At 36.2% G+C, this 72,089-nt stretch overlaps 5 protein-coding genes, 1 long non-coding RNA gene and 1 pseudogene across 12 annotated transcripts; 3 read left to right on the forward strand and 4 right to left on the reverse strand.

The window, feature by feature from the left end:
* On the forward strand, positions 10,910–15,112 carry LOC109707126. Its single transcript, XM_020228221.1, has 7 exons — positions 10,910–11,077; positions 11,785–12,101; positions 12,188–12,281; positions 12,667–12,788; positions 13,177–13,323; positions 14,632–14,730; positions 14,830–15,112. The coding sequence occupies exons 2-7, from the start codon at positions 11,787–11,789 to the stop codon at positions 14,863–14,865; spliced, it is 813 nt and encodes a 270-aa protein (XP_020083810.1). The 5' UTR covers positions 10,910–11,077; positions 11,785–11,786; the 3' UTR covers positions 14,866–15,112.
* Positions 16,309–18,638, reverse strand: LOC109708229 (membrane steroid-binding protein 2-like). The gene is made up of 2 exons (XM_020229880.1): positions 18,185–18,638; positions 16,309–16,992 (listed from the first exon to the last, which is right to left on the reverse strand). Exons 1-2 carry the CDS (start codon positions 18,508–18,510, stop codon positions 16,533–16,535), a joined length of 786 nt encoding a protein of 261 aa, XP_020085469.1. The 5' UTR covers positions 18,511–18,638; the 3' UTR covers positions 16,309–16,532.
* LOC109707183 (LRR receptor-like serine/threonine-protein kinase GSO1) lies at positions 23,023–25,536 on the reverse strand. The gene has a single exon (XM_020228305.1). The coding sequence runs from the start codon at positions 25,509–25,511 to the stop codon at positions 23,082–23,084; it is 2,430 nt and encodes an 809-aa protein (XP_020083894.1). The 5' UTR covers positions 25,512–25,536; the 3' UTR covers positions 23,023–23,081.
* LOC109707092 (probable LRR receptor-like serine/threonine-protein kinase At1g34110) lies at positions 35,606–39,073 on the reverse strand. The gene is made up of 2 exons (XM_020228174.1): positions 38,205–39,073; positions 35,606–37,865 (listed from the first exon to the last, which is right to left on the reverse strand). Exons 1-2 carry the CDS (start codon positions 38,668–38,670, stop codon positions 35,665–35,667), a joined length of 2,667 nt encoding a protein of 888 aa, XP_020083763.1. The 5' UTR covers positions 38,671–39,073; the 3' UTR covers positions 35,606–35,664.
* Positions 47,704–50,445, forward strand: LOC109708153. Of its 7 annotated transcripts, none has more exons than XR_002215668.1 (7): positions 47,705–47,869; positions 47,955–48,143; positions 48,231–48,298; positions 48,424–48,572; positions 48,721–48,755; positions 49,381–49,496; positions 50,238–50,445. It is a non-coding gene; the product is annotated as an uncharacterized LOC109708153 (long non-coding RNA). The 7 variants fall into 7 exon arrangements; XR_002215667.1 differs by having other exon boundaries at positions 48,424–48,561; XR_002215665.1 differs by having other exon boundaries at positions 47,704–47,869; positions 48,721–49,496.
* LOC109707811 lies at positions 59,838–63,159 on the forward strand (annotated as a pseudogene).
* On the reverse strand, positions 67,391–70,565 carry LOC109707388 (LRR receptor-like serine/threonine-protein kinase RCH1). Its single transcript, XM_020228623.1, has one exon. The coding sequence runs from the start codon at positions 70,441–70,443 to the stop codon at positions 67,456–67,458; it is 2,988 nt and encodes a 995-aa protein (XP_020084212.1). The 5' UTR covers positions 70,444–70,565; the 3' UTR covers positions 67,391–67,455.

A 72,089-nucleotide genomic window follows, 5' to 3' on the forward strand; every position in this document is an offset into this window, starting at 1 on the left:
AGCCGATCTCGAGCTCATTTCGAGCCGAACACGAGCTGGTTCGTTAAAGTATCGAGTCAAAAAGTACAACTCGTGGTTGGCTCGTTTATTAACAAGCCGAACACGAGCTGGTTCGTTAAAGTATCAAGTCGAAAAACTCAGCTCGTGTTCGGCTAAGCTGTTATCGAGCCGAACATGAGCGAGCTGACCCCAGCTCGNCGTGTTCGGCTCGTTTATTAAACGAGCTGAAAAATTCAGCTCGTGTTCGGCTCATTTACTAAACGAGCAATTCGATTTCGAGCTCATTTCGAGCCGAACACGAGCTGGCTGGCGAATAGCGAGCTGGATTGCCACCCCTAGTAAAGACCAGCGGATATATTTGAAGTATTTTTCGCATTTGGCCCAAATGAGCTTGAAAAAAATCACAGCAAGTGAAAAGGTGTACAGCCATTTTATCAATATTGGATTAGATTTGTGGTAAATAATTGGCCAGGATGAATGAAACACATGCCAACTATAGCAAATTATTAAGTAGGGTTATTGGATTTATTGGACTTAATGTGTTGCAGTTTATGGTGGGTTCCATGAGTAATAGCCCAGCATAGGCTTTTAATCCTTATGGATTGACAACTCATCATTAAATATGTATACCATTAATTGGACTAAAATATAAAGAGGGTGGTTGATTTTCTTAAGTACAGCATCAGCTTGTGAACACATTATTTATTATTTATTTATTGCTCCAAAAATTTTTATTTGTTATCTACATTTTTCCAATTTTGCTTACGTGAGCCATTGCTCATCATAGCTTTTATTGTCACACATTGTTTATTTCTAAATTATCAAAAAGGGGGAAAAAAATAAAAATCTCACCAGGACTCTGCCCTCAGGTGTTCACTGGACCAACCATATATGCTGAATGAATGGGCAAGTGATAATTACACATGCATTTTGATTCGTGCAAATCTGATTCATCAGATCTGGTGAAATTTCCAGAGTAATTAAATAAAATTCGTATTTAATAAATTTATCTGTCAATTTTAAAATCGGCTTTGTTAATAATACCGCTCAGAATGAATCTACTAATTACCCAAGTTTTTGTTTCTTTCATGAACTCTAAAAAAAACGCAGTTGCTTAACTCGAATATCTTCATCAAAACTTCGACCAAAGAAATTTTGTTAAAACCTTTCAACCAAAAAAAGTTTCAATAAAAATTTAGTATTATCATGAAACTGTTTTCTCATTACAAATTTAACTAGGCAAGAATGATTTTATATGATTGCTACTTTTCAAAAAGTGGATGTAAATCTTATATCCTAACCAACCAAAAGCCAATATGTTCTCACTAGTCTTATTAATTATTTTTTCATATATATTAAAAAAAAAAAATCCTAAAAAGTGTTTCTTGGCTTGCGTACGAGTAGCATCTCTCCCGATTAAACATTTTGCTAATTACATTTTTCATTTCTACTAACAAGCACTTTATTGGTAGTGTACAAAAACATGCTTAGAACACTTGGTAGGGATCCATCGGAACAGATTAGATGACTCGGATTCGAATCTACACTTCATGTAGGATTTTCTAGAAACATATTGTACCAAGGTGTGTATAAAAGTTATTAATTAATTAATTAATTAATTAATTAATTTGATGTGTTTTTAATAGAGGAAGGATCCATTCACTGGTGAGGGGATAGAATTTGGAGTACCCTGTGAATAAATGGGGCAGGGCATTTGCTTGATGAGGTGGGCCATAAGTTTTAACTCTCCTGTTAAATGAATTCAGGCCCATAGTGGGGCCCGTTTAGAGAGAGAAGAAAAAAACCGACCCGCATTAATCACCGTCCGGTAAAGGAAAAAAATCTAGAATGTACCGGATATATTGCTGATGTGGTATTTCCAACCAATAAAATTATCCTTCTTCGATTGATATGTCTAATCATGATTAATAAAAAAGGAATAATTGCTTATATACTCCTCAAAACTTCGAAAATATCTCATTTATCCCTTTTTTTTTTCTTTCCAATATATCCCTCGTATGTTCCTCCGTTATTTCAAAATATTCCTACCCTTACCACCCATTGAGTTAACGTGGGTTAAACGTGAGTTAAATATCTACCACAGTTTAAAAAAATTAAAATGCCACTTTTGCCCTTAACTTAAGGGCAAATAAGAAATGTTAGTGATTGTAGAACGGTATATTTGAAAAGAATCAAAAAGTAAAATACTTTTTGTATCCCAACTTAAGGACAAATAAGAAAGGTCAGTAATGATAGAAGGGTATATTTGAGAGGGCAAAATAGTAATTTCATAGAGATAACAGAGTTCATTAACAGATTTCAACTCTAAGGATATATTTGAAATAGGTTAGAACGTAAAAAGGATATTTTCAATATTAGCCTTCTAAGAGTGGTAAATCAGAAATTCGGAAAGTTTTCAAGAGTATATAAACAATTGCCCCAATAAAAAATTATTTTTATTATATTTTTGATATAACTGACTTGTTACTAATGATGTGGTACAAGTATGACATTGTAGGCCGCATTCATTTAAACTACCGGTTCGCACCAGTAGTAACTACTAGCTAGTGAGAGAGATTCCCTTCCCCCGAGGCAAAAACCTCATTTCTCGTTTGGCTCTTAGCAATATTATCTTTAATTTTTGCATAAAAAAATTCATTAAAAAAACATCTCTTTTTAAGCTTTTTGAAAAGTTTTGTTACAAGAAAAGCTGATTTTTATTCATTTATCTTTTTTTTAAAAAAATTTATGAAAACCAGTATTTTTGTTTTTTTTTATTTTTTAACGAAAAAAAAGTAGTTTCTCATAAATTAAAAGTTTTTCAAAAAATTTAATTTTTTATGGAATCAAATGACGGAAAACTAAAAAAAAAAGTAGATTTTTGTAGAAAACATTTATTTCTAATTTTTTTTTTTCCACACATTTGCGAGAAACCAAACAGCCTAAGAATTTGATGGTTGATGTCTATGGCTCTAAGCTCGATACCTAATTGAGTTTATTTTTTAAAAATATATGAAGCAGGTAGTATGCCATTTTTTTTTATCAAATATTATCTTTTTATTACATAATTTTTGCTTTATTAGAAAGCACAATTTAACTAGAGAATATTCGAGATTTTATTGAAATCCGAACCAAACTGAGCATATTTTAACTGAGGCTAAACAACTATGATTTCTATTATGAGATTTGAGTTAGATTATGATTTTTAACTACACCCAACGCGAAATCAAATCTGAATCGATTTTATATTATATAATATATAAAAATTTATATTTATATTTTGAAATTCAGATCTGAGTATGATATTTTTTTTTGAAATTTGGTAAGGAGAAATGATTGCTTTCCGGTTTGAATTTTTGGGTTCGATTTCAGCTTTCGAGTTTTCTCTTTTTTCAGTTCGATTTTGGTAATGAATTTTAAAATTCCAATAGGTTCAGGTGTGATGTCTAATTTCACTATTTGGATTCAAATTCAAATTAAAAAATTTTGAAACTCTGCTGACATTCTAGATCTAAACATTATTTTCTCATAAAATGACTATACATATTAAAGCAAAGCCAAAAAAAATTAGAGAATTTCTAAAATGAAATAACTCACCAGCACATTAAAAATGGATTGCTTTCGCACCGTCTGACATTACTATTTTAAATGTATTTGACCGCTGATGAGCGACAAAATAGTTTCGCAGCAAAAAGTTTTCCATCAGTTTGGGGTTGGTGCATCCAATGAACGCTCAGGATGGGAGATGGGGGGAGGGAGATATTGGCAGTACCGCATGTGTCCTATCACGGGCCGGATTAAGTCGATGGGACCATCATCTTAGCCGTACAATCTCTTTTATTAGGTGCCCACTTTAGCAGGTTATGTATTAGCGGTGTAGACTCGTGAACTGAGACTCTGAGAGGAACGAAATTTCTTGCGAAAAATCAAAATTATTTATTTAAAACTGTGAAATGTAGTTTTATCATCAGATGGTTGTCAGAAGCTCTCTCCGATACTTAATTGCATATAGGGGTGGTAATCCAGCTCGCTGTTCGCCAGCTAGCTCGTATTCTACTCGAAATGAGTTTGAGATCGAATCGCTCGTTTAGTAAACGAGCCGAACACGAGCTGAATTTTTCGATTCGTTTATTAAACTACCCGAACACGAGTTGGGGTCGGTTCGCTCTTGTTCGGCTCGATAACAGCTCAAATACATATATTTTATATTTATATAATTTATTTAATTTATATTTATATATATAAATAAATAATTATATATATAATTATACTTTTTATTATTTGATTTTTAGCAAAAAAAAATAAAGCCGAACTCAATTATAAAAAAGCTGATAGGTAAAGTTTCAATCATTAAATCAAATATAATTTAAATTTAAATTTTAAATTTTAAATTTATTTTTTAAATTTCAAATTTTCAAAATTTAAATTAAAATTAAAATTATAATTTTAAATTTAAAAATTTTAAAATTTAATTTTAATTTTAATTTTTAAAATTTTAAATTTTAAATTTAAATTTAAATTTCCACCCCTTTTTATTTTAAAATTTAAATTATAAAATTAAATTTTAAAATTTAAAATTAAATTTTAAATTTTTAAAATTTAAAATTTAAAAAACTAATTTAAACTTTTAAATTTTTAAAATAAAAAATTTAAAAAATAAAATTTTTAATTTTTAATTTTTAAAATTTATATATTTTAATCTCAAAATTAAAGTTTATAATATTAAATTTTAAATTTTAAATTCTAAATTCTAAATTCTAAATTTTAAAATTTAAAATTTACAATTTAAGATTTTAAATTTTAAATTTTAAATTTTTAGATTTTAAATTTTGAGATTTTAAAATTTTTAAATTTTTAGATTTTAAATTTTGAAATTTTAAATTTTAAAATTTTAAAATTTGAGATTTAAAATTTAAAATTTAAAATTTAAAATTTAAAATTTTAAAATTTATATTTAAAATTTTAAATTTTAATTTCAATTTTTAAAATTTAAAAGTTAAATTTTTAAATTTAAAAATATAAATAAAAAATTTACAAATTCAAATTCAAATTCTTGTAGGTTGTTGGACAATAAAACTATCTTTTTTTTAAAAAAATTTTAAGACATTTTCGTTTTATTTTTTTCTTAATTAGTATTTTTAACTTTACCCTCTTAGATCTTGTGGGTTGTTGGAAAATGAAACTATTTTTTTAAATTTTTTAGAAATATTTTGTTTTTAGTTTTTACATAATATGTTTCGAAATTTGGTAAATATTTTTTTCGGGTTTGAATTTTCGGGTTCAGAATCGGATTTCGGATTTTTGGTCGGATTCGGGTTTGGGTTTTCAAGTTCGGGTTCATGTTTCGAATTTTTTATCGGATTCGGATTTGGATATGAATTTTTAAAATCTGTCAGGTTCGGATTCGGATTTCGGATTTCGGATTTGATAGTCAGATTCAGATTCAGATTTTTAAAAACCCGTCCCAAATACGACTTGTTGACATCCTTAGTGAGGATCCTTATTCGGAGCTACAACCACACGAAAATTTTCACTTCTGGAATTTTGAGTTTCGAAATGTGCGTGCTCCTGGGATCCTATATAGTACGAAAATTCGCTAATCCAGATATCCCACTAAAATACTAAACCTTTCTATGCTTTTATCCTCATAGTTAGTTAATTTGAAGTCGGCAAAAATTCAATACGAATATAAAACGAATAAAATTTATATTTTAAATTTAAATTTGTTGAAAAATACGGTTTAAAAATTAGATTCGCCAATTATTTGGATACGCAATTTATACGAAAATTATGCATTCATCAATTAATAATCCGGGATTAAAAATTCGGCTATTAAATCAAATTTTTTTCTAAATTTATGCTATTAGCATCAATAGTTATAATTTTTTAGAATATAAAAATAAATAGCTATAAAATAAATTGTATTAGCCAAAAAAATAGTAGCAAACTATATTATATATCACACTATATAAAAAATGAAGTAAGAAAGAGATTAAGATGGTCTAAAATTAAACATAATATATATAAAAAAATTTTAGGGCGAAAGAATAGAAAATTCATACTTAAACATAAAAATATGAGATAATCCATACTTAAATTTAAAAAATATAAAGTTTTTTATATAGATTTTTAATAATTCGTGAATAATTTGGCTAGCCTAAAAATTCGCATTTTATTTTATTTATTTAGAAAATAATGCATATACTAGCTGTTTTATTCAAATTTTTAATAATTCACGAATAATAATTTGTAAATAATTTGCGAATTAACTAACAGAGTTTATCATACCCCATGTTGAAAGCAATTCTGCATCCGAAATGGCTTTGCAATTTAGAACATTCCTCCATTCCTGTAAGAATAGTTTAAAATAGCCTAGACGAGTCTGAAACTTTAGCTATAGTGAAAGAAAGCATTAGGGGGTGTTTAGTTTATTGAAAAATAGTTAAGAAAATAGTTTTTTCTTTACTGAAATATTATTTTCGTTTCGTTTAAAATTTGTATTCAATTGTTGATTTTTTTTTTCCGAAAAATAAGAACTACAATAATGAATGTTTTTTTTCTAAAAAACTGTTTTTCAGAAAAATATTTTTCACACTTTTCTAAGGAACCAAATACTTTGTGAGCTTCAATTCAAGAACTTTTGTTTTGTGCTTTGAAATAAATAATAGTTTATTTTATTGCAGCATTGCCGTATTGATCAATATATATATATATATATATATATATATATATATATATATTTTAGAGATAGGTAACACGCTATCCGTTTCGTTTATTTCATTTAGAAATAAACTTAGCTGGAAATCTAAATCAGCTAGGATTCGAATTTGGGTCTCGGGTATCAACCACCAAGTCTTTTGCCACTTGCTCTAGAAACGGTCGGTGTATTAATCAAAATGTTGGTATAGCTTTGGAAACAATTATGTGAAATGAAATTTGAGAAATATGAAGCTTCCAGCTGCGTAAGAAACTGGAATGAGACTATATTGACATCAAAAGTAGCACACTCATTGAAAAGTTTGCTTGGGAGAATATAAGTTGGGGGATTTTATTTGGAAAAAAAATAAATTTTTTTTCCAAATAGTTGTGCTCAAAAAATACTTGTAGGGGAAGCATCCTACGCTGCAATTTCTATTCATAGTTCATTCAGCTCGGTTTATGTTAATCGTGGGTATACCTGCATCGTTTATTTTATTTAGAAATAAATTTATTGTGGCTTCAGATACCAACGATCAAGTCGTTTGCCACGTGCGCTAGAAAAGATAGGTATGTATGAAAGAGATTTAGGCTTTAATAATATATGTTGCCACCACATTACTAATATTATAGAGGACTTATATGATTAACTTGTAGCCAATAATTTAAAGATCGAATTGAACAACAACTCAGATATATTAGTGGGTCAATAGTCATTGGCTTAACTACGATTGAGCCAGTGAGATCAGCATAACGTCGTAAATATTTAATTCGTATTTTTAATTTTATTATATATTTATTATATATATTATTATTTTGTATTACACTTAACTATAGAATACTGAATTCTATAATATAGTAAGTAGGTATAAGTTTTCAAGCATCACATTTCATAAAACTAATCTATGCTAATAAAAAATAAAATTAGGTAGCTTGACTTTAATATGCCTTAGATAAAAAAAAAATCTGGGCTAGTTTGATTATTATCAGACTGGTTCACCAGTTCTATAATTAAATATCAGTTCGAACGGTTATAAACTATTAAACACAACAGAGGATTTAAAAAGAAAAAGAAAAAAGTAATCTGTATAAGTGTACGAATGCTACCCTTCGCCTTAAATTAATAACCATCAATTATTGTCACGATGACTCAAAAATACTGTCATTATTATATGATGATAATAATATGTCAGTTTAATTAAAGCGTGGACTTTTCTTCCTAATCTTTTTAAATCCTCTGTTGTGTTTAATAGTTTATATATAATGACGTTGTTGTAATCATACTGGCGAAAAACAGGTCAAATTGCATGGTCGGCATATAATTCGAAAATCTGCTTTTGACAAGTAGTGGCATTTTAAGATTCGAAAAAGGATTCTTGTTGGTTTTTAAATTCATCGATAAGTGATTACGATAAGCACTTATTTATCAGTAGTATTTGCTCAGCTGCTTCCTATAAATTTTCTAAAATTTTTTCTATGATGTTCTTTATTAGATTCATTATGTAAAATAATATGGTATCATACTCAGCAGATCTAACTAAATTTTTGACATTGTTCATCTGATCTTAATCATGTAGATAAGCTAGAGAGTTAAATAGTACATATGAGGCATGGAAAGATTATTATTATTATTTTTTTATGCATGGGAGTCTATAGAAAATAATTATTCTTTTATAAAATAGTTATTCTTTTATAAAAGATTAAGTTATTAGAAAATGATACTATTAATAGTTACATTTAACACTCACTCTTACGTCTAGTTGGAAGTTTGGGAGATTCAAATTTAAATTTTTTAACTCTCATGTTAAGGGTAAACTTTAAATACCTCTATGTGATTTCACACTTTCTCACTTTAGTACCCTGTGGTTTAAAATGTATCAAGTTAGCTCCCGTGGTTTCGCACTTTCTCACTTTAGTATACTGTGGTTCAAAGTATATCAAATTAATACCCTGTGGGTTTTTTTTTCTCTCTTTTTATTATCTATTTCATTAATTTTTTTCGCTAAATCGGTGATAAAGTTAAAAGTAAAAGGTACTAAAGTGAATATTCGATAAACCTAGCTAAGATATCTAAAGTTTTAAGTATATAATTTAATAAAATATTAACGAAGGAAAAAAATTAGTGATAAAGTTAAAACAAAAAGATACTAAAGTAAATATTCGATAAACTTAGGTAAGGTATGTGAAGTTTTTTGTATATAATTTAACGAAATATTAACAGAATAGCCGACGAAAAGAAACATATGAAACCAAAGAGTACTAAATTGAAGCACTTTAAGGCACATGGTACTAAAATGAGAAAGTATGAAACCACAGGGTATTAAATTGATATACTTTATACTATACGATACTAAACTAAATTTTTTTTTTTAAATTATATAAAATTATGGGCTCGAACACGTGTCCATTGGATGCGTCACAAATGGGAAGAGAAATTAAATTGATCAATATAGAGGAGGAGCGGTAGGATCTTCAATGCAATGGTCCTTTTTTGTGATTACACAAGTGTAGTACATTGATCTCCTTCAGATGAGGCTGTGAACTGCCATAAAATCATAGCAGGTACACCAAACTCACGTATTCACAGCACTCTAGTCCTTTTTGTCATCCTCGGTGGTCTCCTTAGCTCACCAATTAAGAGCCAACTTATTCTACCATCTAGAAGGTAAAAACATGTGAAATAAATTTATTTGAACTACTGATCACTCTAGATACGACTATTTTAAAATTTTAATTTTAATTTTAATACTTAATTTTTAAATTTATTTAATGATTCTTTCGATATAAAATTTAAGCTAATTATTTTTTAAATAAATTTATAATTACATAAATAATATGCATTTAAAATTTGAAGTTAAATAGTTATTAGTCGACTCAAATCAAATAAATTAAAAGACTATTTGAGATTATATAGTCAGATCAAAATGAGTGTCAGTTGAGGTAAACTTTATACATTTGGTTCACGCTACACACCAAAAGCATGCTTTTGATATGCTTATGTTATATATTCAACCGTAGGAGATTCCAGTAAGTATTTTGGTATAATGTTAAAATTGGATTAGATATGGTAAGAGGAGGACAATATATTTGCAAAACCTAAAGATATCATGGTCACGGGCTTGTAAGCGATCGATTTAGATGACAAAATACGATTTTTCGAATCCAATCCTGCGATCCCTGCACAATCCAATCCTATCCTTTCAGCAGGATGATTTAATCCGACCAAATTTGACAAACCCAACTTGTTATGATACAAGTTTAAATATAATTTTTTTGGAAAAACTTTAAATATCTCTGTATTTAACGCTTTATCACTTTAGTATCTTGTGGTTTAGAAAACATTATTTTAAAATTCTATGATATTACTTTTTTTCCTTCCCGTTAGTCCTTTTGTTAATTTTTTTCATTAAAGTATATAGGAAAAGCTTAGGATACCCCTTGCGTGGTTTATCAATTTTTTACTTTATAAAACTAAGTATTATTCAAGTAATATACTTTAAACTGTACGATACTAATGGACAAAAATGCTAAACCACATGGGATATTTGAAGTTTTTCTTTTATTTTTTATCCTATTCTATGTAGGGATGTCAACATGACAGATTCAAGGCAGGTTTTCAAAAATCCGAATCTAAATGTGAAACCTAAAACCGAAGGATTTTTAAAATCTCATCGAACCCAACCAAAAATTCAAAACCGAAATCCGAACTTAAAAGCCTGAATCTGAAATAATTATTTCGTTTTACCATATTTCAAAAATATATTATACTAAAATTCAAAATTTTAAAATATATATTCAAATATAATATCAAACATTTATATATATATTATATAATGTAAAATCAATTCGGGCTTGAATCGGGTACAAACAAAACTAATACTCAAATCTGAATCCATCCGTTTTTTGTTTTTTATGCCATATCCGAAACCAAATCTGTTCGGCGTCAAATAAACCCACTCCATTCAGATTGGGTTCGAGTAAATTTCAAGCAACCATATACTTTAACATCCCTAATCTTATCCGACCTGATCCTAGACACCTAATGGGCCCAATGGCTCATTTAAAGGCCCAAGATTCAATTCTCTTCACTCAAGTGAAAGGCACCATAAAAGGCCCAATGAAGTCCATGCACCAGATTAGGCCCATTAAAAAGCCCAAATTAGCCGTTTCTTTTTGTTTTGTTTTTTTTTTTTATTTCGGGAAAAACATTTTTTATTTTCATTTTTGTTTTTCCCTCTTTTGCAGCGGAGGAAAAGGATGTGAGGATTGTTAGTTACGCTTCGCCGATTCTTTATTGAATCCTTCAAACCCTTTCATTCTCATAATAGTCTCTGTTTTCTATTCCTTTTTTCGATTCGGCGAGGGTTTTGATTACTCTCAGGTAGATTCATAATTCATAGATTTGATTTTCTAATTCAAAATTCATAATAATTTGTTTTTTTTTTTGGTAATAAAAGATTTTCCCCTTTCTTTAAAATTTTCTGTGATAATGGTAGTAATCAATTAGGGATTCTTGAGAATTTTGTGCATTAAATTGTAATATTGCTGTTTTTTTGGATTGTTATTTTGTCTCAAGGATTGTTCCAAGCTCCCATGTGTTGAACAATAAATTTATAATGAAACCCTAGTACGGTACACATTTAACTAATGGATTTATGTCAGTTGAGGACAAATACTTTGTAAATTTTCCCTTCTGTTGTGTTAGATTATGCAGCGTAATACTTTGTGATAATTGAATTTGTATGTTCTAGGAAATTATTCTTCTCGAGTGGAATGAAGCAAAAAAAAAAAAAAAAGAAAAAGGATTAGGAATAACAGTAGTGATAATCAATCTTTAGGAGGAAGCAATGGAATCTTGTATTATTTATTTCAGTAGTTCATTTCTACTCTTCGTACCAGATCACTTCACGAAACCTTCGCAAATGCTGTTGTTTTACTAAAAGATTCTTGAGAAAAATTGTTTGCGTTTTTGTAGCGTGCAAATTAGGCTGTGTTAGTCTGTCACAATTTTCCGCCTTTAAGAATTAGTGCGCGAAAATCTCCGCTTCTGAGATTCGTTCTTTTTATCTCTTTTTTTGAGAAATGTAGGAATGCTGAGTGGTCATGCTGTTGGTTTTCATGAGAGAAGCAGTGAGGAGCTTCTACTGGCAGATCCTGTAGCAGAGATCGATGACGATGAAGAAGCACTTTCTGGAAAGGTGCTGTACAGAGCCTCTTTTGAGGAGCTTGCGAAAAACCATGTGCAATATGATACGCTCGTATGGTTTATGATATCACTATTGCTTGTTCTGGCGTGGGGAGTCGGCGTGCTTATGCTTCTTTATATTCCCTTCAAAAGATATGTGCTGCGGAAGGAGATCTCGTCGCGCACACTCTGCGTCACAGAAAACAAAATAGTTTACAAGGTAGTAATATTGTTTGTCTTTACTCTTTTGTGTTAGTCTTTGTGATTTTTGTGCATATTTAGCTGAAAGTCATGCAAAACTTGTAGGCTATGCGACCTTCCTTTATACCCTTCCTGGGGATTGTCAAAATTGAGAAGCAAATACCTCTTCATCTGGTTATTGATATCATCATTGAACAAGGTATAGGAGAATCAGATTATATACTACTTATATGCTTGGTTGCTGATTGCATGCTGTGTTTTGTATATCTTTGCCGTCTTTACATGATGTGATTGTAATAAATCTTTCTTTTGCTTGTGATTTCCTCTTTTTTTCATAAGTTTGGTTTAACTTCTACTCCGACTTTGGAGGATCCAAAGTGTTGTATGAAGTTGCATGCTCTCAAATCCTAACAGTCCCTCTTTTGTGTGCCCTTTGTCATCAAGTTGAAAAGAAAAGTAGGGAGAGATGATGAGTAACAGTTATTGATCATTTTTCTCCTTCAATGAATCCTTTGCACCTCTTATCATTCTTCCTTCTCCTTGTTCTAGGAGAACACTGAAAGTTTATTATCTATTGCTTGCAGGTTGTCTGCAATCCTCATATGGGTTACATACATTTAGAATTGAAAGTATAGCACACGGGAAAGCTGCCCCAGTGGATGAGCTTCAATTTCAAGGTGTTTCCAACCCAGAACTTCTAAGAAAGGTGACTATGAGCAATTAACAGTTTCATTAATAGCAAGTTTTTCATTAATAGATGACCTCCTCTCACTAAAAGCTTTTTGTCCTTTAAGTTACATTAAATACTTTCTTCCCATTGTTTTCAATCTCATTTTAGAGAATCCTTTTGTCTGTTCCTTTGTAGGCATGTTAGTTGTCATCTCGCGATTCAGACATTTCATTTTCTGTGAATGTCTCGTTGTCACAGTGCCCTTACCTTAATTCTTTTGCATTTACCAGATGATCTATGTTCGATCATTGGTCAAGCACCGTTTTTGTTTTCCCTTCCTTAATTTGGACCTCAAATTACGTAACATCGTATGGACTGACTGATCTTTGTTGTTGTCGATTGCTATGTCTTGCATTTTATGAAGGTTATCATCACAGAAGCTGCAAAGAGTATCCAAAGAGCTGGAAGTCGGAAATTTTCAGGTTATCCAGGAGAAGGTATTTTTACACCAAGAATGAGATCTCTGACTGAGATTCCATCAATTAGTAGATTGCAATCTCCTCCTAGAAAGGTATTGTTTTTCACTCTAGGTGTAATTTCTTTCTAATCTTGGGGCGTGTTTGGTTCGCTTCTTTTTCACCCTGGAATCGGAATCGGAATGGATAAATCCGTTTGTGGATGTTTGGTACGCGGGAGTTCCATTCCGATTTCGATTCCCGAGTGGAATGGGAATCCCCCAATCACCTCTTTTTTCAATCCGGCCTAGGAGGCCGGATTGAAAAGTGAATCCGGCCTAGGAGGCCGGATTGAAAAGTGAATCCGGACGGAATGAATATTTATTCGGATTAAATTTATTTTTTCAACTTTTTTAATTAAACTATGAGTTAAAATTTTAAAATTAAATATATAATTTTAAATTTTAATTTAAACTTAAATTAAAAATTAAAATTTAATCAAGTATTTCGAATCTAACTTATGAATTTGAATTTAAATTAAATTTTAATTTATATAAAATGTTTATTCAAATTTTATTTCAAACTTAAATTAAATTTATGTATTCAAATTAAATTTAAATTGTAATTTTAAATTTGAATTTGAATAAATCAAAATTTAGTTTCATATTTTAAATTATCCACTCAACTTCAAAGTTTAATTTTTTAAAAAAATAGATTTAAAATTTTGACATTATTTCAAAATTTTGATGTAAATTTTTAATATTTAATTTTTAATTTGAATTTAAATTAATATATTATAAAGATAATGTTAGTATATTAATTTGATTACATTTTTTATATCCATCTGAACCAAACACCAACAATGGGAATGATTTATTCCAATTCCGATTCAGGTGATGAACCAAACAGAATTAGGTAATGAGTCATTCCGATTCCGATTCCAGCTTATTTTGATTCCGATTCCGATTTCAATTCCGACTTCGAACCAAACGCGCCCTTGATGTTTAACTTCTAAGCAGAATGGTATTTCTTTTTCTTTTTTTTTTTATACTCTAGTCTGCTGCTTCTTCAAGATCTAGTTATCATAGTTTTCCTTGATATAGTCAACTTAAACAATTCATCTATTGATTTTTTTGGTTCCAAGGGGTGAATTTTCAAGCAGATTAATTAGCATGAAATATTCTATCTTTAGCCATTTTCACTTGTCTCTTCCCCTATTTGTTCGACACGAGCCCTATTTGGTGTTTGTGCTTTTCGTCATACTGGTGGGCTATTCCAATTCATTGATTTCTGTGTAGGAGAAGCATTTGTCAATCCTTTTTAAGCATTGCGTAATTGCTTGTCTATTCTGCAGTTAAAGGACTTGTTTCTATGTCCGAAATACAAGAAAATATTGTATCATATATGCTAAATTAAATCCGCAGGTTAAAGCTTCACCAAGGCATGCTTTGTTCGACGCTGGACGTGTAATTTCTAGTGACGTCTTGCTACGTAAACTTGAAGAAATTATCCAATCCCTGAAGGTAGGAAATCAAAATTTCTACCTGTAAATTTGTTACTTCATCCTCATTCATTCTGGATTGTCCGTAACTTATTTTCTTTTCTCGCGTTGTGTTGAACAGAAAATTGAATCTCTTGTGGTAGGGTCGCGTTCGTAATAAGCATTACATGAAGACTGGGGAGCTGCTATTTTGTTTCCCTTTTTTCGATACCTTTCCCTTTTGCCATCTGCATTTGAATGGGGCTTCCGAATCTTTGTTTGTCGGAAAACGTGCTAGTTCTTGTATGTAATCTTCAAATCAAGTAGAAGGAGAATGTATTGGCAAATGTAAAATGTCGAGCCATTTTCGCATAGTACTTCTTTCTAGTTATGCTATTTGGCGCTCTTAAGGGGTTGTTTGTTTCTATATAAAAACTATGAAAAATAGTTTTTGATTGAAAAAAGAAATTCAGAGGAAAAAGAGTTTTCCACTCTATAGTGTTTGATTTTTTGAAAAAAAATAATTTTCCAGCTATACTTGTTTGGTTTATAGGAAAGAAAACACGAGCCAGAAACTATTATATATATATTTTTAAATAATATGTTTTATATTTTATTTATGCATAATAAGCACAGTTGAGCCGCGATTTTTCTCTCCTCTCCTTTTGTTTTCCGCCGCTTGCATGCGGAAAACAAAAGCAAAAATTTTCTCCAAAAACATGTAAAGCATTTTCCATCGGAAATTATTTTACAGCGAACTAAACAGTCCGAAAACCAATTTTAAACTGAAAAATTATTTTCAACTTTTAGACAACCGAAGTTCTGTGTTGATTATTTTACATTACGACCGGCAGAGTAAGTCTTACGTTCTTGTGCGATTGAGACAAGTTGCAGATACGTTATTTTCTGCTGCCGGCTTTGAAACGTTTGTTTCTTGTTGAATGCTTATCTTTCCTTTGACTACTAAAAATATTTTGATGTTCCTGGAAAATGGTACTAGCAAGGACTTCTCGTAAAGCTGTTTAAGGAAGTATTGGTGGGTTTTTCACTAAACTAGTCTCAGTAATTTTTTAACTGGAGCAGAAGACAAAATGTCTAGCTTCAGTTTAAAACTACAATGTGGAAAAGCACCCCTGCTTCCACGCTTTGCAAGGTCTGAAGAATATAAAAACATTTTTAATGTTTGCCAGAGAACTAGATACTAAATTAGCTTTTATGACCTACAGCCTCTACTATAAAATTACAAATTTTGCTTGCAAATGCTAAACTGTTTTCATCTTCTTTCTGAGATTTTTAACTGATGATGGAAATACAAATTACTTGAGAAGTAGATTTATAAATACATTATTTGAAATGTCCAGAAACCACTTTGAAAAATCCCATATACCTCTCGTCTCTTACCATTCACTAACCAGTTCATCAACTTTCTAAAATCCTGGTCGAATTCCAGAATATCTTACTTAGTATATCTTTTTAATTTACTCAAGAAACATGCAGGACACAACAAATAAGAAAGATGATCGAATATCCTTTCGACCTTCAAATTATTATTTTTTTTCAAAATAAAACAAATTAATCTATAAATAAAATAAGCTATGCTATCCAATAATGGAAGTGAAAGTTTTCAAAAACAAAAATCAAACTCTTCACTTATAATCATATAAACAAAAATTATATTACTAAGCATTATGATAAGAGAAGAGAGCATTTGACAGCATTTCACCAAGTCCTAACATATATAATCCCACCCTGCGGACAATAACAAGCATATGTCGAAAACCAATACAGTAAAATTCCAGGGATGATTTATATGGATGAAAATGCATTTGTTCCCCCTTATTTCTCCTACTCTTTGGGGACTTCATCTACACCAGCATCCTTTACTTCACCTTCCTTTGATCCTGTATTAGTATACTCTGCTTCCTCTACTAGGTCTCTAGGTCCATTCTCAGCCTCCCCAGCCTTCTGATCTTTGTCTTCACTGCTTGCTGGCCCATTCTCCCGCGTCTCGGCAGCATCGCTTGCTTGACAGTCGCTAGGGCTGACATCAGCACCTTTTTCCGATGGTTCCGAGGGATTACTAGGATCTGCGTCTGTGACGGGGACAGATTTCTTGATCGTTCCGACCTTCACGTACTTGCTCATGAATTTGTACTCCCAGTCCTGCAAGGCCTCCAGCTCAAAGGGTCCGAGGCCGGAGATATCGCCCGTCAGATCCTTTTGCTCGAAGGACATCTTGGCAAGTGCTCTGCTCGCATCTCTGCCGGCGAAGAGCGCGTACGGGCCACCAGGTCCATAAAACATCCTGTAATGGGACAAAGAAGCAGGAACAAAAAGAACATAAACAATCGAAGATTAGGGCACTGACAATAAAATATTCAAGTTGCATTTTAATAAGAGACAAGAAGCTTCATCTATGTACGCAAGCAAAATGGGGAAGATTACTTCAGTTTACAGGTCAAGACACAACAGAAACTAGTAAAAAATGGGAAATTAATTGTTGAAAACAATGCTAATTTTCCCTATTTATCATAGAATAAGTTATTCACGAAAAGCCGAAAATACATCCGGCGGAAGAAGCAGCAGATATAATTAAAGAAGAATGTAACATCACGAAGTAGCTCATTAAAATGTAGAACAGACGAGGTAACGCTGAAGCAACGCCTTGTAAACACCAAAAGAATCGGAAAAGTCTTTGTTAGCAACTCGAAAATTTCTGTTTCCTATATCCTCTACACGTCGGTACGGAAATCTTGGAGCTACTCAGATTTCCCTGGGAGACGACGATCTCCAAATCTAACTCTCATGGTCCTCAAAATCAGTTAATGTTCCCAGTAATTGAAATTCAATCCTCAACTTAGGCACTTTCGCAGTTCAAAGGCTCTTCTAATCATAATGTGTCGAAACATCAAAGAAACTTCATGAACATAACATCAGCTGCATGATCTGCTATATTAGCAATCTCCTAACAGAGATTGATGTACTACGCGCACTCCCTCGTTTGCAGCGTCTTCTTTGATGAGCCACAGAACTGAAGGAAATTATACGCCATTTAGATGCACCGAGATATCGCGGTTTGGATTAATTATGACGAGAATAGCTCATGTCACCAATAAAAATCAAATTTTCACTAACCAAGCACTACCACAGCACACAAACTAAAAACATCTTCATGTAATAGCCCATGTCTCCAATAATCAAAACATCCACCTAATGCACAACCAACCGCTATTTCAATTGATTTCACATCGTAACAAGCCGAAAAAATTGCCAAAAACGCGTATGAACATTAAAAACAAAAGAATTTATAGCAAAAGTTGAACGGAATATACATAATCAACACTAGATCACTAGATTAAGCAAAGAAAGAGTCGAAAATTGAACCCTAAGCCAGAATCTGAGACGATAAACCCTAAACCCTAATCGGAGCTGAGCGTCAGAGATCGAGAGATCAAAGTGGGCATGGAAACGAGAGAGAGAGAGAGAGAGAGAGGGACCTGCTTTGGGAGACGTCGTAGATCTGGCCCTTGATGGCCATGAGGAGGGGCTTCTTGGAATCGGAGCCATCGAAGGCCCTGAGCTCCTCCTCCGTGACCTCGCCGAGCTCGACGGGGGGAGGGAGGGGCTCCGCCGCGTCCTCGGCCTCGCTCCCCGCCTCCCTCCTCCGCGGCGGCGGCGGCGGCGGCCCCTGGAGTAGCCCCGCCGCCACGTGGTAGAGCGCGGCGGCGACCGCCACCGCCGTGAAGAGCGCCGCCGGGGAGAGCCCCGTGTACGCCGCGATCGCCTGCTTCAGCGTCTCCCACATCTCCCCCACCCCCACCATTTCTCTCCAACTACGGAGCTCGTGAGGACTCTCTCTCTCTCTCTCTCTCTTGCGCGTGATATTTGAGTACGCGGAAGTGAGGAGGGAGGAATAGAGGAAGAGATTGGGTGTGGGGGTGGGGTTGGGGATGCGGTTTTATGTATGGTAGGTAAAGATTCGGGTACGCACAATGCTAGTGCCGGAGAATTAGGTGAAGGGGCGCTGTAAGTGAACGACCGGCCAAATACGGCTCTCCTCCCCAAAAGATACGAACACCCGAAAAGTACCCAAAAAAACACAGGGCCCAAATTCCCCTGGGCCAGTGTGCGGTAAATTTATTATATAACACTTACACTACATTATTATTTATTAACCAATCATATTTTTTTTTTTAAATACAATAAATATTTTTTAACTACATTATTATTAATCAGCCAATCATTTTTTTAAAAAATACAATAAATATTTTTTTAATAACCATCAAAAGAAAATAAGCTAATTGATTGGAGACGCCATACCAGCAATATAATTGATACATTCTAGACTTTTTTTTCTCGTCTATAGTGTTTGCGTCATTTTAAAAATTATTTTGATATAAATTTTAATTTGCTCCTGTGATTTACCTCATTTTTACTGTATTATCCTATATAGTTTAAAAAATTGCATTAGTTATTCTGTGATTATATTTATTTTTATCTAAAAAATAAACTATCACATAGAATAGCTAAGTAAATTTTTTTAATAATTAAATGTAATTTTTGAGATCACAAGAAAATAAAATAATAATAAGCTAAATTATAGGGGATATAACTTTTTGAAGCATGCAATGATAAAATAAAAATAAGCTAAACCATAGGGCGGCAATTTGAAATTAATTAGTATTCAATTTGGATGCATGAATACTTTATTTGAAATATCATTCTAATTTACACAACAATCATATAATATTTAGTATGTAAAGAGTATGACCAAATATCTAGAATAGATACTATATTCGTTCTTTAACTTATTGATCAGAATACAATTAATCATCTTATAGGTACAAATATGTTATCCTAACAAATTATCAATGATAAAATTATCAATGATAAAATCTTCTAAGTAAAAAAAATTAAAATAATAATTTCTAATTATACANAAAAAAAAACAAAGAGAAAATAAAGATTTTGATAATATAGTAGTAATAAAATTACTAAATTACTCATGTATTAAAAGATAAAAATATCCTTCTTTGAGATACCTGGTGATCGGTACTTCTCCCAAAGTAACATGCTATTGTAGGTCATAATTTTAAAAAAAATTAAATCTGAGCCGTTGAAGTGGAGATTTAATTTTTTTTAAATTGTGACCTGCAATAGCAGATTATTTTGAGAAAGGTACCGGTTATCAGGTACCCCAATGAGAGATATTTTTGTCTTTTAATACGCGAGTAGTTAAGTAATTCATTCTACAATATTATCAAAATCTTTCTACTCTCTTTGTTTCCTTTTTTTCTCTCTATCTTTCCTCTCCAGCTACATATATTTCGTCAATTCATATAAGAAAAGTTTAAAATTATTTGACAACATGATCTTAAAAGATAATTTTTCTTTTCTCTTTGTTTAAAATTATGTTTAAAATATTTATTAGCTTGAACGGTTAAAATGCTATTCTATTTAAAATGTTTATTATCTTTAACAGTTCCAAATTGTTCTTAATCTTATTCAATTTAATAGGTTGAACTCAAACGATTGATAGATTAGATTAAGATCTAATCAGTCGAATCAATCAGTTCAATCTGATTTTTAAATTATTAATACTAATTTAATTAAAATGAATAATAAAAGTTAGGAAGCTAATTGTAAACCAAAAGGTAAAGAACTAAAATTTAAAAAATCAACTAAAAGCTGAAAAATTTTAAAGGTCAGAGTCAAAATCAATTTAATAAATCAAATTAATTAGACGGATCAAATTGATAAAATATACAAATTAATAGTCTATATTTAAATTATGATACATGATCTCATTATCATAAAAGATCAATTTTTACTATTAAAGTTTGAATTAATTTTGCCCATACAATTCTATTCTAACAATAAGTTTGAATTATACCCTATATTTCTAATCAATTATTCACATTAAAATTTTTTAAATAGTGATAAAAAATTAATATCTAAATTAGAAAAATTCCAAAAAATTTTTAAACATATTAAATATGTTGAATTTATATATTTACCCCTATGCAATTTTTTTAAATTAGTAATACAAAATTAATGTCTAAACAAGAGGAATTCAAAATTTTGNGACAATGATGTACACAATTTGATGAGAAAAATCTTAATTAAGAAAGAAGGAAACAAGGGGAATAAGATAATTACAAGTTGAGGTCACATGATATCAATTAATTCTTTAACAAGGCACAAGTATAATTTGCCCTGTGGCCTTGATGCAGGGAACTTATCCTAATTGAATTCAAATTTCTTACACAAAAATATATCTTCATTTGCTTAGGTTAAATCACATGATATAGAACTTGTCGAAAGTGTGAAGTTAATTTTTGTCTATTATCATAGATAATTGCTACGTCATCTATATTATGGGACTGTTTGGTTTACTCATTTTATTTGATTTTCTATAGCTACAACTGCTACAATTATATATATTTATTCTCTTTGGTAGTTTGAAAATGTCTTTTCTCTCAAATTGGAGGATTTGATTTTTTTTTTTTTTTTTTNTGACATTTGTAAAATTTAAATGTTTAATATTAAATATTTAATATTTAAATTCAATGTATTTAGAAATAGTACTATTTCTAAAATTTCTATAATTTAAATTAATGCCTAAATTAGAGAAACGCTAAAATTCCTAAAATAAATGGCTAAATTAATGCCTAAATTTGGGATATCAATCAATTTCTAAAATTAGTAAAAACTTAATCCCTAAGTTTAGGATATCAATGAAAAATTTATTTAAATATTTCATTGTTTAATTACAAAAATAACGAAGTAACCCTTTTACCTGCTATATGTTAAAATTACATCTTTACCTCCATTGATCAATGGTTAAGATTTTTTTTATTTTTTATAAAATAAAGTACCGAATCATTTCTCATTGAATTTTACCAAGAGTCGGTAGTAGAAAAAATATTATTCATTTTAACTTCAGTATCAGTAAAAATCAATCTCAACTTGACAATCAATTAATAAGTAAATAAACAGGCCCTTTGAGTACCTTGGAATATCATGCATCTCACAATTCCAAAACTTCGAGTAATTGCAAGAGCTCAATATTTTCAATTTTACATATTTTAACTTTAAATTTCAGTTTCTAAATTTTAAATTTTACATTCTATATTCAAATTTTGAATTTTAAAATTTAAAATATAAAATCTAATATTTGAAACCTAAAATTTTAAATTTGATATTTGATATTTAAAAGTTAAAAATAATATTTAAAATCTATGTCTGAAAGATGTTTATTTGAAATTCATCAATTTAGGATTTTAAATTTGAATGATAGTTTAAAATTCTACTATAAAATTAAAATTAAAATTTAAAATTTAAATCAAAAATCAAACTGAGATTTTAGATTATCGATGTTGATCCGCCGCGAAGCGCGGGCCCTAAACTAGTAGTACATTAATAATTGTGTGTAATCAAATAGCCTCTATACCGAGCATATAGATTATAGATGATCACAACAATGTATGAAAATTTACCTCTCAAAAGAAGAGATAAAAATAGCCTCACTGTTGGTAGCAAAGATTATAGCTGCAGTTTATAATTTTTCTTAAAATACTTCTCCGATTTAGAATTTTTTTTAAAAAAACCCGTTAGCAAAGTGTAAATTTCCAATCATACTGTAAAAAAAGAAAATTCCAATTCAAAATGAGTTGAGCTTTGAAGAGGTTAATGGCAACAAAATTTGTTATGTATCTCATACAAAAATAAAGAGGGGTGAAATTATTTTAGACCGTAAATTCAATTTCCTTGTTTGGTTCATTGTAAACAAAATTCGCCCGTAACTCTATTTCTCCAGAGAACGCCGTTATTGGTTTTGCCTTGGGTGATGATGAAGTTATTTACAAGAGAGACGGATAGAAAATATAATAAAGAAAAATAACTGCTGTAATTTTTTTTTTAATCTTTTTATATACCAGTGTGAAAATTTTAAAAAAATAAAAAGGGATAATTGTATTTCTAAATTCTAAAGTCGTTGACTTGGACCGCGGTAGAAAAAATATTATTCATTTGAATTTCAGTAAAAGTAAAAATCATTTTTAACTTAAGAATCAATTATTTACCAGTAAACAAACAGGCCCTTCGAGTTGGAATATCATGCATGTCACAATTCCACGACTTCGAGTAATTGCAAGAGCTCAATATTTTTGTTCCACCCACTAGCTATAAGGTGATGCCTTGTTATTGAATTAAATTTTTTTTCAATGCTTTAGTACACTTTCTAAAAAAAAAATTATAATAAAACAAGAATAAAAAAACTATATCAAGAGTAGTCCTTCATAATTGGTACAAGTGAGAAATATTTGGCAGCATATAGAAAAGACAATTCAGCTTTTATTTATTAAAATTGATTAACCTACATATCATTACATTTCAGCCATCAGTTGCGTTTATTTTTGACATCTTTTTCTTAAGTCTTGCAAACCATACTCTAGAGGTTACATAGAGACTGTCATACAAGCTGTCTACGTATCGGAACCACCAAATTCTAAATCTTTTATTTACCAACAAAACTCCAGAAATAGCCCAAAACCCAACTGCAAATCCTGCTATTGTAATAAGGCAGAGGCGTAAGATCTCTTTTCGATTTTCGTCTGCATCTTCTGAAACATTAGTTGGAGTTTGACTTGGCTGGTCTGTGCAACTCACATTTATTTGGAATCCGCAAAGATATTGGTTTCCGACATATATTTTAGGGTCTACAAATGTGTTCATTTGCTTTCCTGTCGGAATTCTTCCCGAGAAGTTGTTGTAAGATAAGTCCAAGAAGTCCAAGAAGCTTAAGTTGGACAAGCTAGAAGGAATTGCTCCTGATAACTTGTTTCTCGACAAGTCAAGATATTCTAGTTCCATCATATCGCCTATATTGGACGGTACTTGTCCCGTTAGATCATTACTCGACAAATCGAATACCAACAATCCGAGAAGATTTGTTAGTTCATCAGGTATGCGTCCTGACAAGCTATTCCTAGAGAGATCCAAGATCGTCATCTGCGAAAGAAGAATGCTACCATATCGATCTTCTCTTCCTTTGATGTCCAAAATCATATTCTCACCATAATTACCAGTTGTGATGTTTAGGATAGATCGAATGTTTGTAAGAGGGTTCCTCATAGCCATGAAGTTGCCGAAGGTCATCGGTATCGACCCTGAAAGCTTGTTGTTTGAGAGGTCTAAGATTCGGAGAACAGTAAGATTAGAGAGTTCCATTGGAATTTGGCCGACAAACTTGTTTGATTTAAAGCTAAGAATCTTCAGAGACGAGAGCTCTCCAAGCCAGATTGGTATCCTTCCTGTAAACATGTTACCGCCAAGATCAAGAGTATCCAGCTTCTTGCAGGTCTTTAAGGATGGGGGAAGCTCTCCAGATAAACTGTTTTTCCTTAGGTGCAAGTGTTGAAACTGAGGCGATTCACAAAGCCACTTGGGTATTCCTCCGGAAAGATTATTATTTGAAAGATCCAAACCTACTAATTGAGTATTATTTTGACAGTTTGGAAGCTCTCCTGATAAATTGTTGTTTGAGATTGATATGGTAATCAATTGTGAATTACACATAGAAGAGGGGATCCCGCCATTTATTTTATTCATCGCCAGCGCAAGCATTCTTAAATTAGGCATTAGCTGAAAAATACCATCAGGAATAGGACCCATAAATGAATTGTTTGACAAATCCAATTCTGCTGTGTTTGACGGGAAAATGGGCACTGGTCCCTCAAAGAAGTTGGAACTTAAATCAATAGATAAATCTGTATCATCACTAAATTTTATTGCGTTGGGTATCACACCATGTAGCTCATTATTAGCGAGAAAAACGGTTGAAAGATTGGTCATTGAGTTCCAAAACCAATTTGGCACTGAATCTGAAATCCCCGTGGAAGATAGATCGAGGTGGGCTAGAGACTTCTGAGTCTGTAGCCATGAGGGAAACTGGGGGCCTAATTTACAGCCACTGAAGTCCAAATAATCGAGTTGGAAAGGAGGAACCCAGTTGTAACTCAGATTCAAATCCAAGGAGTTGGAATTCAGGTCCATATCCTCTAACTCTGTAAGATTAGAAAAATGATATTCTGAAATAACTCCGATGAGAGCGTTGGAGCTAAGAGCCAAATATTTTACCTCACTAAGGTTTCCAAGGCATTCCGGAACAGTGCCATTTAGCTTATTGTTATATAAGAATAACACCTGTAAGGTGGATAGTTTACAAAAAGACGTGGGGATCGAACCGGAAAGTGAGTTAAATGAAAGATCAAGAATATATAGATTGTTCAGGTCACCGATCCAATCCGGCATGTTGCCACTTAGAGAAGTATTACGTAAGTCCAACTCTTGCAAACTGTTTTTGATACACCCAGAAAAAGACGCTTTGAATACGTCTAATTGGGAATTAATTGTGGAACCTGAAAAATCTAGCGTGCCAAGCTCGCAGAGATTGCTCAAACTAGACGGTATCCCGGCATCAATGTCAACATCCTCTAGTTCAAGAAACATGAGCGAAGTCAAGTTTCCAATTCCAGATGGGATGAGCTCAGTAAATTCGCTTGCACTGAGATAAAGAAACTGAAGGGAAGTAATTCTAAACAACCACTCGGGTAAGCTAGAATTTACTTTGCTGTTATTAGAAAAATCCCAAAGTGATGCGCCAGAAAGATCCAAAAGGGAGAGAGAGGTAAAATTGACAAACGGGAGGGATTGTGGGAAGTTATCGAATTGGCAGCCCGCCAAACCAATGTCTTGTACTAAAGGAAGCATGTTCAATGCTAGTAGCCAATTAGAGGTATTCTCAATCGAAGAGCCGCTCATATCGAAATGAAGTAGAGAGGTAAGTTGAGAAAGCCAATCAGCACTACTCGATGTAAGATAGTTACCGGAAAGATCGAGGGTTTGAAGTCTTGATAGGTTTCCGAGCTGAGTGGGTACCACCCCACAAAAGTTCGAAGACGAGAGGCTGAGATACTTTTAACTTCTTGAACGAACCGATCCACGGCGGAATCGAGAGGCATGCAAGGTCAATGTAGCTGAGATCCAAGTAGCTCAGCTGCTTAAGATGAAGCAAAGAAGGATCGAATTTGCTGCCGGCAAACGGCCACCCTTGAAGATCTAAAAGCACGACATGTCCGGTTCGGTTGTCGCACTCCACGCCCTCCCATTTGCAGCAATCGTTTCCCTCCCAAGGAGAGAAGCCAGCTGCAGTTTGGTTGAAATCTCTGGCGAACTTCAGAAGTGCTTCTCTCTCGGCATCTGGGCAACTTAATGCCGTTGCAAATGCGAACGAGAGGAATAGCAGCAAAGCTCTTATTATTGCTTCGTAATCCATTCTCAGATTTTGTTATTTATATATATATATTTGTAATTTTCTTTTGTGCTGGCTTGTGTACCAATGCATGTAATGTAAATATATAGTTAGCGAAAGCTTGTAGGCTTAAGATGAGGTTATTGATTTCCAAGACGACTTTTCTTTGCAGAAATAGCTTTCAAGATGACTTGACTTCACTTGACTTAAGAGTCTACACTTGAATTTAGAGAACTGCAATTTAAGAGAAATTAGAAATAGCCAGTATCCTGATCAGGTCGCATTAATTTAATTATCCAATACCAAAGTCAAGATCGAGTATCTTACAATGATACACTAATGTAGTTCAATTTTTTATAACTAGAGGGTTCAATTTAGGAGATCAATTATTATTGCAGGCCTATTCAATCCCGCAATAATAATTTATACTTATTTTACATGTAACTTTTTTTTTTTTTTTTTAGGTGGCCGGTTCCGATGGCTCGTCGAATACAAAAAAGAAGACGACAGGGATTAAACAGGGAGCACCCTATTTGAGAGTAAACAAAATACAAAATACAAAATACAAAATACATGGTAATAGGATAACAGTGAATAAGCTTCACACTCCTCCATTTCTCCCTAATCCCTCAGGAATGAATTCCAAAGGTTAACAGAGGATAACACTTTATTACCCACTTCGTCGCTTGCCGTACAAGCATTCACTAACATTTTACATGTAACTTTTATTACCTTCGATGAAACGTATAAGCAATATTCTACAAATTCCTTTCAAAAAAAAATAATAAAGTCAAGATCCTACGCTTATATTAATTTCATGAATCAAATATTATTGAAAATTTATAGGGGTCACGTAATCCCTTGCGTTATCAAGACAGTGACGAATCAACATAGTATTTGAAACTGCATGTATTTTACTTAGCTAACAAAATTCTATAGGCAGAAAAGACAATAACATCAATTTCCAAGATGTTAGTGAATGCTTGTATACTAATATGAGGTCATTAATTTCCAAGATGACTTTTCTTTGCAGAAAATACTTGAAAGTTGACTTGACTTGAGTTAACTTTAAAGACGACTTGACCAACGCTTGACTTATACTTCACTTGAGTTTAATTTGAATTTAGAGAACTACTATTTAGTAGAAATACAATCATGTTCTACAGATGATTCAACAAAATTTTAAAATACAAAAAAAGAGCAAAATACAAAAGTGCACATTATTCAATGTAATAATTATTGATTGCAAGTGGTGAGACCTCTTTATAGGATTGTTAACTCTCATTTCGTTTTCTTTTTGATATTTTGATAAACATATTTCTTCCGCATTTTCTTGTTGATATTTTAATAGACATTATTTCTCCTGTATTTTAACGTGGAGACCATGTGGAAACACTAATCCTGGGCACCTCACAGGATCTCCTCCGTTGATCACACTCCGCTTGAAAACACTAGTTAAATGGGCAATGCTATTATTACCAATTAATTAAAAATAAAATTAAATTGATAAAATCATCAAGAATAACTTATATACACAACGAAAATCAAATAATGGAGATCGAGTGAATTAATGCACTTTAACTATTGACTCTATTATTCATATTATTTCTTATTTTCTGGGCTAAATTACAGCAAAAATCTCTTGCACTTCACAATTGTCTGAATTAGGTTAAAAAAATTAAAATAATTGTTGAACTCTGTTGTAAAATATATACATATTTTTTATGAGATAAAATATTATTGTAATAACTTGACCTTTTTGGATCTTTCGTTTCACAATGTATTATATTCTAGAAATCTTTCTTATTTCTTATACAAAATATTCAAATCGTCATCATGTTACTGAAGTTGGAAAATTGTAAGAGGGGTTGGTGATGTCCTGAAATTATCATTAATTTCCAACTAATAGGCAAACTATAATATCATCGATTAGAAAGTTTTATTATTTCCATATTTAATGGGAATAGTAAGTAGTCTATTATTAAGATTATCTCCGTAACTCTGTAGCAATCTTTGTTGCAATTTTTGCCAAAATTCAGTCTTCGTAAAATAATTTATTCAGCTAATATGCTACGAATTTGTGCATGTGCTAGGGGAAGGAGATTATTAGCTTAAATGAGTGAGAATTCCGACTTGCGGCGGGAGCCTAGGTTATGCCGAGTCAGTTCAAAATGGCGGGAGGTTGGATTGTGCCGAGTCATGTTCGAAGTGGAGTGATGTTGAGTGGGCCGAGTCACAATCGAAACCTATTGGTGCTATATCTATATGCTTCAAGTGAATTGATTACATATTTATAATAGTTCAAGCATTTTGAATTAATGATTAGCACTAATAATTCAACACGGGGTACTCGATTTTCCTTCTTCTACTCATCTTCTTCATTGAACCTTTAACTGAGCTTTATGATTCTCCTTCCTTACATTGCTCTATTTTCTGATCTCTAAGAGCTTTCGTAGCTCACATTGCACTATCTTGGAGACATGCTGACTATGTATCTCGTGTCGTTGTAACGCTAGAAGTAATCGTCGGAACTTGCCGTGTGAAGGGACAAGTTACTTTTAGGATAGTGTCTAACACCTCTCGACCCACAGGCTTTATCTAAATTTTTTATCTCTATAATATTTTGTCATTGATTCTTACATACAATCTTTCAAAATAGTTCTTTAAGTATTTTTAAATCAAAATATTTAAAAAGCATAATTTCTGCTAGAAGAATGTAATTTACCTGAATTATGGATTATTTTGAGTCGATTGTCCAATTTTTTTAAATTTTAATTTTATTATCCAACCTTTTCAATTTATTTGATTTAAGGTAGTTGATACTACTTTGACTTAAAAATTTAAGCTAATTACTATTTAGTAAATTTATAGTTGCAAGATTTACATGAATAATCTTTAAAAATATTAATATAGGAGCAGTAATTGTATGAATCTGAGCCTAAAAGTCATTGAAACTGGGCGAACGAATTAGAAGGCAATGTAAACAATGATGTGCACCATTTGATTAGGAAAATCTTAATTAAGTAAAAAGGAAAAAAAATGAAAAAAAAAAAATAATTACAAGAAGAGGTCACATGAAATCAATTAAATCTTCAATAAGGCACGAGTATATATAATTGCCCAATGGCCTTGTTAAATATGTCTTGAATTTTTTTGGACCCGAATCAAATTGCGACACGGCCCAAAATTTTATGGAGGAAAATTAAGAGGACTGATAATTTATAATTATCCTAATTCTAGGGTTATCCCCCTTTATATCCAAACGCTAATTTTTTTATCCAAGAATAGTAGTTCTCGGTTATCCTGACCAACACCTTTATTTTCTATATAAAACTACTTAAAATTGTTTTTATCCCCGGAAACAACCCAATTTTCATCCAAACACTATTTTTTTTATCCCCATACTTATATCTATTCCTGTAACAGCTAGTTCTTGCTTATACCCGAACCAAACGGTTAGACGAGTCAAATTAATTACTGGCAATCTACAATTGGTCAATTCCTTTTTGGAGTCCTATTCTATGTTCTAATTATTCTCAAGTTTGGATTGGATTCTTAAGCTGAGGCTATATATACACGAATGGCTATTCTTTGTGGGTGTGCTTTATATGAGATTAATTAAGTGTGCGTTTCAGAGGCTTAGTTTGGTATTGAGCTGGATCTAATACTATTAAATAAAATGGAGTTGAGGAAACGCATATAAGAATATGCTTTTGCGTTCTCCGATAAAAATTCAGAAAATATATCGTAACCCATTAACCGTAATATGCAGAACGCAATATTATGTACGAAAACAAATAAAATATTTTTCTATCGTTGTTTCTCCCCGCAACAGTGCGTGTTGAAAAGGCCGAGCGAGCCGGGCTTGTTGGTGCGCACGCTAAATCTCAGGTCGGTAAGAGGCTGAGCCGATTAATCTGACTGTACGGACGCAGCTTGATAATTCGTCCATACATTGTGGTGTGGTTTAGATATATTTTAGATTTGGGTATTTGAGAGAGATATTAATTTTGTATTTTATCTTTGACAGTAATAAAGTTTTACTTCATCTTCGTCCGTGAATATTTGCTGGTGGTCAAACCACATAAACATTGTACTTTTCATTTTTTTTCTCTATTTTTTCGATTCTTTTTTGGTATTTTATGCCTGATAAATTAAATCTTTTTGGCTTTTACCACAATAGGCCTTGATGGAGGAAATTTATACTAATTGGATTCAAATTTCTTACTCAAAAATATATCTTTCATTTGCTTAATTAGTAACAATCGCACGATTTAATTAGAACCCGCTGAAAGAGTGAAGTTACTTTTTGTCTATTATTATAGAAAATAGTTACGTCATCTACATTATAGGACTAATTAGTTTAGTTATTTTATTTCGTTTCGTATAATTACAACTTCTATAATTATATATATGCACATAAGCATATATATATATATATAGAGAGAGAGAGAGAGAGAGAGAGAGAGAAGGTCTTGTGCGCTATTAGAAGTATAGAGACCTCCGATTTTGATGATGGGATTTTCAAATAGACAATCGGCTTTGTTAGACTTAATCTAGCGTATTTAAACTATTTTGAAAATAAATTTTGCAGTTTTTCGATATTATTTACCTAGTAATCGAAATAATTCAAAATCAACGAATGAAAATAAAAATATCATAAAATATTATGATGTAGCACTAAAATTTTCGATCATAAATATTGATCTTGTTGTAGATAATATAAATAATTTTTTATCAAAATTTTATATGATTTGAATACTTCTACACCGTTAAACTTGCAAAATATCAGCCGTTAAAAATTGATGATTATATAACACTTATACTACATCATTATTAATTCGCTAATCATATCATTTTTTAGGAAAAAAGTACAATAAAAATATTTTTTTAATAATCATCAAAAGAAAATAATCTAATTAGTTGGAGACGCCACATCGGCAATATAATTGGTGTATTCTAGACTTTTTCCTTATTTATAGTGTTTGTGTTATTTTAAAAATTATTTTGGTATAAATTTAATTTGCTCTCTTGTGATTTAGCTCATTTTTAGTATATTACCCACAAAGTTGCACTAGTTATTTTGTGATTATATTTATTTTTATCTAAAAAATATACTATCACATAGAATAGCTAAGTAAATTTTTTTAATAATTAAATGTAATTTTTGAGTTCACAAGATGATAAAAAAATAATAAGCTAAATTATAGGATGTTAAGTATAACTTTTTGAAGCACGCAATGGTAAAATAAAAATAAGCTAAGCCATAGGGCAGCAATTTTAAGTTAATTAGTAGGGCAGCAATTTTAAGTTAATTAGTATTCTATTCGGATGCATGAATATTTTATTTCAAATATCATTCTAATTTACACAAGAAGCACTTAAGAGTATATATGGGCAAATATCTAGAATAGATACTATATTCATTCTTTAACTTATTTATCAGAATACAATTAATCATCTTATAGGTACAAATATGTTATCCTAACAAATTATAAATAATAAAATATTTTAAATAAAAAATTAAAATTTTAATTTCTAATTATATAAAAAAATCTTTACATCAAATAAATATCTGAAATAAGATTTTAAAGTATCAAAATATAAGTTAAACATTATTCATGTTACACCATTTTCTTTTTTATGTGAAGGAAAGATATTAAGCTATCTATTTTATTAATTTCTTTTAAAAAATAAACTAATTTAGAAATGTAAAAGAACTAGTTTTCAAACTTAATATCTCAGATGCCAACTATCAGTTAGAATGTGTCACATACTGTAAAGCACTTTTCGGCCCATTGAACCTTTATGAAGTTGCACTTCTGTTAAAGTTGGTTGATTTTTTATTTATTTCTTTATTAAAAGATAAAAATATATTGAATTTATCTGAATTATGAATTATTTTGAGTTAGCTATGGATATTTCAAAATTTTAATTTTACAATCTTATCTTTTAATTTGTTTGACCAAGTCAGTCAACGATATTTTTACTTCAAAAATTTAAGCTAATTATTTATTTTAATAAATTTATAGCTGCGAGAATTGTATGAAGTATGTTAACAAAATCTGTAAGAATAAACGACGGATTCAAAATACTCCTTAGTTTAAGTAAGTTCTATATGTTTTTACCAAATTAAAATTTTCAAATAACTTTTTGTATCAATAAAAAATAAAACAAAAATTTATATTGGAGCTTATGTTTTCAATAAATAAATTTTAAAAATTAGGGGCCTTTGTTTATATACAATTCACTACTATTCAAAACTTTTAAATTTACCCATCTATTTTCAAAAGTACCCTTAAGGAATTTTTCAAAACTCCATGGTCAACTCAAGATAAATTAGATATTTTTGAAATTCTGCCATATCATTCCTAATAATTAATATCTTAATTTTATTTCTTAAATGACGGATTACTGCTCTAATAACGGTGTTCAAGATTTATCCAAGCTAAATATTTGTCTGGGAATGATCAAATTTGTTAATCAATGGATTTTTCTTTTCGAAAAAAAATTATAGAATAATTTTCCATGCATAATTATAAAAGAGAAGAAGAGAAAATAAAGCGAAACACTATAGAGATAACTATGATTGCTCCTCGACCATTAAGATTATAATACAAATTTGTATAGTCTTGATACTTTGTGTGAAAATTTTATTTTATTTTATTTAAATATAAAATTATTTAAATATTATTTTTTATTAGTTTAAATTTTTAGAATAAAATGGTTGTTTCGTATTATTTTGATATGGTATTAGAATTGAAGATTCTGAATTCAAGTTATTAATTTAAGTCCACATCATGAGCCTAATGAAAAGTTTCGAGTTTAGACGTGAGGGAAAGTGTTAAATATAAAAAAATTTAAACATCGTTCTTTACTAGTTTAAGTTTTTAGAGTGCAACAGTAGTTTCATTTCATTTAACAGTTGTTTTGGTTTTAAAGGTGCCTACAAGCTTCCCATAATATAGTTTTGGATATATATTTGTGTATATTCACTCTGAATATAGTTTTATGAGTAATACTTCAATACACCATATAAATTTTGACCATTTATTTTTCTTAATAGGTGGTTTAGATTTAATATAAATCTAGAGGTGACCTACTATTGAAGCATTGGTATCATTCACCAGGCACCTATTTAAAGGGTATTTTGGTCTTTGTAAAATATTATGGTCTACAAAACCAGTTTTATCCAACTAAGAATACTGTGATCTTTTCAAAAGCCTATGGTAGTTGGATTTCAAATTACAACCAAATTGTAAATTTAAATTCAAAACAACATTTAAAACTTAATTATAAATCAAATTCAATTTTTTTAAATATAAAACACAAATTTAAAATAAAGCTTTCAGTTCCAATTTAAAATTTCAATTTAAATCAAAAATTAAATTTTGGCTTTAAGATTAAAAATTCAATTTAGATTCAAATTTAAAAGTTTAATATAAATTTCAAGATTAAAATTTTATATTACAATACCAACTTCAAAAATTAAATTTAGATTTAATATTTTTTGAGCCGGATACTTAACAAATTGGGTATTATCTAATTTGGTAAGTTACCAAAGTAAATAAAATATTTAATATTTATAGGATGGTGACAAATTTGGTATATACTACTATTTTTTTTTTCCAATATTGTTATATTAACTAATTCAAATCGGTAACCTGCTCAACAGGTTATGTCATGTAAAATCCAATTATACTCTTTACTAATTAAAGAATTAGATTTTAATATTTATGGTGTATTGAAGCATTCCTCTAGTTTTATTAATCAATGTGGATTTTTTTTTTTATGCTATTTGTTGCTTGTAATATCACATATGATTGTCGACACATTAATAGTCTTTAAAAATATGTATATAGGAGCAGTAATTTTATGAATCTAAACCTACAAGTTATTGAAACTGGATGAACGAATTAGAACGCAACCTAGACAATGACGTACACAATTTGATTAGAAAAATCTTAATTAAGAAAGAAGGAAACAAGGGGAATAAGATAATTAATTACAAGATGACGTCACATGATATCAATTAATTCTTCAACAAGGCCCAAGTATAATTTGCCCAATGGCCTTGATGCAGGAAACTTACCCTAATTGGATTAAAGTTTTTTAGACAAAAATATATCTTCATTGCTTAGGTTAAATCACATGATTTAGAACTTGCCGAAAGAGTGAAGTTAATTTTTGTCTATTATTATAGATAATTGTTAATTACGAGACTGTTTGGTTCACTCATTTTACTTGGTTTCGTATAGCTACAACTGCTACAGTTATGTATATTTATTCTCTTTGGTAGTTTGAAAATGTCTCTAATTTCTCACCAGTTGGGTGATTCGTTTTTTTCCCAACTATTGATATATGGGTGGAGTTGGAGTTAATTTGAGTATAATTCCAATTATATAGTAGTTAGACTCAAATATACTAAGCCTGGACACCTATTTAAATTTATGTACAATTAAAACTATAAATAAGTAGTTGTGTGCAGTCAAATAGCCTCTATACTGAACATACATTATAGACGGTCACGATAATGTATGAAAATGTACCTCTCAAAAGAAGAGATAAAAAAAAAAAAAAACTTTTTATACACTCAAGAAAAAGGGTGTAGATCTTACCCCTCACAATTTAGGGCTGACAGAATCCAAATAATTTTTAATAAAAAAAAATGATGTGATAAGTAAAGTATTAATGACCTTGGAATAGAGTGGGAGTAAAATATACACCTAACTATGGGGTGTACTGGTATCATTGCTCACAAGAAAATAGCCTCATAATTGGTAGCAAAGATTATAGCTGCAGTATATATAATTTTTCTTACAATATTTCTCCAATTTGGAATTAAAAAGAAAAACTCGTTAGCAAAGTGTAAATTTCCAGTCAAATTGGAAAAAAAAGAAGAAGAAAATTCCAATTCAAAATGAATTGAGCTTTGAAGAGGTTAATGGCAACAAAATTTATTGTGCATCTCATAAAAAAGCAGAGAGGGCTGAAATTACTTTTAAGCTGTAATTAAATGCTTAATTTCATTGCTTTTGTAAACAATATTTGCCCGCAACTCTACTTTTTCAAAAAATGCGGTTATTAATTTTGTCCTGAGTGATTATGAAGTCACTTACAAGATAGATAGAGATGAAAAAAATAATCAAAAAAACATATCTGCTGTAACTTTTTTTTTTTTTTTCCCTTTTATATACTAGTGTGAAATTTTTTTCAAAAAATAAATAAAAAAGGGGATAATTGTATTTCTAAAGCCATTGACTTTTATCATGGAACGGTGGTAGAAAAAATATTATTCTTTTGAATTTCAGGACCAGTAAAAATCATTTTTAACGTGAGAATCGATTACTTATCAGCAAACAAACAGGCCCTTCAAGTTGGAATATCATGCATGGCACATTTCCACGACTTTGAGTAATTGCAAGAGCTCAATATTTTTGTTCCACCCACTGGCTATAAGGTGATGCCTTGGTATTGAATACATTTTCTTTCAATACTTTAGCACACTTTCTTAAAAAAATATATATAATAAAATAAGAATAAAAAAACCATATCAAGAGTAGTCCTTCATATTTGGTACAAGTGAGAAATTTTTGGCAGCATATAGAAAAGAGAATTCTGATTTTATTTAGCAAAATTGATTAATTTTCAGATCATTACATTTTAGCCATCAGTTGCGCTTATTTTTGACATCTTTTTCTTAAGTCTTGCAAACCATACTCTAGAGGTTACATAGAGAGTATCATACAAACTGTCTACATATTGGAACCACCAAATCCTAAATCTTTTATTAACCAACAGGGCTCCAGTAATAGGCCAAAATCCAACTGCAAATCCTGCTATTGTAATAAGGCAAAGGAGTAAGATCTCTTTTCGATTTTCATCTGCCTTTTTTGAAACATCAGATCCTGCACGACCATTAACAGTCGGTGGAGTACGACTTAACTGGCCAATTGTCGGGCCTTCGGCTTGGCCTTCATTACCTGGGCAACTCACATTTATTTGGAATCCGCAGAGATATTGGTTTCCGACATATATGTTAGGGTCGGTGAATGTGTCCATCGGAATTCTTCCTGAGAAGTTGTTGTACGATATGTTCCAGATTTCCAAGAAGCTTAAGTCGGACAAGCTAGAAGGAATTGCTCCTGATAACTTGTTTCTCGACAAGTCCAGATATAATAGTTGCGTCAGATCGCCGATCTTGAAAGGTATTTGTCCTGTTAGATCATTACTCGACAAGTTGAATATCAACAATCCCAGAAGATTTGTTAGTTCATCGGGTATGCGTCCCGACAAGCTATTCCTAGAGAGATCCAAGATCGTCATCTGCAAAAGAAGATCACTACCATATTGATCTTCTCTTCCTTTGATGTCCAATATCATATTCTCATCATGAATACCAATTGTGCTGTTTAGGATAGGTCCAATGTTTGTATGAGGGTTCCTCATAGCCATGAAGTTGCCGAAGGTCATCGGTATCGGCCCTGAAAGATTGTTGTTTGAGAGGTCTAAGATTCGGAGAGCAGTAAGATTAGAGAGTTCTGTTGGAATTCGGCCGACAAACTTGTTTGATTTCAAGCTAAGAATCTTGAGAGACGAGAGCTCTCCAAGCCAGATTGGTATCCTTCCTGTAAACATGTTACCGCCAAGATCAAGAGTATCCAGCATCTTGCAGGTCTTTAAGGATGAGGGAAGCTCTCCAGATAAACTGTTTTTCCTTAGGTGCAATGATCGAAACTGAGGCGATTCACAAAGCCATTCGGGTATTCCTCCAGAAAGATTATTATTTGAAAGATCCAAAACTTCTAATTGAGTATTATTTTGACAGTTTGGGAGCTCTCCTGATAAATTATTGTTTGAGATTGATCTGGTAATCAATTGTGAACTACAAATAGACATGGGGATCCTGCCATTTATTCTATTCCTCGACAACAAAAGCGCACTTAAATTAGGCATTAGCTGGAAAATATCATCAGGAATAGGGCCCATAAATGAATTGCTTGACAAATCTAGTTGTGCCGTGTTTGACGGAAAACGTGGCACTGGTCCCTCAAAGAAGTTGGAACTTAAATCAATAAATAAATCTGTATCAGCCCTGAATTTTATTAAGTTGGGTATCACACCATGTAGCTCATTATTAGCGAGATAAACAGTAGAAAGATTGGTCATTGAGTTCCAAAACCAATTTGGCACTGAATCTGAAATCCCCGTGGAAGATAGATCGAGGCTGGCTAGAGACTTCTGAGTATGAAGCCATGAGGGAAACTGGGGGCCTAGTTTACAGCCACGGAAGACCAAATCACTGAGTTGGAAAGGAGGAACCCAATTGTTGCTCAGATTCAAAACCAACGAGTTAGAAGTCAGGTCGATGATCTCCAACTTTGTAAGATTAGAAAAATGATATTCTGAAATAACTCCGATGAGAGCGTTGGAGCTAAGATCCAAAGATTTTACCTCACTAAGGTTTCCAAGACATTCCGGAACAGTGCCATTTAGCTTATTGTTATAAAAAGCGAACACCTGTAAGGTGGATAGTTTACAAAAAGAGGTGGGGATTGAACCGGAAAGTGAGTTCAATGAAAGATCAAGAATATTTAGATTGTTCAGGTCACTGATCCAATCCGGCATGTTGCCACTTAGAGATGTGCTACTTAAGTACAACTCTCGCAAGCTATTTTGGAGACATCCAGAAAAAGACTCTTTGAGTGCATCTAACCGGGAATTAATTGTGGAACCTGAAAAATCTAGTGTGCGAAGCTCACAGAGATTGCCCAAACTAGACGGCACCCCGGCATCGAAGTCAACATTGCCCAGTTCAAGCACCTTTAGAGAAGCCAAGTTTCCAATTGCAGATGGAATGAGCTCTGCAAATCCACTTGAAGTGAGATAAAGATATTGAAGGGAAGTAATTCTAAACAACCAGTCGGGTAAGCTAGAATTTACTTCGCTGTTATTAGGATAATCATCAAGTGACGTGTAAGAAAGATCCAAAAGGGAAAGAGAGGTAAAATTGACATGCGGGAGAGATTGTGGAAAGTTAACAAGTTGGCACTGCTGCAAACGAATGTCTTGTACTAAAGGAAGCATGTTCAATGCTTGTAGGCAATTAGACGTATTCTCAATCGAAGAATAGCTCATATCAATATGAAGTAGAGAGGTGAGTCGAGAAAGCCAATTAGCGTTACTCAATGTAAGTGGATTACCAGAAAGATCCAGAATTTGAAGTCTTGAGAGATTTCCGAGCTGATCGGGTACCGTCCCAAAAAAATACGACTGAGATATGTTAAGATAGTTTAACTTCTCGAACGAACCGATCCACTGGGGAATCGATATGCCTGCAAAGTAATTGCTGCTGAGATCCAAATAGCTCAGTTGCTTAAGACGGAGCAAAGAAGGATTGATTTTGTTGCCGACAAGTTCTCTCCCTTGAAGATCTAAATGCACGATGTGTCCGGTTCGGTTGTCGCACTCCACGCCTTCCCATTTGCAGCAATTTTTTCCCTCCCAAGAAAAGAAGACAGCTGCAGTTCGGTTGAAACCTCCGGCAAACCTCAGAAGTGCTTCCCTCTCGGCATCTGGGCAACTCATATTAGAAGATTTGAATGCCACAGCATATGCAAACGAGAGGAACAACAGCAAAGCTCTTTTTATTGCTTTGTAATAATCCATTCTCAGAATTTCTTCTTCTTCTTCTTCTTTTTTTTCTTTTTTTTTTTTTTTTTTTTTTTGTTTTCCCCGATTTTTTTTTCTTTTTTTTTAGCAGTGCCTCACGTTGGATTTATAGTTACCAAAGCTTATAGGCTAAAAAGTCAGTCAACACGAAGTTGCACCGAAATGCCACCATAAAATGCTTCCCACTTTGTTGACGAGGGTGTTTAATTTTCCAAGATGACTTAGACTTCACCATTATGGAAAAGCCGAAAGCTAATTTAATAAAGAGACAATCTATAATATCTATAATCTATAATAACATACATGAATTCTCAGTTTTGGAACAGGTGGCGAGCGTGGAGGCGTGGGCAGGGGCGAGCGCGGGGCGCGGGCAGGCGGGCGCGCGTGGCGGGGCGCCTCGTGGCGCGGGCACGCGGGGCGCGGGCAGGAAGCGCGAGCCGGCGCAAGGCGCGGCGGGACAGGTGGCGGCGAGCGAAGCGCGGCAGGGGCGAGCGTGGGGCGCGGGCCGGCGGGCGTGCGTGGCGGGGCCGCCGCGTGGCGCGGGCGAGCGGGCTGCGCGGCAGGCGGCACGTGGGCGGGCCACGTGCGCGGGGGAGAGGAGAGGGAGAGGAGAGGAGAGGCGGGCGCACGTGGGCGCGGGCGCGCGGGGCGCGCGCAGGCGGGCGAGCTCGCGGGCCGCCGCGTGCGCGGGCGAGAGGACGGGGAGAGGAGAGGAGAGGAGCGAGAGGAGAGGCGGGCCCAGCTAGGAGAGCAGAGAAGGTAGAGAGAAGGGATTTTTTTTTTTTTTTTTTTGTCTCTTTTTGTCTCTTTCTACTTTTTCTTTTTTATTTTTATTTTATAATATTGTTCTCTTAATATATGATTAAAAAATTTATAAATTTTTTAATTCAATTAAAATTTTATTTATTTTTATAAAAATTTAAAATATATAAATAATTTTAAATAAGTTAATTATTTGTATTCAATATAAATTTTAATTAAGATGAATTAAAGAATTATTAAAAATAGATAAAAAATAAGGAAGGATTTAAAAATGAAACATTAAAAAAGTAAAAAAAATAAAAATAAAAGAATAAGATAGATAGAAGAAAGAATAGAGAGCAAAATGTAAGAACAATAAATTAATTTTTCTAAAAATTATATATAATTATAATAATAATTATAATATATATAATTATAAATATAATTATATATAATTTCTTATTAGTATGATTTTTATCTTTATTTTTTTAATCTTTCTTATAATTTATTTTTATAATTTTATTACAGCAATAGTTGTTTATTTTTTAGTTATTTTTTTATATAATTTTTTGACTCCTTATTTTTATTATTATTTATTTTATTTATATATTTATTTCTGCAAAATCATCCCGCCGCAACGCGCGGGTCCTTCACTAGTTATCAATATATCCCTCTCAAATTCTCACCTGTTATATATTGCGCTGAAAAACATCTGTTCCTAAATATATCTTCCAAAATTTTTAAATAAAAATTAAAAGAAAATCAAATCCTTGGATTCGGTTGGGTCTGAATAATTAATATACTATATACCAATATTCTAAAAGGAAATATGTAAAAAAAACATACCCTGTCATTTAACATCCGGGCGGCACTCGATCTACATATTTAAGTTATTAATGCACTTATTGGGTCTATTTGAACGAATTTGAATAGTGGCTGCCCACATAAGCTCGAGTATGGATAAGGATGTCCAGTACGGATATCCGAAATTTTATCCGAAACCAAATCTGAAAAGAACGAATTTATTCAATTCTAAACGGAAATAGTTTTGGATATGAATATAAGAAACAAAAACTCAAATAATTTGGATTCAGATATGAATTTATTTATATATTTTTTGAATTATACTTTAAAAATTTAGATTTAATGTTATATATTTTAAAATATTGTAAATAGAAATAATTGTTTCGGGTTCGGGTTTGGGCTCTGGTTTCGAAGAAGTTTAGGTAGGGCTGGCAAACGAGCGAGCCGGCTCGCGTTCGACTCGTGTTCGGCTCGATATTTGGCTTGCTCGAGCTCGACTCGAAATTAAATGAGCCGAGTTTGAACAAAATAAAAGGCTCGAAATTCATTTCAAGCCGAGCTTGAGTATTACTCGGCTCGTTCGAATTAGGCTCGAAAAGCTCGAAAAGCTCGAAAAGCTCGAAAATATATATATATATATATATAGGCCGGGGCTACTATACTCTTATGAGTATAGACCCCCTTGTACTCATAAATTTTTAACCGTTGATTGATGGGATGTGTGGTTAGGATGATGGTGGTCCCACTTAAAATGATAGTGGTCCCCTAGAGTTGAGTGGGTAGTTGGTTGAATAGTATGATCTAACGGATGGAAATGATCAGTGAAATAAATCTAAGGGCCGAAAACTTATGAGTATAAAAGAGCCAATACTCATAAAAGTACAGTAGCCGGACTCTATAGATATTTATATATATATATATAATGTATTTTAATTATATATAGGCTTTAATTTAATTTGGGCCATTATTGTTGGCCCATAAAATAAACCCAACAAGTACAACCGTGCAATTGAGCCCAACTCTAAATTTACATAACACACTCTCTCTTTCAGACTTTCACTGTTGCACATAACCCTAAAATATGATAATATTCAAATTTCCAAATCCCTAATTTTTTTTCCTCTCTCTCTCTCTCTCTCTCTCTCTGACCCTCACCCAGTCAGGCAGTCACCCTAGCTCACATTTCTTACAATTATTTTGTATTTTGAACTATTGAACATATTGTATCAAATTATAGGTAATGTTCTATAAAAATTAAACTATTGATTATATTATGTCGAGAATTTCAATCGGCTCGTTTAGAGCTCGAGCTCGGCTCGACTCGAAATTAGGCTCGCTCGAGTTCGGCTCGAATTAATTTCAAGCCGAGCTTGAGCCTAGATTTAAGCTCGAAATTAATTTCAAGCCGAATTTGAGATGACATAAGCTCGCTCGAGCTCGGCTCGTTTCCACCCCTAAGTTTAGGTCGGGGTCGTGTTTGGATATAGATTTTTAAAATCCATCGGATTGGGTTTAGATTCGGGTTTCGGGTTTGGTAGTCGGGTTTGGATTCAGTTTTTTGAAAATTTGCTCTAAATCCAACCCGTTGACATCTCTAGGTACAGATCGGACAAGGATCGAGTCTAGATCGAGTACAGAAACCTCTATATGTATATATTGTATAAAGCACAAATATTTATTCTATGGTAAGTGTAAAATAAAAATATAAATTTATAATAGATACACCATAAGTTCAAAACACATGCATGTATTTTTTTGAGAAAAAGGTAGCACGCTACCTGCTTCATTCATTTAGAGGATGAATTAGGCTTACATAATGGAGGCAACCGGGGCCTCCGACGGGAGAAAGAGCGTCAAAAGCCAGAAAAACAAAGACAAGAAACGAAAACGACAAGAGACTAAAACCAAAAAAAAGAAGGAAATGAGGGTAAGGGAAGCGAAAGCGACAAATAACTAAAACCAAAAGAGGAAGAAAGAAAGTGTAAAAGCGACAGGCGTCAAACAGCAGGGATCCAGCAGGGTCAACAAGGAGCGATCCAGGTGTCAAGCAGCAGTTTTGCCCGTTCCAGGCACCGAGTAGGGTTGGGGGCAATCTCTCGAAAGATTAAACTATTCCTTTTCGTCCAAACGACTCACCAAATGGCAGAAAGGAGGGAGGGGGAAATAAGTCTCTCTTTGGCGTCTCTTAGATCAATAAGTTTAGACCAGAGGTCTCTCACATCGTCCGAGGGATCAGTCAGAGCCTCCAAGCCGCCTACGCTCAGCAAAATAAAGCGAACAAAGACACAGGAGCTTATGAGGTGGTCGCAACTTTCCAAATTAACGGCACAGAAAAAACATGTTTGATCCGCTAGCCACCCTTGCTTATGGAGCCTGTCTGCAGTGGGGATCCTCTTACGAAGTAGTAGCCATAGGAATACTTTGATCTTGCCAGGGATATTCAATTTCCAGATATGTTGACTTAGGGGGTCCACCATGCCTGAGTCCGTGAGAAAGTGATAAAGGGATCTGACTGAAAACTTTTGGTTGGAGGTCCAACGCCATTTGATTAGGTCCGGAAGCTGAGTTGGCCGGATGGGCCGAAGCAAGTCCATAAGCAGGCCCTTTTGTCTATGATAGTTCACAGGTAGAGGCCCTGCTGGACCGCGGCAGATATATTGCCACCGCCAGCCATTAGGGCCCCAGCACTGAGCAATAGTTGTCTCCTTGTTTCGGGTATGACCGTAGATGTCGGGGAAGAGAGTACGAAGGGGAGCCTCGCCGTACCAAATTGATGACCAAATCTTAATATCTTTGCCGTTTCCGAGGTTGTAGGTTGTACCGCATTTAAAGATGTCCCGGCATCGCATTACACTTTTCCACCACTGAGAATATGGCACAAAGGCCCTGCCCTCATGAAGAGGTTTGCGTCTAATATAATAAATCGATTTGACTAACTTCTTCCAAGGTAGATCTGGTTCGCTAAAGAAGCGCCACCACCATTTAGTTAAAACCGCTGTATTCATAGTTGCCAAATCCTTGATTCCTAGGCCTCCTTCTTTTTTGCTTTTGCAGACTGCCCTCCAATTTACGAGGCATGCCCCTCCAGATATGTTTGTGCATCCGCACCAAAAGAAAGCTCTCCTCAAGGCTTCAATTCGGCGCAGAGCCCATTGTGGAGCTTTAAAGACGGAGAGGAAGTGAAGTGGCAGATTTGAAAGGACAGAGTTCACGAGGATCAACCTCCCTCCTTGGGAGAGGAGCTTGGCCTTCCACCTTTCAATTCTCTTATAATGCGGTTGATAATGATCGACCAGTCCTCTTTTCGCAAAGATCTATTGCAAAGGGGTAGTCCCAGATAGCGGATAGGGAGGCTTCCAACTTGGCAGCCCAGGATGTTAGCAAGCCTGGTAGCTCTAGAGGTGTTTGAGCCCAGGTAGTACAGTTCGGACTTGTCCATATTGATTTGGAGTCCAGAGGCCCATTCATAAAATTTCCATAAGAAACGCAAATTTCGCAGGATAAATTTCCTAGGCTCGCAGAAGAAGATCGTGTCGTCGGCAAATTGAATCAGAATAGTTTGACAGTCCGAAGTTGGGCCGATTCCCCGAAGAAAGCTATTCCTGCAGGCCATGTCGGAAAGTCTGGAAAGACAATCTGCAACAATCAAGAAGAGATAGGGGGAGAGAGGGTCGCCTTGCCGAAGACCCCTTCGTGTTTTCAGCCAGTTTGTAGGAGTGTCGTTCACAAGGATGGCTATTTTGGCGTTACAGACGCACTGTTCAATCCAGGACCACCATTTTTCACTAAACCCGAGCCAAAGCATGATTCCTTTCAGAAAGGGCCACCGAACGTTGTTGAAAGCCTTTTCAAAGTCTGCTTTGAGACTGACGCATTCCTTCCTAGTTTTGGAGCACAAACTGATTAGTTTGCAGGCGTTGACGAACGAGTCCGCAAGCAGTCGGTCTTTGAGGAAGGCCGATTGGGAAGGAGAAATAATAGACGGTAGAACCAGGGCAATCCTATTCGCAAGAACTTTGGAAATAATTTTCTGGATGCCGTTGATGAGACTAATTGGGCGAAAATCCTTGGCCTGGCACGCGCTTTCTTTCTTGGGAATGAGGCAGATGAAGGAGTAGTCAATCGGGGCTGTGGAAAGCGTGCCCCCTTGGAGATCAATGAAAATCTTGTAAATGTCGTCTTTAACGGTTTCCCAAAAAGTTTGGTAGAAGATAAGTGGAAACCCATTAGGTCCAGGAGCTTTATCACTACCAAGTTGAAAAGTAGTAGCCTTAACTTCCTCCATGTCGAAGGGGGCAGTTAGACACTCAGGTTGTAGTAGCGTGTTGGATTGGAAGAGAGCGCTCCAATCCCCGAAGGAGGAAGGTCCGTTCTCTGCCTGACCGAACAATCGGTGGAAATACTGATAGAAAAAGTATCTTTTGTGATCCTCCGTGTTTAACAGTCTCCCAGTGTCATCTTCTATTACTTCAATGGGGTTGGTGCGTTTCCTTCCGTTGGCCACAGCATGGAAGTACTTGGTATTAGCGTCCCCCTCCTTGAGCCATAATTGTTTGGACCTGGTTTTCCAGAGGACTTCCTCTTCTTCCAAAATCTGTGTGAGGTTTGATTTGATACGTTCTCTCTTATCGTGGAGATCTAAGCTCAGATCTTGGAGCTCTTCCATCTGATCAATGGACTGAAGCTCATCCAGAAGGGACTTCTTAGCTACGGTAATATTGTAAAAGTTCGATTTGCACCATTCCTTCATACGAACTCTGCAGTGCCTCAGTTTAGCAGCAATAGTGAGGATCGCTGATCCTTTAGGACTGACTTCGTTCCACCATGTGGTACTTTGGAGATAAAATCCTCTTTCGTGAGCCAGACTTTCTCAAAACGAAATCTACGCGTCGGAGGTGGGAGCCTAGAGTAGAGGAGGATCGGAGTATGATCAGAGGTGATTCTAGGGAAGGCTTTGGCCTTGCACAGTGGGTGAGAGAGGTCCCATTCCGTGGAGACGAGGAACCTGTCTAGTTTTGCCATGGTGGGTTGACGATACATGTTAGACCAAGTGAAGCTTTGATTTGAAAGCGGAACATCAATGACCTTTAGGTTATTGATAAGATCCGAGAACATCTCCATGGATTTTCTACTCCAAGTACGTCCACTCCTTTCGGTTTGATTTCTGGTGAAGTTAAAATCCCCACAGATGACCCAGCTGGTGCAGCAAATATCTTTGAGGGAAGCCAATTCAGAACAGAAGGCGTCCTTACCCTCCCAGGTGGGGGGTCCGTAAACATTAGTGATGAAGAAGGTCGAGCCGCTCGCGTGATGGGAGAGGCGTATGGTAAGAGAGTACGATCGAACAATAACTTCTAGCCCAGCAAAGTAACTCGAGCACCAATAGATAATAAGACCTCCTGAGGCCCCGACGACCGGCAAAAAGTGACATTTATCAAAACTAGAGCCACAACATGATCTAAGAAAAGACCGAGATACAGAGTCGACTTTAGTTTCCTGGAGACAGACAACTGCACGGTAGTGCCTAGACACGATAGATTTAACTAGACATCTTTTACGAGGATCATTGAGACCTCGAACGTTCCAACTAAGAAAGGAAGACATCAAAAAGAGACGATCCCCTTAGGAGCAACATCAGAACAGTAAAAGGGAGAGAAACTAAGTTAAATTAGACCCCGACGGACAGGAAGTTCTGAAGATCCTTCGCTTCAGCATCAGATATCGCTACTCCAAGCAGAAGACTCTTCTTCTTGATTTTAGAGCGAGACAGATTACGAGCGGAGCGGCCTGGTTCAGACGAGGATCCTTCCAATAGTTTAGCTTTCCTGTTCGTTGCTCGCTCGAGCACGTTGACATCCGTCAGATTCGAGAGTCTGGCGCTTACCTTAAGGGAGGTTAGGGCTCCGCCAGTCAGTTGGGAGGGGGAGGGCTCAGCAGAGTGGAGGGGGGGAGCATGCTGGTAGGACAGAAGGAGCCCAAGGCCGGGCCACAGGAGGTAGGCAAGGTGGGAGGCAGCAAGTAGTCTCCGACCCCCGGGGAGGGAAGGCGCGTCATGGGAGGGAGGGCGAGCCGGGGGGGCTTCGGGCTGGCATGAGAGCTCAGGGGGTTCAAGCCCGGACTGAGGGAGCACCGATCAGGGGAGCCCGAGGCCGGACTGTCCAGGGCGAGGCCCACGTTGGGTCCACAGATGGGTTCCAGCAAGCGGAGGAGGCGGGCCGGGGGAAAATCTGGCCGCGACCGGGGCCCCAGCCCAGGGGTACGGGCTGGCGAGAAGCCACAGTGCCAGCCGGGGGAGCCGCTCGACCTAGGCGGGGAGCACAGGCAGGCGCGGAGCTCGATCGCGGGGAGCTGCGGACTGCCGCGGGAGGTGCTCGGCCATGCGAGGAGGCTCGGCCGACAGTGAGGGATCGCGTAGTCCAGGGTCAGAGGGAGCACTCAGGCAAGATCAGGCCGAGCCGGCTCATCCAAGGCCAGGCCTCAAGTTGGGCTCCACAGATTGGTTCGAGCAGGCGTGGGAGCTCGGTAACCGGCGGGGGACTCGCGGCGGGGGAGCTTGGAACCTGGCGGGTAGGGCTCGGGCCGGCGGAGGAGGAGCTCGGCCGAGCGGGGAGCTTGGACCGGCGAGGGCTCGGGCCGTCGGAAGGTCCTAGAGTCCGAACAGAGGGAGCACAAGCAGAAAGGCAGATGCGGCGGGGGACTTCGGACCGACGGGGGAGCACAGGCGCGGATCGGTGAGAGCTCGGGCCGCGCTGGGTGGATGCTCGAAACCGCTGGGGGAGCCGACACCGCAGGAGTGGCTCGTGGCGGCAAGTGTAATATACGAAAAATTTCGGGTTGCGATGCTAATTTTAATCTGGAATATTAAAGTGAAATGTGAATTGGATGTGCATCATTCCAGAGTGTTTCTGGACGTGTGGGAATGATCTCTGGAGGTAATTGGGTATTCGGGCACAAATCGGGCGCGAAATGAACTTGAAAGGGAATTTTCGGATTATGACGCTAACTTTAACCTACGCGATCAAAGTGAGATATGAATGTTAATTATAGTACCTCCGAATTATTTTGGAAGTGCGAGGATAGTTAATGACAAATTCCGGAGATGCTTGGATGTTAAAAAAATAAAAAAAAAGTCGGATTTTGATTACATTGTTAAATTTGGAACAAGTTGGTCGAAGTAAGGCCAAAATAAAATTAATTTGCTTTCGAGCTTAATTAGTAGCTTCGGCATAGTGTTTAGTATGATTTGGAAGTGATTAGAAATATTCGAGGCGAGGCAAGGTGGAAGAACGAAATGGGTTGATAATGCTGCTGCTGCCAGAAAATTCTGCAAGTGCAGATTTTGCATTGTGTACCTCAGTGAGGTACAGGTGTGTACCTCAGTGAGGTACAGGCCTTTAAAACCTGCAGCAGGGCTGAAATGTACTTATGTTGAATTGAGGGGTTAAGTTGCAATTTGTCAAGCTTATCACCTATTTCCAGCTGAGTGGCATGTGTCCACGTAATTGGACCCAACTCCTCTTCACTGGTTCTCATCTTTATCCCCTTCCTTATCTCTTTACAAGCTTAGGGGAATTGGTGGAGAGGGTGACAGCTTGGGTGTTTGAGGTTGTGACGAGTAGGGAAACCAGCAGAGGAGAAGTTATAATCAGAGGTAAGAGATGGTTTCCAATTAATAATCAAGTTAAATGCACTAAGAGAGGTTCTCTAAGGTAATTAAACTTGGTGTTATGCTGTAGATTAATTGGAAGCTATACAAGAGAAGGAAGTTGTTAAAGTGCTACCTTGGTAGAAAGGCTGCCAAGGAAGCTAATGAAGCAGAATTTAAGATGTTGGAGCTGCCGAATTGGAGCTGCCGCTGAGGAAGCTTTAGAACAAAATTTTAAGTTGTTGGAATTGAAAGTAACCAGAGGGATTATCAAATTAAGGTAAAGTGTACTCGATAATTAATTACAGTTCATGTAATTTCATTAAAGAGGAGTTACAACATTGAGGTTTGCTGCTGAAATTGGCAGATTTAGTGTGTAGGGCTTGTTGAAGCTGCCGAAGTGAGAAATTCAACCTGGGAAGCTTTGAACCTGAGGTAATTAATGACTTCTCAGCGAGGGTCTAGTTTAATTACTCCTTAAGAGAGAGTTCTAGATAAAGTAAGCATGTAAAGAAGCTTAAAGGAGCCTTTAATTGGTTCAAGTGAATATATGTATGCAGGAAATTTTCGAATTGAGGGAAGCAATGGTGCAGAATTCCAGCATGGTGCAGATTTTGAGGTTGAGCTGAAATTGTTGCCTTATTAGAGCTTCTTTGGTGTCCAAACTAAAAGAGGACCAAGTGGAACTTCAAGCTCAGGTGAGATTAATGTAAGTTCCTGGGCTAATGGGTGTTAATTGTACTCTATGCTGTAATGACTACAAAGAGAGTAGTCATGAGGCAGATTTCAGCATTGAATTCTGTTTACTATTGAAGCTGATTTCTAAGTAATTGAAGCTAAAAAAAATGAAACTCTAGGATGCTGGGAGCAACTTAGAAAGCTTCTAATTCAGGTAAGAATAGAAATTATCCCTGATTTGAGTAGTGGAATGTTATAAAGATAATTTCTAAGTGAGTTGTGAAGCACAATTTTTGAAATTCAGCCTGAACTGAATTTCAGCATGAGAGGTATTTGTTATTGAGCTGAGAACTATGTAATTGGACAGCAAATTAAGTCACTTATAATTATGTTATGATTAGGAGTTAGATTAGTTACTCTAGAAGAGTTCTAAGCATAAGAACTAATTGTTCTATGCTTATAATAAATGCTCGAAGAGGAGGTGAAATGCTGAAAATTCAGCATGAAGCAAGATTTCAGCATAATGCTGAAAATTAACATTGAGCTGAAACTTTAAGTATTATGGCTTCTATGAGATTTGCTTTAGTAAATACTTATGAGTAGTTGTTAAAAGGTGAAATTGAACTAAGACCATGATAACTTTATCTTAAAGTTGATAAGAAGTTTGAGAGTGAGATTATACTGATGTACATGTGGAAAGTATATCTATATGTATATAAGTGCTTAGAAGTTGAAATGCAAGTTTTGTTGAAAATGAATATGACGTCGGTTTAATCTCTCCTATACTTATTTGAATGAAAGTTAAACTTGCTCGAAAGTCAAAATTGATATTCCGACAGGTCGGCGACGCATTAATTACGGTAGAAGCCAATTCGTCTCTAATTGCATCGAGTCGCGTGATATTGTTCTTGATACACTTCAAGACGTGAGCTCTTAGTTGTTGACACCACTACAGGTGGGTGGTGCTATCCGAAGTCTTTGAATCACCTTTTATGTCTATGATAATTCATTGAGCATATTTATATTTGTTGTCATGCATTATAGGGTATTGGCATTGTGCAAGTGAAAGTATGTATTCCTATCAATAGTGAGAACATGTGAACATTAGAATGTGAATATAGAACCCTATGAATGTATGGACTATAGCAATAGTAAACTTGGTGACATTCAACTAGAGATTTGGTTAGCATCGAGAAATGGAATTGTGAAACTAGCATAAAGAACTAGTTAGAGTAAAGTGTAACAGTGTTTGTCAGTTGAATCCTCTAAAAGGGGATCAGATCATACTCACATTTGTTTAGTTCAAGTGAGGTCGCTCCTCCTTGAACGATGAGCTCCGGAGTAGTCATCTTTACTGGACCAGGAGGTGCGTCTCCCCCAGTTGACGGTCCCATCGGGTGCAGGTGCGTCTCCCCGATATTTGGGATAGCGTCAGTGAGTAATTGTTAACCAGAGGGTTAACCAAAATGAATTGGATAAACTCAGTAAAAGCATGCATGCATATTTACAGTTTTTCTATATTGCTTTCTTTCAGCTTTGTACAGGTATTGTAGTAGTTACATATTATAGTTGGTTACTATCTCAGTTTACTTTTCTTGCCTACATATGCCTGGATAGACCTAGTGGGTGAGTCGGCGAGGTCGGCGGCCGAACCCACTGGGAACTTTTAGTAGTTCTCACACTACTAACCATACAGGTTCCAGCGCGACGTTGTGGCTGAGGATCGCGACAAGAGCCCAGCAGCCTAGCTAGTGGGCACCCGAGTTCTAGTGGTATACCATTTTGGTTTCATATTGTACATAATGATGAACAAAGAGATGTGTAAATGAAAATTTAAGTGATGTAAATAACTAAATGTTCAGTTATTTAGTTATATATAGTTTAGTGTTAAAAGTTTTAAATTACAGTGAATTTTCAGTATAGTTAGCCTACTATCACTTGTGCTTGTTGCTTGCCCTCGTGCAAGCCATGTATATTGAAATGTTATCCTGGGAATTGTTTATTTCTTTATTCATGTACTCGTTGTTGTTGAGCCTTGGGCGGATAGAGGAGGTTCTGTCCGTTTGGCGTCTGTGTACGGGCTCGGATCGACCAAATTGGCGATAGCGGGACGTGACAGGCAGGAAGGTCCGAGCTCGGACCGGCGGGAGGGCTTGGGCTGGCAGGAGGGCTCGGGCCGGCAGGAAGGTCCGAGTCCGAGCAAAGGGAGCACCAGGCAGAGAAAGCCGAGGCTGGGCTCTCCAAGGCTAGGCCCAAGTTGGGCCCACAGGTGGAGTCCAGCAATTGGCTTCCCGGGCTCTCCAAGGCCAGGCCCAAGTTGGGCCCACCGGTGGAGTCCAGCAATTGACTTCCCAAGGAGAAGAGGTGGGCCCGTCCGATCGCTGGCTTTCCAAAATCCGAGGTCCAATTGAATGACCCAGGGCCCAGTGCAGGGTAGACAAGTGGGCCAGATAAAAGCGCAGCGAAGAGGAGGGTCCGCGTCAGTCCTGTCGGACAGAGGCCCAAATAAAGTAGTTTGAAATTTGAAACAGAGCAGCACAGTACTGGACCAAAGGGGGAGAGGCTCCAAGCAGAATTAATGCGCAGGGACTTTTCCCGATAAACGAGGCTTCCACAAAAGCTGATCCCGGCTTGACCAGAAGGGCTCGTCTTCCAACAACAGGCAAAAGGTGAGCGAGGCTGAGTAGGGTGAGACAAAAAGGAAGCATGATCAGCAGGCAGGCCAGTACTTTCTCTAACAGGCAGATCAACTTGCACGAAGGAGGAAAGATTTGGAGAAAGGCAAATCTGGCCGTTGGGGTACGGGATGCGGTCAGCCGAGGCGTCACCGATCGGCGATTCAGCCGAGGCATCACTGACCGGAGAGTCCTCGGCCGCGGGCGCCTGCCCTGACCCCGTGGAGACTAGAGAGGCTTCGGCCACTGGCGCCGACCCCCACCCCAGGGAGACCGAAGAAGCCTCGGTCACCGGCACAAACCCTAGGGAGACCGAAGAAGCCTCAGTCACCGACACCGACCTCGATCCCAGGGGGGCGATGAGGCCCAGTGAAGGTGGTCGGCAGCGCCTCCTATCTCGGATTTCGGAGGAGTCAGAGGAGCCGTCCGAGTTAGGGTCGTCGTCGTCCAGGGGCCTCCGCGCTCGTACTTCACCAAAGTACCGACGCTCCACCTCTAAGGATCTCACGTCAGGATCGACATGGTCCGTTCGCTCGTTGGGCGGGGGGGAGGATCACCACGGCCATTGTCGCTGTCTCGAGCCCAACGCTCAAGTTGGATTAGGACCGACATAGAGACGTCCCCGAAGGCGACCTCCAGATTCTCGGGTATGTCATGGAGGTGGTTGACGGCTACGAGGCAGCGGTAGCCGGAGAGATCTACCATGCGAGTCGTGTGCTCGTCCGCCCTGATGAATCGGGCGAAGCCGCCGACAAGAGCCGCAACGGTACGGGAAGACCAACATTTATAGGGGAGAGATACCAGTCTGATCCAAGCTTTGTAAGGAGGAGAAAACGGCGGGCGCCACTATAGGGATTCCAGGCATAGCATCGTAATCTAATATCCCCCAGGCTGAGGTTAAGCCTACGGACAAGGGAGTCGCTTGGAACCCATTCTGGAAGAAACACCACGAACTCTCGTTCCCTGTAGCGAGCCACCAGAAAGTCCATGGGGAAGCCTCCGAAACGGTTGGCTAGACCGTTGGCAATAGTGTCTTGAGCAAAGTGGCCAAGATTCGCAGGGAGGATGACATCCACAAGGAGTGCATTGCGGCGCTTGTTCTGCCGAGCAAAGAAGTCTTCTGTCTCCGAAACAAAGACGTTCAGGTAAGCTGGGCGAGCGCGCATGTAGCGGTAGACGTCCATCGGGAGGCGATCCATGCAGCTCCGCGCCTTGTGACCCGTTTTGAGGCACAGGGCGCACCGCAAAGGCTCTCGGCAAGCGGCTGCTCTGTGGTTCCGTCCCACGCACCGGAAACACCGGTCCTTGAAAGAGTGAGAATCAAACTTGGGGGGAGTGTTGCGAAAAGTGTTACGAAGAGGTGGTGGAGGGTGGCGCGAAGGGAGTGAAGCACGGGAGCGATGCGCCGGAGCGAAGCGCAGAGGTGGCGGCGGAGGGTTGCGCGAGGGAGCGTTGCGCAGAGGTGATGGAGAGTTGCGTGAAGAGGAGGGTGGGGCAGCGGAGAGGAGGGCCTCTTTGTAGGACGGGTTGCCAGGAGAAGTGAGGCGTCCGTTCCTTTTATAATGCACTTCGGTCCAAGGCTGATCCGCAGGCACTCCTTTGCCGTCGGTGTCCTTTACAGCTGGAGCAGGAGCACTAGGGGCAGGAGCGCTAGGGGAGTCATCCTTGCTGAAGAAGGTAACCTGAGCCAGGTCCAGTCCAGCTGAGTCCGCCCAGATCACCTTCTTCGCTAAGGAACGATCATTAATGCTGGAGCTTGAGGGGTGGGTGGTTGCCATAACTCCATTGCCCAGATGATGTTTAAGCTCCTGAAACCTCCGCTCCAAGTCATTACTCAGTCCAGATGAAATGACATTCACTGCTCCAGATCGCTCGATCGACCGATGCCGAGGATCCCCCAGCTGACTGGGACAGGGGGCCGCCGTCTTCCCGATCACCGTCGTGCTTGTTGTCTTGGCCGTCGTGCCTGTTGTCTTGGCCGCCGTCTTCCCTGTCGCCGTGGTCGCCGTCTTCCTAGTCGTCTTGATCGGCGTACAGGCGACCGCCTTCCCCTTCTCTCTCTCTCTCTCTCTCTCTGTATTAGCTAAAAAAATATTAAACACATGCATGTATTATAATGTAGTTAAAACTTATATGCAACAAGTCCAAAATAGTATAATGAAAAGATAAGTATCATTTTTTTTTTTTTTTTTGCTTTAACTTTTGATGGTCAAGTATTTTACTGGATTCAAATTCGGGTCAAGATCTAGATATGAAAACTAGTCCGAACTTTACCCACCAAAAGAATGGGTCCGGATTGGATCGAAATTGGATAGGGTATAAGATATTCGGACCAATAACCAAAACTTAAACGGATACTTTTTTTACCCCACATACTACCCACTTTTAACCAGTCCGAATCGGATCCGGATAGGATCTGGATCGGCTCGAGAATATTGGAAATTTTGGGCATCTCTAAAGCTTATAGACTAAAGTAAGCCAGTAAAAATTTGCACCAAAATGTCACCATAAAATACTCCCCCACTTCACTTTGTTGACTAGGGTGCTTAATTAATTTTCCAAGATGACTTGACTCCATCAGTGTGGAAAAGCTCGGAGCAAATTTAATAAAGAGACAATTATCTGTATATCCCTGCAAAATTCTCACCATGCAGTCCTTAAAAACATCTGTTTCTTAATTACATCTTTTTAAAATCTCTTTTTTTTTTTTATAAAATAATTCAAATTTGTGGATCGGATTGGGTCTGGTTAATTAATATACTAAACCCGTACCCGAAAAAAAAAATATAAAAAAAATATACCCATTCTTTTCAACTTTAGAGCGGGTCCGAATCTAAATACTTAAGTTCCTACTGCACTCATTAAATTTATTTGACTGGATTTAGATAGTTACTATCCTGTATACAATCCACTTCAAGATCCGATAAGGGCTGGAGCTAGATCAAATACAGATATCTGTATGTGTGTCTATGTCATCAAGAACAACTATACGTTACATGATAAGTGCAAAACAAAAATTAAAAATTAAAAATAGTTACACATATATTAATTACCCTAAAACACATACAATTAACCACCACCTCAAATTGATACAACAACATAATAATTAAAAATGTAATGATAAACCCAAAGACATATAACATAATTATGTAAAACACATACAGCTTGTCATATAGCACACACTGTAAGTCCAAAGCACATGCACTTTTTGTAATGTAATTAAAACTCATATGTAGTAAGTCTGAAACTGTCTAATGAAAAGATAAGTATCAATTTTTAAAATTTTCATAAGTTTTTCAATTTCTTTTCCTTGCTTTAACTTTTGATGTTTGGGTATTTTATAGGAGGCCCAGGTCTAGATCAGGATAATGATACGAAAACTATATTGGACCCCACCCACCAAAGGAATGGATCCGGATTGGATTCAAGTCGAGTAGAGTATGATATATTCAGACCAATAACCAAAACTTAAAAGAGTAATTTTTTATCTTTATATTATCTATTTTTAATCAGGTTCAAATCAGACCTGAAAAAAAGTCAGGATCGGATTTAAAATATTGGGTATTTTGGACACCTCTCCGTAACATATATAATTACTAAATACTTATAGGTCAATACAAAGCTGTACCAAAATGTCACCATAAAATACTCCCCACTTTGTTGACGTGGGTGTTTAATTTCCAAGATGACTTGTGAGTTCAATATGGAAAAAAGTGGAGAACTAATTTAATAAGGAGGCAATTATCTATGTATCCCTATAAAATTCTCGTCTTTTATATGTAGCCTCGACAAACATCTGTTCTTAAATTTATCTTTCCAAAGTCTCATATTTGTTTGAAAAACTCAAATTCGTGGATTGGGTCGGATCTCGATAGTTAATATATTGTATTCATGTCACGCCCCGAATTACTCGTTTCTCCGGACTCGCTAACAGACCCGCCGTATATATAGATATTTTTCTTGTATACGAAGCGAAAAAGTAGAAGTACCTGTAATCATTCAATACCACAAACAGTAATATAGAGCAGCTAGGAAAATAAACCAAATATATAAACTATGGTTCAATACATACATGTCATCCAGGTATAGAAACACTCGCTCTGGCGAGATACAACAACTGTATGTAAAGACCCAAAAACTACAACTACCTGTAGCTGGTACTCCTCTAGCTCTGCGACTCGTCTGGAAGGGCTCTAACTCGCAACGCCCTTGCCACGATCAGTTTCGATAGAAGCAGCAGCCGGGACAGAAGGCTCTGCAAAAATAGGGTAACAATTGGGCGTGAGAACTACTACAAACAGAAGTAGTTCTCAGTGGGTACCGCCCTCGAACTCATCGCTCCACCCACTAAGTCTACAGGAGTAAGCAGGAATAGTAAAGAAAGCTGGAATAAATTTACAGCTAAATGGCACTACACTATCATGCTCCAACTCTACCCTCTGTAGAACAATGTCATCTCAGACCCAATCTCAATAAGGACTGTAATCATATCTGTCCTTCGGACTGTGAACACATCTATCCCGCCCGGTTGCGACTATCCAGCTACCTCCACACTAATCAGTCCGTGGAGAGCAAGTCCAACCTGCACGAACGACACCAACGCAAAAGCACAAAGCCTGACTCCGGAGTGGCACTCATGGGCGCTACCCAATCGAGTATGCAAGCATATCTCTGTCGAGCTCAATCAGGCTCTCACAAGCTAACGTCAAGTAGACAGGGTCAAACAGGTCTAGAAACCAAACCCACGTGCCCTCGGAACAATCTGAGACCAAAAACAGGAATTTGGGTCCACCGTCCACCCCGACGGCACCCGACAACCCGAAACAGCCTAGATTCTACTGTAAAAATAAGCTCGGCATCCCAGCACGAGCGTAAATGTATTCTAAACTACCCCGGGTATCCACCGCGCTGAAACAGCAGTGATACAATCAAACCACGGCTCCTAGAGCTAAATCAGGTAGTAGAATCATATGACAAGTCGAATCGCTGGTTTTCTCCTAAGTCAAGTTCCAAGTCCAACATGTATATTCAACTAATTACTATTCATGCTCCAAATTCAGATTTCATACATTATACCAATCGATGAATTTGAGCTACAACATGATATTCCGAATTCGAAACTATACATGTTTACTATACATATACTTAGGAGCAAAATCGATGATAAACCCACCTCTAGTGCAATTTTCTGGCAGCAAAGAAGGGTTCCGAACCAAAGCTAATCCCTGTTGGATCAACCGAAATCCTCTAAGACCAGAAATCAAGTTATCTCTAAACTCTACACACTGAATTCCATTAATTATCACTATTTCAGCACTAAAGCTTAATTTAATCTCAATTGTAATGTCAAAACTCACCTAATTACCTTCAAATCAGGTGAGGAAGGTCTCAAATCTAGTGAATAATAATGGAGAATGTGTCTCAGGTCCAAAATCCCACTGCCTACAAAAATAGTATCAAGAAAAGCTCAAAAATCTCATTTTCAGTTCAATGTTGCAAGCAGTCCAGAAATACATGTAAACGACTAAGCTAACCTCAACCAAAACCCACAATTTAGGATTTCGTGGATTTCTCTAGAAGTCTAGAATCCAGCAAACCAAGTTTCACCGCAATCCGACCTTCCTACGTCGCACACGAGCCAAAACACCGAAGGTCGTTGCTGGAAAACTGCAGAATCAGCACTCCACCACCTTCCAATTGAAAGATTGGAGCAAATTGAGGAAATCAGAGGGTTAGAAATGCAATTTGAGACTTCTCTGTGAAGAACAGGTGAAAAGAACTCACTGGAGTCAAACACCACCTATTTATAGGGTGTTAGAATGGTCCCATAAGCCTCAGGAACAACAGTTGCAAACCTGCAACTCAGCAGAAACGGGCACTTCCGGGCGCCCGGACCCACATTATGGGCGCCCGAATCCTCCAGGCTACACAAGGCTTCCTCCTCGGAGTCTCCGCCCGCGGTGTGCTACGCCTATATCCGGCTCCGGCGGACCTCGCCTACTACCAGTCACGTGTCAGCGCAAACGATACTCACGATGTGAACTTTCGGACCCACATCCGGGCGCCCAAAACATGGACCCGAATTGGCTTCCAGTTCTGCTCAGTTCTGCACTCAATTTCTGAGCGACCCAAAGCCAGTTCTGAGCGCCCGAATCCGGCAAAACTCCAGTTTTGCTTATTTGAATGCGCCGAATCCATTTTTGCATCCATTTCGCATAGAAATAACTCCGACTCAGTCCGACACTCTTCAGATGTGTCGACCAGTCACTAACACTGAAGCCAATCCTATCCAAATCTCAGAAATACTACAATTTGTATCCTAAAAAAATATATATAATATATATATCTATACTATATACAAAATCATATATTTTGAATTTTAGTATGAGGCTCATTTTTTAGTAAGAAAAGGATTTTGGTTCACTTTTCTTTTCTTATGCAAATAAATAACATAATCAAACAAAATTTTTTATTTCTTCTTTTTTCCTCTATCGGATATTTTTTTCCTATTTTTATTTAAATATGCCGGTCTCATTTCATTCCTTTTCTTCTTAAGTGAATATTTTCAGATTATTTTAATATTATCTAGAAATATTTAGTTGTTATGTTAACTTTTTATTGATTCCAACTAACAATCAAATTTGAAATTAATTTTAAATATATATTTAAATTTTAATCATATATAATTTAAATTTAAATTTATAAAATTTTAAAAATAAAATTAAAATTTAAGTTTAAATTGTGAATTAGATTTTATTTTGAAAATCAAATTTGAATTAACAATTAAAAATTTTAATTAAATTGGATCAAAATTTAAATTTAAATTTTGAGTAAAATGTGAGTTAAAAATTTGATATTTTTAGTTTAAAACACATCTTAAAGTTTGGGTTAGTTAGAATTTGAAAAATATAAAAAATATTCAACGTATATATATACAAAAATTAAATTATATAGTTATTACTGCAAGCAACTATGTAAATTTGAGTTAGGATAAAAATATAGTGGTTAAAAGAATTAAATTATTATTATAATTTTTGGATAAATATGATGTATTTGCACGTACACTCAACTAGCGTATGCGTATACATTTGGGCGTATGCTCAACTAGAATGATATTAGTAACAAATGAGCTTTATTGTCACCCATTTGTTTTCGATGATAGAGCATCCAAATCGACGATTGGCACCGTTGAACATGATCTATGTCACTTGAACATCTAAAAACTAAATTTTATATTTTTTCGATATTATTCTCGTCTATCAAGTAGACACAAAAATAAACGACTGAAAATGAATATGCTTTAAAAAGTGATGATAGGAGCATTGTAATTAAGATCAAGAGTATAGATCTTATTCTAAATAATTTTAATTTCTTTCTGACCAAAATTCAATTGATTTGAATATCTTTGCGCCATTAAACGAGAAAATATTTGATATCAAATATTAAAATTATAAATTTTGAAACTCTTTGATCATTAGGTCAATGATGTTGAAAATATTTGAAATATGATTTTTAAATCTTCAAATGGTATAAATCATGTTCAACGATACCGATCGTCAATTTGGAGGTTCTATCATTGAAAATAAATTGATGGCAATGGAGCTCGATTGCTACTTAGCATTCCGGCTCAACTCTCTCTCTCTCTCTATATATACGCCTATCGACTCTAGAGTAGAGTCCAAATCTAAGTACTTAAGTTACGAATGCACCTATTGATTGAGCAAATCTTGATAGTGATTAAATGTATACTACCCACTCAAAGATAGGATATGAATCAGATACGGTCGGGTCTAGATCGAGCGCGGATATCCGTATATGTATTTATGACATAAAGCACAAATATTTATTACATGATAACTACAAAACAAAAATATATAATTTACAATAGTTACACATATTAGTTATTGTAAAACACATACAACCACCACCTTAAAAAACTATGACAACATAACAGTTAAAATTATATTTGATAAATCCAAAAACAAATAACAAAATTATGTAAAATACATACAACTAGTCATACAACATACATCATTAGTCCAAAATACATGCACTTATTGCAATGTAGTTGAAACTCGTACACAATAAGCCCGAAATAATACAGTGAAAAAATAAGTATCAAGTTTTTTAATTTTACGAACTTTTTAATTTTTTTTTCTCTTTCTTTTAACTTTTGATGATTGGATATTTTATCGAACAGGGTCCAAGCCAAGATCCAGATATGAAAACCATTACGGACCATACCCACCAAAAGAACGGGCCCTAATGGGGTCCAAGTTAGGTAATCTATACATATAATAAAAGTCGAACCCTAAACCCGCCACGCGTCGCCTCCCCAGCGACCCCCCCGCCTCCTCAGCTCTGCCCGCTTCCTTCGCTGGCGACGAGCGGCGTCACGTGCCTCCCGTCCCGTGTCTCTCCGAGTCGTTCTCTCTCCGAGCCGGGCCCCATCCCCTCTCCCTGTCGGATGCTTGTCGGGCCCTATGCTGACCTTCTCCTGCGGCCGACGTACGCCCGTTACATCTCTGCGTCAGGTTTGGCCGGTGTGCGGCTGTGGTTGCGGTATCTCTTCTCTTTGCTCCCCATGTGCATCCTAATTCTCCTGTCTCTGCAACTCTTTCTTCTCTTTGCTCCCCATGTGCATCCTAATTCTCCTGTCTCTGCAACTCTTTCCTCTAATCCCTTCTTCCGTCTCCGGCGCCGCCGGAAGTGGGTGGGGTTCCTCTCTCAACCCGGGCCTCTGCCAGGATTTGTATATAAGATGTCCGAACCAACAACTGAAATTTAAATGGGTAATTTTTTTCACCCATCTACTATCTACTTTTAATCTATTACGGATAGCGTCCGAATTAGGGATGCAAACGGGGCGGATCTGGGGGCGGGAGACTAGCAAAAATCCGCCCCGCCTCCCGCCCCGAATCCGTGACGGGTTAAAAAATACATCCCATAATCCGGCCCGCCTCGTAACCTGCCTCCCCCCGGCGCCCAGAATCCGCCCCGCCAACTAATATTTTTTATAAAATTATAATATTATTAATATTTTGTAAAATATAAATTAATAATTTTTAATAATATTATATATATAATTTAACAATATTAATGGTAAAAATTAAAAATATCAATCACAATTCAAAACAAAATTCAAATATTTCAAATACATTAGAAATGAGAGTAATAACTTATTTGTATTTTAAACTTTTTTTATAAATATATTATTTTTTGNGTGTTTGAATCATGTCCAAAATATCGAATATTTTAGACATCTCTAGTTTATATAGTTACTAAAAGCTTATAGACTAAGGTCAATGTGGGTATTTGGACCAACTTTTGAAAAGTAATTTTGGACCTAAAAATAATTTTCGGCTTAATAGAATATTTGTTTGTCTCGTTTTTTCAAAATCGGATTTTGAATTTTTAAAATCAATTTTTTGATTTTCGAGATCCAAAATAGAGCAGCTAAACTTATTTCTTCAAATCTGATTCTGATTTTGAATTCAAAATTCAAAATTTTATTTTAATTTTAAATACAAATTTTATATTTAAAATTTGAAATTTTAGAATTTATAATTAAAATTTAAAATTATAAATTTTAATTTTCAAATTACAAATTTCAAAATTTTAAAATTCGTAATTTAAATTTTTAAATATTAATTTTGCATTTAAATTTTAAATATTTAATTTTAAAATTTCTAATTTAGATTTTAAATTGAAACTGAAAACTAAAACTTAGATTTAAAAATTCTAATTTTAAATTTTAAATTTTCAAATTTTAAATTTATATTTTAAATTAAAATATCAAATTTTTAAATTTTTGTGCACTTTTTAAATTTAAATTTTAAATTTAAATTAATTTTAAAATAAAATTAGGTCTAAAAAAATTTATGGGCAACATCAAATTTTTTTTTATCAAATAGTTTACAAAATCACTTCAGAAAAATTATTTTCAATCTAAATTCAGCAATAACTCTTATAAATTGTTTTAAACCAAATCAATTCTCCAAATTAAATTAACTTCATACAATATAATTTTTTTTTAGATCTGGGCCAAATAGGCCTAAATCAAGCATTTAATAACTAAGCAAATTTGGCAACCCTCCCGGTTCTTCCACAAAAGCTCGAACAGCACCTCTCGACGATACAATGGAAAATCCATCCCCAAACCAACCCCAAAAAGTTACAAATTACAACAACTCTCCCACCACAAATCCCAAAATCTTTGTTTTTAACTACTTTTTCTTTCTTTTTTTTTTTTTGTTTTCCGTTGTTTTAATGCCGTTTATTTCGGTGTATTGTACAGGGTTGCTCTGGTGACGGGGCACACAAGGGGATCGGCTTAGAGATTTGTCGCGCGTTATTATCGTCCCCCGCGGGGTGACGGTCGTTCTAACGGCCAGAGACGAGGGGAAGGGCGTGGCGGCGTTCAGAAGCTTCGAGTTTCGGGAGCGACGACGGCGTGTTCTTCCACAACTGGATGTCGCCGACTCTTCCAGCGTTGCATGTTTGGCCGATTTCGTGCACGCCAATTCGGAAAAACTCGTATTTTGGTGAGAACTTTTGTTTATATATATAATATTATAAATATATATTAATATATTGTAGCGAATAATTTTATTTTATTTTATTTTATTTTATTTTATTTTTTAGCTCAAGGCAAATTTTCTTACTTTTCTGTTTCTTCACCTCGGTGTAATTGATATTACTATATTAGTATATAATTCTTTGTATGACATACTGACCTCAATTTATATCTAGTTAGTGCTTTACTGCTACAATGAAGTTTTACAACTGTGTGATGTTTAAACATGATTATTCTTAAAGCCTTTGGTTCTATATTGGCTCTTGCTTCTACATATGATGTTATTACATTTGGTCCCTTCAAAAAAAAAAAAAAAAAACACAAGAAGAAAGGTTGTTACATTTGGTATACTTTTAGTGTGTTATATGATTTTGACTTGATCCCTCTGTTTGCAGGTAAACAATGCCGGAGTTCTCGGAAGGGCATCGGAGACTCAAGGAGTAAGTTCATCAATTCGTGTTGTATAAATACTCCAAAACAACGTTAAACATTGCCGATGACTTAATCAGCTACGTTAGTGGTACAATTATTTGTAACATGTGATTTCTTGTTCTCTGCTACTAATTTTAGTTTCTCTCATGAGCCAGTTGGCTGGAGAGTCGACCAATTCCTTACCAGCTGGAGAGACTTATGAAAAGGCAGAAGAATGTTTGGAAACAAACTACTACGGAACTAAGAGGGTAACAGAAGCACTAATCCCTCTTCTTTTGAAATCCCAGTCACCACGGATCGTGAATATTTCCTCTTATTATGGCAAACTACAGGTGTGAGTTGACATAAAAGTGTTTTCCTACTTGTACTTATCCTTAATCTCGCTCTACTATTCTGACATATAGATATCTTTCAAAATCCATTTCAGCGAATCCCCAATGAGGGCATTCGGAAAGAAATTGGCGACATCGATAGCTTGACCGAAGAGAAAATCGATGAGATGGTGCGATCCTTTCTGAATGATTTCAAGGAAGGGAAATTGAGAACAAATAACTGGCCGGCTAGGTTGTCGGCTTACACTGTGTCTAAAGTGGCGATGAGTGCATATACAAGAATTATTGCGAAGAAGTATCCCACCATTTGTATAAACTGCGTTCAGCCAGGCTACGTGAAGACGGACTTGAATGCGAATTCGGGTATATTGTCGGTTGAAGAAGGCGCGGAGGGACCTGTAATGTTGGCTTTGCTTCCTGACGGTAGCCCTTCAGGGCTATTTTATGATCAGACCAAAGAATCATCCTTTGTAGCGTAATGCCGTAATCATTTCCAATCAAACATGAGATTATGAGGTTCCGTTCTCTAAACTTCTTTGGGTCTTTGTTGATCTTTGTATCTTATTTATACTTTATAAATAAATTTACACCTGTTTAATGCAATTGATATGATCAAAAGTTGATATTGCATATCTCATCTCAGTACAATATGTTATTTCATATGGTTTCTCTCGACTTTTTCTACTGTAAGATGAATTAATTTTCCTTGTCATTAAGGTATGGAAAAGTATGTACAGAGAACCCTAAACTTAAGCTCTTTTGCAAACCAGCGCCTGAACTTCTAATTTTGGCCATTAATGTCCTTAACTTTTATCAAATAATTCAACGGGTCTCTTTTCTCGATCTTATACTTTCATTTCAAGCTGAGTAATATCACATATGTCACATTTCCGCAACTTCTAGTTATTGCAAAAGCTCAAACACTGAATATTTTTGTTCCATATATCCACTTAGCTATATGGATGATGACTTGGTTTTGAATAAATTTTCTTTCAATGCTTTATTATACCCTACCCATCTCTCTCAGAAAAAAAAAAAATGAAGAAATTTTAGAAGGTAGCTGGAGACCAAAAAAACTATATGAAGAGTAGCTTTAGGTTCGAGTTTTGACAGAAGTCACTTTCTTCGCTCTTGCTGTGGTTCAAGTTTTGACAGAAGTCACTTTACTCCTGCTGTCGGTGCCTCGGGTGGTATTATCACATGTTGGAACTCCAAAATTTTCGTCTGTATGGAGGTGTTGGTGCGCGATCACTCGCTAACCATCAACTTGAAACATGTCACAAGCGGAACGAGCTTCTACCTGTCAAACGTATATGGACCGCCAACATGGGATGGGAAAGAAGAGTTTTGTTCTGAACTCCTAGCTCTTCGTGGGGTTTGTTCCAACAGTAAATGGGTGATTTGCGGGGATTTTAACTTTACTAGAAACCAGACAGAACGCACGGGAAAACGGTGGAGCACAAAAGCGATGTTCATGTTCTCTGATCTTATTTCTAATCTCGAAGTCATTGACATCCCTATTTCCAACCAAAATTTTACTTGGTCTAATATGCAAAGCTCGCCAACCCTGGCCAAGCTGGACAGATTTCTCGTCTCGACGGAGTGGGATCAAGCGTTCCCGCACTGTAGGGTTTCTGCGTTATCAAGAATCACGTCCGATCACACCCCGCTAATCCTTGCTACTGGGAGTAATCCCACTCCGCGGCGATTTCGGTTTGAGAGAGTATGGCTTACCAGGGAGGACTTCTTACATAATGTACCCATTTGGTGGAATGAAATATCTAGCGAGAGGTCTGCAATACTCACTTTAACAGCAAAAGTAAGGCACTGCAGGAATAGAATAAAAGAATGGTGTAAGACGAAATTTCACAGTATTACCAACGCAATTAGGTGTTTAAAGGAGGATATTAGAAGCATCGACCTTTTAGAGGAACGAAATACGTTGACACAAGATGCGCGGGATAAACGGGTAGATCTTAAAGCACAACTCCAACTTATCTTGCAGGAGGAAGAAATCCTCTGGAAAACGAGAGCAAAACAGCATTGGCTTAAGGAAGGGAATAGTAACACAAAGTTCTTTCATGCTGTTGCCAACGGTCGGAAGCGCACCAATGAGATATTGTATATTGAAGGTGAGTCAGGAAGTTAAATTAGAAATGAAGCTCAAAAGAAATCCGTTTTCTTTCACTCCTTCAAACGTCGGTTTGGGAACGTAGAAGAGGAGCCGTCTTCTTTTGGCGATTGGGCCGACTTGTACCGAGCGAACGCCTTACCGGACTCGGACTTGCTCTCGGCACCATTTAATTTGGATGAAGTCAAAAAAGCGACCTTCCAACTGGGTAGTGATAAGGCACCTGGTCCCGACGGATTTCCGCTTATCTTTTTCCAACAGTTCTGGGAGACAGTTAAGGAAAACATATTTGATATTTTCAAAGATCTTCAGGAGTCCGACCTCTGCACAGCGCCAGTGGATTACTCTTACGTATGTTTAATTCCCAAAAAGGAAGGAGCTTGCCGGGTCGACGATTTTCGACCGATTTCCCTTTTAAACGGTATTCAAAAGATTATTTCGAAGGTGCTCGCAAACAGACTAGCGGAAGTGTTACCATCTATTATCTCTACATCTCAATCGGCCTTTCTGAAAGATCGACTACTAGCTGACTCTTTTGTCACTGCAACTGAACTAATCAACTGGTGCGCAAGAACTAATAAGGAGTGCGTTAGTATAAAGGTGGATTTTGAGAAAGCCTACGATAAAGTTAGTTGGAGGTTCTTGCTAAGTATACTACGGTGGCTTGGGTTCAGCGACAAATGGAGGTACTGGATTGAACAATGTATCTGCAATGCCAAAATTGCCATTTTAGTGAACGGTTCGCCGACAAAGTGGATGAAAACAAGAAGGGGGTTGAGACAGGGGGACCCGCTGTCCCTCTATCTATTCCTACTTGTGGCCGACTGTTTGGCGAGGATCACGGCAGTAGCAAGGGCTAATAACTTGCTTCAAGGAATTGGACCAACTGCCGAGTGTCAAACAGTGATTCTGCAATATGTGGATGACACTCTATTCTTCTCGGAGCCCAAGAAGTCCGCCATGCGTAACTTACGGTTCATTTGGAAGTTGTTTGAATGGGCCTCTGGGCTCAAGATCAATATGAACAAGACTGAACTTTTTCACGTGGGAACCACAGCAAACAAAGCTAAAAGACTCGCAGATATTTTGGGGTGTAGAGTAGGCAAACTACCTTTTCGCTACTTGGGGTTGCCACTTAATACAAAATCCCTTCGAAAGGATGATTGGACTCCGATCCTTAACCGCATCGAGACGCACATTGATGGATGGAAGGCAAAACTCCTCTCTCACGGGAGGAGACTCATCCTGGTCAATTCGGTACTTTCAAATCTTCCGTTATTCTACTTTGCAATATTCAAGGTGCCGCAGTGGGTACTGAATCGCATTGAAGCTCTCAGAAGAGCCTTCTTTTGGAAAGGGTGCTCGAAAATTTCAGGGGGGGCTTGCCTCGTCGGATGGAAAACGATATGTAAAAGCAGAAAAGAAGGAGGTCTGGGGATTAAGGATATGCAAGCTATGAATAAAGCTCTTTTAGCCAAATGGTGGTGGCGTTTCTTCAATGAGAGGCATCTGTTATGGGGGAGGTTAATCACCGCTTTATATTATACTAGAAGGAGGCCGTTACATGAGGGAAAATCCTTCAGACCTTACTCCCAGTGGTGGAGAAATGTGATGAGCTGTCAAGGAATGTTCAAATGTGGTCTTACTTACGCACTTGGTGACGGAAAAATCATTAGGTGGTGGTCGGACATTTGGATCGATGAAATCCCTCTTAGTATCAGATTTCCTGGAATTTCTGCAGAGCTGCAAATCAGGAAGCCACGGTCTCACAATGCTGGAATGAAAGAGGATGGAGATGGCGTTTCATAACTAGAGGTTTGGCGGCAAGTTCCACTTCCCTTATCCGTCATCAGACTACGCTGCTCAAAACCCTACTAGCTCAGTATAGCCCTTCGAACATACACGACAAACCAAAGTGGAGATGGACCAAGAACCAAATTTTTACAGTTAAGTCCCTTTACGATTTTATCACCGACGGAGGACAGATTAATCCTTTGTACGATAATCTTTGGGGGCTTAGAATCCCGCTCAAGCACAAAGTTTTCGTTTGGATCCTCCTTCGAAAAAGATTACCCACAGCGGACAGATTGATACGCCGAGGATGCCCTGTAGACCAGCTTTGCAAGTTCTGTGCGTTCTTTTCCAAAACCTGCGATCACCTTTTCCAGGATTGTATCTTTGTCAGATATCTTCTAATTACAGTAGGTGCTGTTATGCCAGCTGATTCGGACGCGGGGAATGTTCGGGGGCTTTGGACACAGATCTCCGAGAATCCAGATGCCGAAGTTAGATCGAAATGTTTAACCCATTTGGCGGCAATCTGGTGGGTCGTCTGGACGGAGAGAAATGGTATTTGTTTCCGCGATGTGACTCATAACGCTTTCTGGGCTTCCGAACGCGTCGCTTCGTTGATCAGAGCTTGGAACGAAGCACTCTGAACCATCCCGGGTTTTTTCATCCGCTGCTCTAAGCACATTTGTTGTCCCGTTTTGTTGGTTTTTCTATGTTTTATTTGTGTTCCTTTTTTGTTTTCTTTCAGTTTTTCCTCTGTCGCCGATTCGATCTGGAGGCCCTAGCTGCTTCCATCATGTATGCTAAATTCATTTTGCTTAATGAATGAAGCAGGTAGCTTGCTATCTATTTCTCAAAAAAAAAAAAGAAAAAAAAAAGAGTAGCTTTACAAATGACAAATTTTTGGCAGCATATAGAAAAGAGAATTCTGCTTTTTTATTTTTATCGAAGTTGATTAACTTACAGATCAGTGCATTTTAGCCATCAATTGTGTTTATTTTTGACATCGTTTTCTTAAGCCTTGCGAAGTATACTCTAAAGGTTACATAGAGACTATCATACAAGCTATCTACATATTGGAACCACCAAATCCTAAATCCTTTATTTACCAATAGAACTCCAGTAATAGTCCAAAACCCAACGGCAAATCCTGCTATTGTAATAAGGCAAAGGAGTAAGATCTCTTTTCGATTTTTGTCTTCATTTTCTGAAACATTAGTTGGAGTTTGACTTGACTGGCCAATTGTCGGGCCTTCAGCTTCGCCTTCATTGCCTGTGCAACTCACATTTATTTGGAATCCGCAAAGATATTGGTTTCCGACGTATATTTTAGGGTCCACGAATGTGTCCATTTGCTTCCCGGTCGGAATTATTCCTGAGAAGTTGTTGTAAGATAAGTCCAAGAAGTCCAAGAAGCTTAAGTTGGACAAGCTAGAAGGAATTGCTCCTGATAACTTGTTTCTCGACAAGTTAAGATATTCTAGCTGCATCATATCACCGATCTTGGATGGTACTTGTCCCGTTAGATCATTACTCGACAAGTCGAATATCAACAATCCGAGAAGATTTGTTAGTTCATCGGGTATGCGTCCTGACAAGCTATTCCTAGAGAGATCCAAGATCGTCATCTGCGAAAGAAGATTGCTACCATATTGATCTTCTCTTCCTTTGATGTCCAATATCATATTCTCCTCATAGTTACCTAATGAGATGTTTAGCATGTTGAATTCAAGACGGGTCCTCATGGAAATGAAATTGCCGAAGCTCATTGGTATTGACCCTGAAAGATTGTTATCTGAGAGGTCTAAGATTTGGAGACCAGTAAGATTAGAGAGTTCTGTTGGAATTTCGCCGACAAACTTGTTTGATTTCAAGCTAAGAATCTTGAGAGATGAGAGCTCTCCAAGCCAGGTCGGTATCCTTCCTGTAAACATGTTACCACCAAGATCAAGAATATCTAGACTCTTACAGGTCTTTAAGGATGAGGGAAGATCTCCAGATAACCTATTATTCCTTAGCTGCAAGTATTGAAGCTGAGGCAAATCGCAAAGCCATTTAGGTATTCCTCCGGAAAAATAGTTGTTCGAAAGCTCCAAAACTAGTAAGGGAGTGGTGTAATTCTCGCAGTTTGGGAGCTCTCCTGATAAACGATTGTTTGAAACTAATACAGTGATAAATTGTGTATTACAAATGGACAAGGGGATACTGCCACTTATTTTGTTCATAGACAAAGAAAGTTTGCCAAACATAGGCATTAGCTGGAAAATATCGTAAGGAATAGGACCTGAGAATGAATTGTTTGACAAATCCAGTAGTCCCGTGTTAGATGGAAAATTTGGCACTGGTCCCTCAAAGTGGTTGGAACTTAAATCAATTGTCAAATCTGAAATATCACCGAATTTTATTAAGTTGGGTATCACACCACGCAAGTCATTGTTAGAGAGTGAAAGAGTGGAAAGTTGTATCATTGTGTTCCAAAACCAATCTGGCACCAAATCTGAAATCCCTGTAGAAGATAGATTTAGCAAGTTCAGATATTTCTGCGTCTGGAGCCATGAGGGGAATTTGGGGCCTAATTTACAGCCAGTCATCCGTAAATTAGTGAGTTGGAAAGGAGGAACCCAGTTGTAGCTCACATTCACATCCAAAGAGTTAAAACTCAAGTCCATGTTATCTAACCTTGTAAGATTATAAAAATGATGTTCTGAAAGAACTCCAACAAGAGAGTTGGAGCTAAGATCCAAAGATGTGAGCTCATTAAGGTTGCCGAGACTTTCGGAAACAGTGCCATTTAACTTATTGTGATTAAAAGATAACTCCCGTATTTTGGGTAGTTTACCAAGAGAGGCAGGGATCGAACCAGAAAGCGAGTTTTCTGAAAGATCAAGAATACTTAGATTGTTTAGGTTACCTATCCAATCCGGTATGTTGCCGCTTAGAGAAGTGAAACTTAAATCCAACTCTTGCAAACTATTTTGGAGACACCCGGAAAACGACTCAACGAATGTGTCTAATTGAGAGTTAATTGCGGAATTTGTTAAATCTAGCATATGAAGCTCACAGAGATTGCTCAAACTAGATGGTATCCCGGCATCAAGGTCGACAGACTCTAGTTCGAGAACCTTCAGCGAAGTCAAGTTTCCAATTCCAGATGGAATGAGCTCAGTAAATTTACTGAAACTGAGATAAAGATATTGAAGGGAAGTAATTCTAAACAACCAGTCGGGTAAGCTAGAAGTTACTTCGCTGTTATTAGCATGATCAGAAAATGATGTGAAAGTAAGATCCAAAAGGGAAAGAGAGGTAAAATTGACATGCGGGAGGGATTGTGGAAAGTTATCGAATTTGCAGTACTGCAAACGAATATCTTGTACTAAGGGAAGCATGTTCAACGCTTGTAGCCAATTGGATGCATTCTCAATAAAGAGAGTGCCCATGTCAATATGAAGTAGAAAGGTGAGTTGCGAAAGCCAATTAGCATTACTCAATGTAAGATTATTACCGGAAAGATCGAGGGTTTGAAGTCTTGATAGATTTCCGAGCTGAGTGGGTACCATCCCGCAAAAATACGAAAATGAGAGGCTGAGATAGTTTAACTTTTGGAAAGAACCGATCCACTGCGGAATCGGTATGCACGCAAAGTAATTGCTGCTGAGATCCAAATAGCTCAGTTGCTTAAGACGGAGCAAAGAAGGATTGATTTTGTTGCCGACAATCCCCCTCCCTTGAAGATCTATATGCACGACATGTCCGGTTCGGTTGTCGCACTCCACGCCTTCCCATTTGCAGCAATCATTTCCCTCCCAAGAAGAGAAGATAGCTGCAGTTTGGTTGAAATCTCTGGCAAACTGCAGAAGTGCTTCTCTCTCGGCATCTGGGCAATTACTATTAGAAGATCTAAATGCCACAGCGTATGCAAACGAGAGGAACAGCAGCAAAGCTCTTACTATTGCTTTGTAATCCATTCTCAGATTTTTGTTATTTATATGTATGTTTTTTTCTTTTGTGCTGGCTTGTGTACCAATTTATGTATGTAAATACCTAGCTGGTTAGAAAGCTAGTAGGCTAAGATGAGGTTATTAATTTCCAAAACGACTTTTCTTCTCACAAATAGCTTTCGAGATGACTTGACTTCAGTTGACTGGGAGTCTACATTTGAATTTAGAGAACTGCAATTTAAGAGAAATTTGAAATAGTCAAGATCTTGCTTTCGCATTAATTTCATGATTCAATAATAAAGTCAAGATCCATCACTCCTATTCATTTCATGAATCAAATATTATTAAAATATTATAGAGATCTAGTAATCCCTTACGTTATCAAGATAGTGACGAATCCACATAGTATTTAAAACTGCGTGTATTTTAATTAGCTAATAAAATTTTATATGCCGACAAGACAACAACATCAATAATTATATATAAAAACAACATTATATATAAAAAAATTGTGGTAGAAATTAATATTATTTGCAATATCTCGCAAACATTTTCTTAAACTTTTAAACTTTGTCAACTAACCTTTAGAGCTTTTTTCTGAACTTTCAAAATTTTTTTTTCTCGATTAAACAGGGATATACTCTATATATTTACAGGAAAGACCTCAGAGAAGGTCTAGGAAGCCAGGAGGGGTGCAAAAGAAAACAAAAGCGGACGAACGATGGCTAAAAGAAGAAGTGAGCAAAACAAGAAGTGAACAAAATCAAGAGAGGAGCCCTGGTCAACTCAGGAGCAGCGATTTCCATAGTTCCACCGAGTTCACGGCATATCTCCTGAGGTTGTCACTTTGGCAACAACGATTGTCGAAAATCCTTCTATTCCTCTCATTCCACACTTCCCAACATGCTGCTGCGAAATAGAAATCAATTTTAGTTTTGGCTGATCCCGCTGCCTCGCGTCTTATTAGTCTCCACCTTTGAGTTAAGTTTCCGGATAGAGAGCTCGTGAAGTGCGTTGTTGTAATACTATTGTGTGGCAGCCCACTCCACAAGTGTCTTGCATACGTACATTGGAATAAAATATGATTCAAAGATTCGCTGTTTAAGTTGCAAAGCACACATATCGAAGGCCCGTTCCAACCCTTTCTCTGTAGAACCTCGGCAGTGAGAACTTTGTTTCTCGCTGCTAACCAAAGGAAGATCTTGATTCTGAGCGGGATCTTGGTATTCCAAATGAACGATAAATTAGAATCTTTAATTCTGTCGTACGTTAGGAAGTTGTAGGCACTCCGAACCGAAAATTGTCCAGAGTTAGTCCACCTCCATGTGGGCGTGTCCTCGCTGTGGTCCGATTGCGTCCAGGTTTGTCACAAATCCGAAAGCTTTAATAGTTCCTCTTGCATCCTGGGGCAAAGAGGTGACCTAAAGCCAAGGTTGGTGAGTGTTGCGAAGCGCCTCATCCAGTTTGATACTGAAATCTGTTTAGAGCTCGAAGCGGCATAAAGGTGAGTAAGGCAATTTTTGAGAAGGAAGTCACCGCACCATCTGGAATTCAAGAAAGACACCACTTTGCCATTGCCCAGGGCGAAAGAGGCCGAAGTGTGAAAAGGCGCAGCCAGATTGAGAATACCCCGCCAGATTGGGCAGCTATTAGCCGGTTTAGAGTTCGTATTC

This window comes from Ananas comosus, linkage group 3 (genome assembly GCF_001540865.1).
Source record: "Ananas comosus cultivar F153 linkage group 3, ASM154086v1, whole genome shotgun sequence".
NCBI classification, from domain to species: Eukaryota; Viridiplantae; Streptophyta; class Magnoliopsida; order Poales; family Bromeliaceae; genus Ananas; species Ananas comosus.

Excerpts from the sequence above, each read along its gene's own strand:
- LOC109707388 (XM_020228623.1), bottom strand. The coding sequence starts at position 70,443 with ATGGATTACAAAGCAATAGTAAGAGCTTTGCTGCTGTTCCTCTCGTTT.
- LOC109707183 (XM_020228305.1), bottom strand. The coding sequence starts at position 25,511 with ATGAGCGGCTCTTCGATTGAGAATACCTCTAATTGGCTACTAGCATTG.
- LOC109708229 (XM_020229880.1), bottom strand. The coding sequence starts at position 18,510 with ATGGTGGGGGTGGGGGAGATGTGGGAGACGCTGAAGCAGGCGATCGCG. Across the intron at positions 16,993-18,184 it reads TACGACGTCTCCCAAAGCAG|GATGTTTTATGGACCTGGTG; the intron begins GTCCCTCTCTCT and ends GTCCCATTACAG.
- LOC109707126 (XM_020228221.1), top strand. The coding sequence starts at position 11,787 with ATGCTGAGTGGTCATGCTGTTGGTTTTCATGAGAGAAGCAGTGAGGAG. Across the intron at positions 12,102-12,187 it reads AAAACAAAATAGTTTACAAG|GCTATGCGACCTTCCTTTAT; the intron begins GTAGTAATATTG and ends CAAAACTTGTAG. Across the intron at positions 12,282-12,666 it reads TGATATCATCATTGAACAAG|GTTGTCTGCAATCCTCATAT; the intron begins GTATAGGAGAAT and ends TATTGCTTGCAG.
- LOC109707092 (XM_020228174.1), bottom strand. The coding sequence starts at position 38,670 with ATGGATTATTACAAAGCAATAAAAAGAGCTTTGCTGTTGTTCCTCTCG. Across the intron at positions 37,866-38,204 it reads TCAAATTCTGGATCTTTCTG|AGCTCATTCCATCTGCAATT; the intron begins GTAATCCACTTA and ends GTGGATTTGCAG.